The 60,948-nt window shown below is 53.8% G+C and overlaps 3 protein-coding genes and 2 long non-coding RNA genes across 9 annotated transcripts; 3 read left to right on the top strand and 2 right to left on the bottom strand.

Moving 5' to 3' along the window:
* Positions 1–625: 625 nt before the first annotated feature.
* On the top strand, positions 626–8,703 carry LOC109145263 (peptidase inhibitor 16-like). Of its 3 annotated transcripts, XM_039565424.1 has the most exons (5): positions 626–840; positions 3,284–3,502; positions 3,765–3,874; positions 4,625–4,713; positions 7,308–8,703. In XM_039565424.1, the coding sequence occupies exons 1-5, from the start codon at positions 688–690 to the stop codon at positions 7,448–7,450; spliced, it is 714 nt and encodes a 237-aa protein (XP_039421358.1). In that variant the 5' UTR covers positions 626–687; the 3' UTR covers positions 7,451–8,703. The 3 variants fall into 3 exon arrangements, with proteins under 3 accessions (XP_039421358.1, XP_039421357.1, XP_039421356.1); XM_039565423.1 differs by lacking the exons at positions 626–840; positions 3,284–3,502; positions 3,765–3,874; positions 4,625–4,713 and adding an exon at positions 6,295–6,961 and having other exon boundaries at positions 7,311–8,703; XM_039565422.1 differs by lacking the exons at positions 626–840; positions 3,284–3,502; positions 3,765–3,874; positions 4,625–4,713 and adding an exon at positions 6,295–6,961.
* A 2,702-nt stretch (positions 8,704–11,405) lies between these two features.
* Positions 11,406–27,039, bottom strand: LOC109145285. The gene is made up of 2 exons (XR_002046586.3): positions 17,759–27,039; positions 11,406–13,425 (listed from the first exon to the last, which is right to left on the bottom strand). It is a non-coding gene; the product is annotated as an uncharacterized LOC109145285 (long non-coding RNA).
* Positions 27,040–31,235: 4,196 nt separating this feature from the next.
* On the top strand, positions 31,236–35,857 carry LOC109145284. 2 transcript variants are annotated; one of them, XR_002046585.3, is made up of 3 exons: positions 31,236–31,860; positions 32,403–33,526; positions 34,133–35,857. It is a non-coding gene; the product is annotated as an uncharacterized LOC109145284 (long non-coding RNA). The 2 variants fall into 2 exon arrangements; XR_005603650.1 differs by lacking the exon at positions 32,403–33,526 and having other exon boundaries at positions 31,255–31,860.
* Positions 35,858–35,871: 14 nt separating this feature from the next.
* MTCH1 (mitochondrial carrier 1) lies at positions 35,872–47,767 on the bottom strand. Its single transcript, XM_039565173.1, has 12 exons — positions 47,583–47,767; positions 46,443–46,527; positions 44,969–45,075; positions 44,490–44,567; positions 44,156–44,213; positions 43,395–43,446; positions 42,530–42,589; positions 39,400–39,493; positions 38,995–39,042; positions 38,734–38,801; positions 37,951–38,026; positions 35,872–37,521 (listed from the first exon to the last, which is right to left on the bottom strand). The coding sequence occupies exons 1-12, from the start codon at positions 47,742–47,744 to the stop codon at positions 37,447–37,449; spliced, it is 963 nt and encodes a 320-aa protein (XP_039421107.1). The 5' UTR covers positions 47,745–47,767; the 3' UTR covers positions 35,872–37,446.
* A 1,110-nt stretch (positions 47,768–48,877) lies between these two features.
* Positions 48,878–56,825, top strand: FGD2 (FYVE, RhoGEF and PH domain containing 2). Of its 2 annotated transcripts, none has more exons than XM_010404624.4 (16): positions 48,878–49,145; positions 51,037–51,283; positions 51,378–51,458; positions 51,766–51,914; positions 52,305–52,461; positions 52,584–52,722; positions 53,241–53,299; positions 53,643–53,789; positions 54,177–54,269; positions 54,556–54,635; positions 54,712–54,742; positions 54,847–54,939; positions 55,108–55,233; positions 55,432–55,578; positions 55,973–56,116; positions 56,201–56,825. In XM_010404624.4, the coding sequence occupies exons 1-16, from the start codon at positions 49,081–49,083 to the stop codon at positions 56,432–56,434; spliced, it is 1,992 nt and encodes a 663-aa protein (XP_010402926.2). In that variant the 5' UTR covers positions 48,878–49,080; the 3' UTR covers positions 56,435–56,825. The 2 variants fall into 2 exon arrangements, with proteins under 2 accessions (XP_010402926.2, XP_019144352.2); XM_019288807.3 differs by having other exon boundaries at positions 48,879–49,145; positions 51,127–51,283.
* Positions 56,826–60,948: the final 4,123 nt, after the last annotated feature.

Raw genomic sequence — 60,948 nt, 5'->3', positions numbered from 1 at the left:
CCCTGTCTGGGGCAATTTCAGCTCTGTTCTCTGTTCTTCCTCTCCTGCTCCCCCCTCTCCTGATGGCTCAGGGAAGAGGCATCAACCCTCTGCTTTCTCCCGTTCCCAGCAGGCTGGGGGAGCCCGGGGGGCTGTTCCTCAGCTGCCAAATGCTGTCCCCCCCACACAGACATGGGGGTGGCCGAGAAGGGCTCTGACTCTGTCTGAGGAGTTCCCGTGCTGCAAACTGCTCTCAGCAATTGCATCTTGCTGCTTTTGTTTCTAACGCAGCTGCGTTCCAGGGACAGGGGAAGACCCGTGTGAAAACAGGGCTTTGCTGGTTGCTGTGGGATTATTGTTACAGATTAGGAGAAATGGGACAGGAGGTAGGAGAGAGGACCCGTAACTGAGGGCTCAGGGGATGGCTGAGGTTTGGAGCAGCAGAGGTTTGGATGAAGAATGCCAATCCAGGGATTAGGATTCAGGCACGGGGTCTGTCCCAGGGAGAGGACCCTGCATGTTCGTTGGCACTGCTGCCTCTCCATCAAGGCTGATATGTGAGATGGGTGTGTTCTGCATGGCTCCAAAACTCTAATAAATACATTTCCTCCCCAATCTTCAAGCTGTTGGGTGTTCCTGGCTTTTGGGAGGTGCTTTAAATCTGACTGCCAGAGCCGTGGGCTGCTGAGAGCAGAAGCTGCCTGCACGATGCTGAGCTCAGGTCTTTGTCCCGTTCTCCTGGTGCTCTCAGTGCTGCAGCTGAGCTGGTCCCTGAGTGATGAAGAAAAGAAGATAATCTTGGATGAGCATAATAAATATCGCTCTGAGGTCAATCCCCCTGCCAGGGCTATGATGAAGATGGTAAGTGGCTTTTATTGCAGGGGAATATTGGGGTGTTTGTGTGGTGCAAGGCTCGATCTTAATGCGAGGAGGGATCAGGGTGCTCCTTAGGGGAGACAGAGCAATTCTCGTGTAGGGTTACAAGTAGGTGTCAACAGAGGGGTTTCCTAAACTGCCTCTAAAGAGAAGAGTTTCCTTTACCTTTGGAGTTGTCTTTGATCATTTCTGGAAGTTCCAAAGTGTGATGTGAGTCGCCCGATGCTCTTCATGAGAGTGATGCAGCTCTCACTCCCATGAGTGCCTGCTGGAGCTCCCTCTGATGAGAGGAAGGACTGCTGAGACCCTGCCATGAGCAGGTGCCATGAGCTGGAGACTTTGCCATGGCCATTGCCAAGAGCTGGTGTGGGAATCCTGCTGTGTGGGACATCACACAGTGCTCTGTATTTGCCTTTTCAGGTGAGAGTACTTTTATCTATTGGAGGGAATGTCAAATGTCAGTCAAGGTCTTTCAGTTATTTGGGCTCATCACACTCCTAATCCTCGCCATGATTTGGTGTCTTGAAGATGCAGGATCCCCTGTTTTGCTTGGGGAAATCAGTGAGATCTGAAGTAGGAACAACAACAAGCTTAGTGCTGGTGCTGCTTTTTGTCTTGTTCAGACTCTTGATTTGATTAGAACTTGGCTGTCAAGTTTTATCTTGCACCACATGTGATTTTTCCTTACTGTTTGCAAATCACACAGAGAAAGATAATTGTTTATCATGGAGAGTTGGAGTGCTTTCCTCTTTGGGTCGCAGTGTGCTTGGAGGACACCTCCCTGCCTGGCCCAGAAATTGCCCAGGCTGAGTAAAACCTTTGTGGGCTGGTAAATGGGTGCTTAACAATTAAAAAAAGCCAGAAGTTAAATTCAGGGAGAGGAGGCCTGACCAGTGACTGCAGACTCAAAGGGGACAGAGCCAGAACCCTCAGCACTGTGATCCCACTGAACCCAGCAGGCACAGCAAACTCAGAGTATCAGGGCTTTGGAGCCAAAGTCTTAGAGAAAGCCTGAGGGAAACGATCTCTCAGGATCCTTAAGTCAGTGCAATTCCAAACCTGTGAGGGCTGCTCGCAGCTGAGTCTTTGATTGCAGCACCTGTGCTTTGAGATGCTCCCTCTGCAGCTTCTGCTTCTGCTTAAACACACGGGACCCACTCATGGTCTGGAGCCAAAGGCTTTTTCCTTTTGAAACCCAGCAAATGTTTAGCTCACAGCAGCCCTGACGATTCTTCAGTAGAGGTTTTCCATGAGAACACCGTCCTCGCCTCCCTCCTGGGACCTTTGCTTGGGCTGTCTTTGCTTCTGGCTTCACCTGCTGCCATGGCACTGTGCCTGGCTGAGGTCACCCCATGCTTCCTTTTGGGACATGGGGTTGGTTGCTTTGGAAATATTTAGTTGAAGGGGGGGATCTGTAGTCTAAAGCCACTTTTCTTTACTAATGAGGCAAATCTGCAGCTGTGAGTCCCCCATTTATGGAGCCCAGCTCCATGCCAGAGGGAGAGGGCTGTGTGGTCCCCAAACTGGGTGTCCAGCCATCACTGTCAGTGTGGCTTGGGGCCATGGTGGGAGATGAACCAACACTCTGTGTCCCATCCAGGTATTTTCTCTCCCCAGTGTCTTAGGGCCCATCCTCATCCCCTCAATACCCCAATGGTGACGTGCCCTCCTGTATGTCACCTTTTGGATCCAGCCCAGGCTCTGTCCAGGAAGATCCCCCCTCAGGATCCCCTGTTTGCAGGGCTGCCTTCCAGCAGCCAAGCTGCTCTCTCCATCAAGGATGGTCCAAACAGCTGCAGTGTAGGATTCCCCGTATGCATCCCTGTGAGAGAAACTCTCCTCCTCCTCCTCCTCCTCCTCCTTGTTCTCCTGCTGCACATCCCTGTGGCCAGGGGCTCAGCTGGTGGCGGGGCCGCTGCCGCTCCAGAGGGGCTCCTGGCCAGCAGCCATGTCTCGGATCCAGGCAAACAGATGATGTTTCCCAGGAGCGTGTGCTCCCAGACTTTGTACAGCTGCCAGGAGAGATGTGTCCCATTCCCCTCCCATCCCCACCCTGGGCGAGGAGGGATGGCCCCAGGCCCCTCTGGCGTGACCCAGGGTGGGTTTCCTTCCTTCCTCCACTCAACTTCATGGTTTCTCCATGCCGAGCTGAGGATGTTCTGTGATGGGGTTAGATGAGCTCCAGGAGAGGCTGTGAGTCCTGGTGGTGCCCTGACCTTCTCCTGTTTGACCCATAAACCAAGGCTTAGTTTGTGCTGGGACTGACCATGGAGCTCCCCTCTCCCGAGGACTGTGTTAGGTAGGGATTTGAATTTCTTCATAGATGGGGAAACTGTGGGCAGAGAGTGCAGGGGTCCTTGGTAAGTGCCTTGTTCCTGTTGGAGAGCCCAGTGTCCCTCTCTGTGTGCTGACACCGAGCTCCTTTCAGACCTGGGACAAGGAGCTGGAGGCCCTTGCTCAATCCTACGCAGAGAAGTGCATCTGGGACCACAACAAGGAGAGGGGCCGACGGGGAGAAAACCTCTTTGCTATGGCCCCAACCCTGGAACTAGAATTTGCTGTGGAAGACTGGAATGGGGAGAAGAAATTCTACAACTTGACAACATCCACGTGTGTCCCCAGGCAGATGTGTGGCCACTACACCCAGGTACCAGCTGCTGGGGTGGAGGGGTGGCTGCTCAGCAGAGCTGGGTGCCAGATTTTCTTAGACAGAGAGACGAAGTCTGAGTGTTTCTTCACAGCTTGGGTGGGAGCAGACATGGTGGTGGATCCTTGAATGCCAAAGCAACATGGGGATGTGGGACTGGGGACACGCTCTGTGGGATGAGGACGTCTTCAGAGCAGCCTTTAAGGCCAAGGGACAGGTTGCCTTCACCCAATCCCCTCACCTCCACCCTGCTTTGCCTTAGGTGGTTTGGTCAAGCACATATCAGATCGGCTGCGGGGCACATTTTTGTGAGAAGATCAATGGAATCGAAACAGAGAACATGCACCTGCTTGTTTGCAACTATTATCCCCCGTAAGTCCCAGGCCCTGCATGGATTGGTGCATCTCAGTGGGGCTTCTGTGCTGGAAATGCCCTGGCTTCAGTCCTTATGTCACAGCAGGGTTTGTCCTTGGTCAGAAATAGAAGTTCCAAATAATGCTTCTCTTATCTTGGGTTGGTCCCAGAGTAAGGAAGGGTTGTCTGGAGTTCCCAGCCCATTACTGTGAATGCTGAGGGCTGGTTCAGCTTCTGGCACACACCAGGGAGGGACCTTCTTCCCCAAGAGCTGCTCAAGGCTGAAGTGGCAGTAGCTGAGGGTACAAACAGCTCCCTGCCCTGGGCCTTGTTCTTCCGTGCTGGCAACAGCCGTCACTTGGGGTGGAGAAGCCCTTTTGCAGCAGCAGGAAGGGTTAGACGTGGGAGGAGAGCTGGGTACTCCCTTACCAGCCCTGAGCACCAAGAGTGGCTGGTGGCTGCAGACCTTCCTGGGGGTCTGGAGCGGAAGGGAAACAGAATTTCCTGTCCCAATGCCCATCCCCTGCTCTGCTCTGAGGGAGGTGAGGGATCTGCTCCATGCAGTTGTCTGCTCTGGCTTTAGCAGCCTTGGGGTCAGGCTGGTGAGTAAATGGCCCTGACAGGCTGTGGCAGGAGACCAAGACCTGTTTTCTGCATTAATCCTGAGTTTTGCCTTGGCTGGGATATCCCAGCTGAATCAGCCCCTCTCTGGGATGGGTGTTCCCCCTTTCCTCACGCCTTCTTTATCTTGGCATTTTCTACTTCCAGGGGTAACATGAAAAGCAAAAAGCCCTACATGGAAGGACCCCCATGTACAATGTGTCCCACAGGCACAGTCTGTGTGAACAACCTGTGTGGTGAGTGAGCGGAGCCGCGCGTGGCCCTGCACGGGCTGTTGGGCCTCAGACCCCAGGCTGGGTCTGAGCTCTGAGGCCTTCTGGAGCTGTCAGGAAGCCCTTGAACTGCACTCCCAGGGCTGGACCATGAGACAGGACAACTGCCTTAAGATAAGGAGGGGCTTGCACCCCATTAGGCAGGGGTTTTTGCCCCTTGTGGGGCAGGAGGTTGCGTGAGGGACATGAGATGTCTCCAGGTTGGGAACCCCAGAGTGGGGGATGGCCCAGAGTGACCTGAGAGGAGCTGGCTGCTGTTTCAGCCCCTCACTGGTTTCTGCTGGTCCTGCTCAGTGCAGGGATCCATTGAGGTCAGCTGACCCAGCCCTAACCCACGGCACTTTTCATCTCTTACCAGAACTCGTTGTAGAAGAGACCACTCCGGCCTCTGTGACAACAAAGGCAAGGCCATCCACCCCAGCCACAGCCAAACCAGAGCCCACAGCCAAACCAGAACCCACAACACCCGTCCACACCACAGCTGAACCAGAACACACACCAGTCCACACCACAGCTGAACCAGAACCCACACCAGTGTCCACCACAGCTGAACCAGAACACACACCAGTCCACACCACAGCTGAACCAGAACCCACACCAGTGTCCACCACAGCTGAACCAGAACACACACCAGTCCACACCACAGCTGAACCAGAACACACACCAGTATCCACCACAGCTAAGCAAGAACACACACCGGTCCACACCACAGCTGAACCAGAACACACACCAGTCCATACCACAGCTGAACCAGAACACACACCAGTCCACACCACAGCTGAACCAGAACCCACACCAATGTCCCCCACAGCCAAACCAGCACCTGCAACACCAGTCCACACCACAGCAAAACCTGAACCCACACCAGTGTCCACCACAGCCAAACAACCCACAAAACCAGTGTCTACCACCACAGCCAAGCCAAAACCCACAACCACACTTCCAACCACAACCACAGCCAAGCCATCACCCACAGCCACACTCCCAACCACAACCAAGCCCAAACCCCCAACACAGGCACCCATCAGCACAGCCAAGCCAAAACCTGCCACCACACTCCCAACAACAACCCTAGCCAGGCCAAAACCCACAACACCAGCAGCCACCACAGCCATGGCCAAGCCAAAACCCACCATGCCAGCAGCCACCAGCACTGCAGCCAAACCAAAGCCCACCACAGCTGCAGCCAAGCCAACACCCACCACACCAAAACCCACTCTAACAACCACTACCACTAAACCAACAACCACCACTACCCCCAAGATGACACCCAATACCCTGAAACCCAATACAACCACTACCACCAAACCAACACCCACCACACCAAACCTCACCACAACTACCGCCAAACCAACACCCACCACACCCACAACCAGCACTTCCACCAAACCAACACCCACCACACCAAACCCCACCACAACCACAACTACCCCCAGGCCAACACCCACCACACCAAACCCCACCACAACCACAACTACCACCAAACCAACACCCACCACACCAAACCCCACCACAACCACCACTACCACCAAACCAACACCCACCACACCAAACCCCACCACAACCACCACTACCACCAAGCCAAAACCAACCACAATTATGGCCAAGCCAACACCCACCACACCAAAACCCACTCCAACCATGGCTAAGCAAAAACCTGCTACAGCCACAGCCAAGCCAACACCCACCACACCATCATCTACCACCACTACAGCCAAGCCAACACGTGCTGCTACAACACCAACACCTGCCACAACAGCAAAGACACAACCGAAAACTGCCACAACCACAAAGCCAGAACCAGAAAGACCTGATCCTACTGAGGCAACTGGGATCACTCTTTCCTTTGAGCCCACATTAGACCCAGATTATAAAGTATCTCCAGAGGTAGACACTGGAGAGCCTCTTAGCTCCTTCACTACAGAAGATCCAGCCTTACTAGAAAGCTTGGGCACAGCCTTCAGCCCCAGATCAGTCCCAGAAACAAAGAAAGGTGTCAAAGAGGATGGGAAAGAGAAATCAGCATTTTCCAGTCCATCTCCATCCCTCAGCCAAGTTGTTCCAGAGATTAAGTTAGGTTTCAATAGAGCTGAGCTCATAACCCCCTCCAAGTCAGTGGTCCTCAGCCCTGAAGAGCCCACGTTCTTGCGCTTAACATCATCCTCCAAAGACAAAAAAGGGCCGAGCCCCCATTTCCAGACCTCCCTCTCAGGTAAGGCAAACATGCAGTTTGTCCTGGCATGGACACTTGGACATTCAGGGATCCCCAAGCAGCATGGAGAGGGCTTGGGAGGAGCAGTGTCAGACTGGTCCTTTGGATCCTCCTCTTGTATGTGGCACCAAGCCTTTTCCTCACTCTTTGCTCTAACCCTGAGGGGCTGGTTGGATGTCTTGTCCCTGAAGCATGGTCCCATTCACAGCCTGCCCCCACTAACGCACAGCTTCCCTGGACCAGAGCTCTGCTGCCTCAGGGCACATCATGGCACACCTGCATGAGTGGGAGTTTCTCTTCTGCCAGATCTTCCTCTCTAACTCTACATTTTCCTCTCTTCTTCCAGCAGGTGCCCTGGACACAGAAGAACTGGAGACAAACTCGGACCAGACAAGTGTGGATCCACCCAAAGCTGGAGCTCCCAGTACCTGCTTGGGGCTTTCGCTCTTCCTCGTCCCCAGTGCCATCCTGGTGGGCCTTCTGCTCTGAAGGGTCTTCCTCAGCTGTCCCTGCACCCCTCACCAAGGCTTTTGTCAGCGCTGGTTGTTCCACAACCCTGGTAGGCTCAGGAGACTCCTTGGACAATTCACACGCTCCCTCCTTACGCTGCCTTCTCTGCTGCAGCCCCGGCGAGCCAAGGGCAGCCGGCAGGCCCGGAGGAACTTGGTCCCCTTCCCGAGGAGACCCGAGGGCAGGAGGGTGTTTGCCATAATGCTGGTGACCTTGGACGCTTCTCCTTTTTCCTGGCTTCCGTTGCATTTCCAGGCTGGAAGTGTTGAGCTCTCCCACCCACCCACCCGCTCGTGTGGCCAGCAGGCCCCGCCCCAGTGTGACCCCAGGGACAGCGGGGTGACTTGGGGACAATGAGACATGGTGGTTGGCTTTGGTGTTTGTAGATGAGACATGGGGGCTGAGTTTGGTGGTTTTTTCCAGCAGAAATGCTCTTTTCCCTCCCAGTGTGTCCATCTCAATTTTGGACAAGTTTTACCTCTTTCCCTTCTTGTCCAAAAAGAGTGGCTGTTTTGATTTCTGTTTCTGGAGGATTTCTGTTTCCTCCTGGTTCTGGTGTAGCTCTGGCCAGTACTACCCAGCTCTTCTCCCCTCTCCTCCTCACACTCTGCAGCCCTTGCCTCCTCCCTCTCTCCTGCTCTCTGGCACACATCCCCTTCCTCAGTTACTCCAATGCCATGGATTTATTTTACGCGTGTGCCTGCACCTGTGTGCACGCACAGAAGAGAAGAGCTGAGAGCAGCCACCAGCTCCTTCATGTAGCTTTTCCCTGCATGGCTTCATTCTTTGCATAATTTCAGTGTATTTGAATTTAGATACAGATCCTGCTTGACATGTAACTTGTGTGTGTGTGGTCAGGGAGAACAAATCCCCATGTGTGTCGGTACAATCTGAGCTCCAGAGATACAAGTGACGCTGTTAGAGGTTATTGGTGGCTCCTGGGCACATCGCAGGACTGCTGGCATTGTCTGGGACACTGTGTTTTGTTACCCCACGGCTCTCCTCCCTTCACCTGAGGATTCCCAGTCAGGTGTGTTAAATATGTGACAAGCTTTGCAGACTGGTGGAAGGAAGATAACAGGGAGATACAGCCCCTTCTCTGGTCATTGCAACCTTTCATTTCTTACAGATGAGGTGGAGGATGACCTGAAGGCCATTATTCACATCCTCCACTGCTGCTCTGTCCTGTGCATCCCCAGAGCATGCACTGAATAAATCCAGTTGTGAAAGTCTGTACAGTGTCTCACTGGGGGTCTGGACACCGGGAAGCCACTTATTCTACCTGTAAAATGCTCTTAATTGTGTGCTTACATAGAATTGCTAAAAGACAACATGATTTCTGTGGGTCCTGAAGGGTTTTTTGGCTTTCCAAAAGCATCCCTGTGCTGCTTTCTGTAAGGGTGTAACTAAATGTTTTTAAACCTGTGTAAAAGCAGCAGGAGGAGGGGACTGAGGATGACGTAGGGAATTTTTCTTGAGCATCCAGCTGAGTGTAAAGCAAAAATGTGTCCCCACCAGGAATTTTTGGGCAAAGAAAGCAAGAGAAAAAGAGTTGAGAGCAAAAAAAGAAATAAAAACGAGGGCTGGAGCCCTTCTGGTTCCCTGTTTTAGGAAGCCCAGCACAAGCCTCTCACACCCTAAACGCACACAATTTCATCTTTGCAGCACAGAAAAAAGTTAAATACAAGTGTATGTCCCCAGATTCTGTGGTTTTGCAGCATTTTCACCTCAGAACATCCATCCAGGAGCAGCATGAGGGGAAAGGGCCTCGCGAGGCAGAATCTCAGCGCTGGAGTGACGCTCGTATCTGACTTTGCCTTTTGCTTTTCCCCATCCTCCTGCCCCTGCTTTTGCCAGCAAAGCTGCCCTGCAGCTCCCCACTTCCCTTCTCCCGAAACGCTGCTGCAGGAGCCCGGCAGCACCAGCTGTCCTGCAGGAACCCAGCTGCCTGCGGGGTGTTCTGGGGTCATGGGCCTGTCCAGCCCAGCCAGGCAGTGACCAGCAGATGGCACTGGGAGAGGCACCGCTGAGAACTGGGGCAGCTCAACTCGCCCTGCACACCCTGCCCGGAGTTCAGAGCTTTATTTAATCGCCAGCTTCAGATGTAGTTAAGAATCAGATTAAAAATAACCTCGTGCCCAGGTTGCTGTGGCTGCTGAACGCTCTGGGAGCAGCTGAGCTCCTGCTGCTGAGCTGCTTTTGGGAGAGAAATCCATCCCTGGGTTAAGGGGGGATAAAAATACAGCCCGAGAGGCTGCTCCTCACCCGTGTGAGGGGAGAGGGGTCGGACCTGGAAGAGCATTTCAGGACCTCATCTGGTTTTGCATCTGGGTGAAGGACAATGTAACACTCCTAGAAATTCCCAGGAAACACTGCAAAGAGCAGAGAAACATTTCTCCTCCCAGCAAGATCAGGGCATTCAGGCAGACCCTGATTTTTTGCAGTGCTGGATCCCCCACCCTGCTGAGAGCCAGCGGTGCTGCCGGTTAACAGCCACCAACATAATTCCAGGATTGAAGTGTTTTATCACTGGTGTGGGGCTATGAACCTTGTGAAAACTCTCTGAGTTTTGTTTTCCTGAAGGTTTTGACTTGTGGAGACCGGCTGTTGTGCAAGGACCTATTATAGAGTTCCTTGCAGCAGAAAACTGCAACCCAGAAGGAAATCCGCTTTCCTCTTGCCCTGCTCCCAGGACAGCGGGGGCTGAGCCTGCCCACACACGCATTTGGCGGGGGTTTGGCTTAATCCTAAATTTGGGGGTTTAGGCAAGGGCAGGGTTTGGTGTGGTGCACCGGGGAGGACACAAAACATTCAAGGGAGACCTTTGCAGCATTTCCACTCCACTGCTGGGCTTGGCAGGAAGGGGCGCTCTGGCACTGCCGTGACCCTGGCAAAGATTCTGCCAGGTCCTTACAGCCCTGTGGCTCCGTGTGGTGAGAGGAGGAGAAGCATTAACCTTCAGCTGGGGTGACTTGGGTTGAATGGTGAGATCTGTGGTGTTAATGAGGCCTGGCTTCTTTATGAACCTCACCTGCTTGCTCCCCTCCATCCCTGGGGTCTGTTTCCAGCAGGCAGAGGGAGGTGTTTGCTGCTGGTTGAGCGAGAGGAGGTTCCTTTGCTTCAGCTCCTCAATCTCCTGTGAATGCAGTGGGTCAGAAAGGATGGGGTGAGCACATACACCCTCCTGGGGGATTTGCTTTTGGGGGATTTGCATTTGGGGTTATGCTGCTGGCAGGTCCATCCAGCTTCCAAGTATTCCCTCAGAGTGTTTGGGCTGAAAGTGCTCTCATCCCACAGTGTTGTGAGGGGGACTCACCTTTCTTGATCTTGCTTCCTGGCTGCTTTTTACTAGAAGAAGGTGCCCGTCCCTCCCTGCCATTGCGGTCAGGAATGATGTGGCTGCCCCAGTGCCGTGTGCTGTGGGATCCTGGCCAGTGAGTCAGGTGGGTGTCCATGGGTATAAGCTCAGCCTGCTCACCCTCCTCCTTGGCAAAGCTGCCCTTTCCTTTGTGCCAGGAAGCACTGGAGTAATTAAATATTACCTGCCCTGGTTTCTTAGCCCTTGATGGGATTTATTTGGGTTAGCAGACCCTGGAAGTCCCTATGTTCTCTTGCTGGTATCACCATTACAAACATGTTTATAGCAAGGACTATCCAGGGCAGAGGGAAGCCCCACCTGCAGCCCTTGAAGCTGATTGAGGGTGAGGAAGCAGGTTGGGCTTCATGTAGGATTTGTGTTGAAAATTTGTGTCAGGAAAGCACCTGCTGACAGCCAAAACAGATGGTCTCAGCTGCTTGGCCAACTCAGTCTGCCCCACATCCTCATCCTGTGGCTTCCCTCTCACGCCCAGGATCTTGGTCAGTCAGGAACAGTGGCCACCCCTCTCAAGGTTCCAGTTCACCAGCCAAGATCACTCCAGGGCAATAAAAAGACTCTGTTTTGAAAAAGTCAAATCAAGTTTATTTTCACAAGAGAATATCTCCAGTCATATTTTATTCATGGTTTCCAGCTCACACAGCTCCACTGCTTGAGATTCTCTGCAGGAGTATTGGTGCCATGCAGGGGGACTGAATGGATTCCATCTGGGACACATGGGATTAGCTCTTTTCCAGGGGACACCTCTCCAGATGAAGTGGATGTGCCGCCCTGTTCCCATGCTTGTGGTGCTATTTTGGTACCTTCCAAGCAATCTGCGGGTGGGAGCCCTGCCCCTGAGCAAGCAGCTGGAGGATGATAATGCAGCTCAGAGGACCAAGCTGTAGTTTTGCACAGCAAGTCGCCAGGACTGCTGAAAAGCCAGATTTATGGAGAGAGGGCTGCATTCCTTCGCTGCTTGGAACTGCAGCATCCCCACCCACCAGCTGTGTCCCAGCCTCGCTGCAGCTACGCCCTGTCCCAGCAGAGGAGCCTGAAATGAGCTGCTTCATTCTGGGGACTCCCACAGCCCAAGCAGCCAGGTCTGGCTCTCCCTGTGCCTTTGCTCAGGGTGAAATTTGAGGGCTCCAATTTCTCTTTGCTCTCTCCCTCCTACTTCATCTGAGAAGGTGTCCTCTGCTTGCCCTCGCTCCCTGGTGTCTCGGATCTCACGCGTCTCCCTGGCAGTGAGATGGTCACGATAATGGCCTGAAATGTCCTTCCTGATGCAGCCCTGATCATGTTACAGCTCCACTCGTGGTCTTGATCCTACTTACTTTGGAAAATGGCAGAGGGATAGCCCCATCTGCTCCTAAGAAAGAGAAGAATTAACAATTCCCTGTCCCTTGCCAAGGGCCAGAGCTCTGAAGCGTGACGACTTCTCGCATGTCTGTTGTCAGGTGACGGTGCCTGGGAGAACCCAGAAGGATTAGAACTTGTTCCCTTTTGGCTCATGGCTCTTCCCTACCTGTCTCCACTTTAGGACAAGCTTTCAGTCTGAATCATTGGCTCATCCTATGTAAATACCCAGGAGCCTTAAACTTCCCCGCCTGGGTTTGCATGTGAGGGAGTTCAGTTGATAGGGATTATCAGATTAGAAAGAACCACCCTCTAACTCTGTTCCATGGGACAGGCTGGGAACTTATCCAAAACAAAACGCACTTCCTGAGCAGGGGCCAACCAGCCAAATCTGATCAGCTCCCAGGGCTCTGGGTCCACAGGCTAAGCTTGCCCTTGGGTCTGGTTCTGAACCCAAACTTCAGAACTGGGCACAAGAAAATCAAATCATGAGCTCAGATCTGTCCCATTTATACAAAAGTATCTGCTCCCCTCCAGACCTGAGGACAGACCAGAAAAGATCAACACACTTAAAACACTTTACAGCTTGAGCCCATCTCCTGCAAAAAAAACCCAGGATTGAACACTGGGAGCTGCTGTGCAGACTCATTTCCCTGGTTCTCTCGCACCTTAAAGAGAGGTGGGTTCTCTGGAAGCAGGTGGCTCCATGCTCCAGTGCCTGAGGCATGAAGCAATTCCTGGAAGAATGCAATTCTGGATGCTGTAAGAGAAACACCCACTGAGTTGTTTAACAATGCCTCGCTGCGTTTTTGGATCCTCAACAAAGGAAGCGATGCCTCGGGAGCTCCTCTGGTGGTTTTGCTGCTCTTTAAGGAAGGCAATAGACTGTATAGTTATCACCTGAAATGGGATCAAATCCCTCCCACCAAACTATACAACCTACTACCTCACCTCCACAGAGCACAACAGACGGATCACAGGCATGGATTTGCTTTACTTGCACCCCCTACCCCCACACCTGGTGTAGAAGTGGATGAGGAGACCTGAAGACCTGACTGTCTCCTTAGGAAAGACAGTAGATTGTATAGTTAGCTCAGAGGGAGGACCGGACTCCACAACTATTCAATCTACTACCTCAGCCTCAAGGACAGCTTGGGACCATGGCAGCCTAAGGCACTGAGATGATCCTTATCCAGGCACTGGGATGAGCCTTATCCCAGCATCGGCTGCTCCACAGGTCCTGTGAAGAGAAATGCACAAAAAATCATCAGAATTCGTGATGTCAGGGGAGAGGAGTCATATCCAACCTTGTCCCGCAGCTCTTTCTCCTTCTTCAAACCTCCTTCAGTCCATTTGGACTATACCTTGTGCTTGGCAATCACACTGGCTGCAGACTTCATGCACCCAAGGGTGCAGAGAAGCAGCAGCCCTGCTCTTGGAACCTCGGGCTACACATGGAGATAGCAGAGCTCTCGGGAAGCTGCAGCAGTGCCAAGCACACCCAGCCAGGCTGACCTCACCTCCTGAACACACAGCGTATCTAGAACAAACCTGCCAGACCAGATAAGAGAATCCATCAATTTAGCTGCTGTGCACTCCAGGGAATTGAGCAGATTAGAAATAACTGAGTACAAGGAAGCTTTTAGGCTGCAAATGTAATGGTATCGAGTACATCAAGGCAGATCTTATTTCCTAAACAAATGAGTGCAACATGCAGCCGTGCTGTCCCTCTAATGCTCCAGCCCAGCCAGGCAGTATTAGCATGGATCCGAGACAGACTGGCTTCCCCCCAAGCCCTTGGCTCACCTTCTGAGGCTTCTTCATTCTCTGTACACCCAAATACAGAGGCGAGGTATTAATCTGCTAGTTTGAAAGAAATGTGTGAGGTTCTTTTGCAAGGAGAAAGAATTCCCCTTGGAGATTAAAGGAAGCCCTAACGACGAGGGAGCCACGCCAAGCAGGCTGCATGTGCAGCCCAGCACAGACCCAAAGGACAACTTCCCATGGGAGCTCAGCAGGAGCCGTTCCCAACCTCTGCAAGCGTCTGCCGAGTGCTGTGGTGGGAGAGGAGGGGGCTCAGGCAGAAATCTCCAAAGGAATAAAAGCTGCCTAATGCTTTGTGCTTCTGCAGCTACCAGGCAACAGCCTAAATATTCCCAAAGCTTTGGTGAACTGCTGTAGTGGAATCCTTGTGAGAGTTTAGGATGGCCTCGGGTACAAGAGTATCTTTGCAGCAAGGTTTGGGAAGTGCCCTCTTCCAGAGCTCTCCACAGGCTCTCCTCACTGGCATTCAACACAGTCCAGGTAATTCTCTTAATTTCCTTTGACAAACTGATCCTTCACAGGGAATGACCCACTGTGCTGGACCATCTGGCCCAGGCCTCTCCTGGTGTGACAGGGTATGAACAACGTCAAAAACCCAACATGGTGGGACTGGTTCCTACAGCATTGAAGTGCCCGGCCCATCCCCGGTGCCAAGTGCATCCCAAACAGCCTCCTGATGGGAAATGCCATTTTTATCAGCTTAGAAAGAGATGCACAGGGGTTGCACATCCCTTCTCAGCACATGCAACACCAGCCAGAGCTTCAGTGAGGTTACAGCCAGGCCCAAGGGTCCATCAGGTCTGTCACTGCTCAGCTCCTTGGGGACAGAAGGGTTAGTTTAGACTAAAGTGTTTCAGCTTCCCAAAAATTAAGCTGCTGCCACAAGCATCGAGCAGGAGGGTGGCAAGAAAGCCAGTGGATGCTGCACTAGTCAGGGACTGGGAGGGTGGTCCAGGTGATTCCTGAGTGATGCATAGAGGCAGAGGATGCTCATCTTCTCCAAAGACTTTTAGCAACTGACCGGGAGGAACAATTTTTCCTGATTCCCTATCTGGTGGCTTATATTACTTTAAGCACATAAACCAGATGTATCAGGCAGGCATGCAAAAGGTCACTTTTGATACCATTGCAGACAACAGGCATTTGGGCCAATCTCAAACTGTTGGTGGGAAATTACATTAAATAACTCTGAGTTCACATAGATGTAATTATACATGGAGAGAGAGAAAAAAAATCCCCTCTGACTTCTATAAGTAAACCTGAAAACAGAAGACTTAATTATAATAATTGTCTTAATGAGTAAAGGTATTGGGAATACCCAGCTGCTGACTCTGGAATCCTGATTTTAGCAGGATCTGTGAAGAAAGGAGTCAAACAGGAGGATTTATGGATCAAACAGGGGTTTTTTTTATGCCCAGTAAGGATGACTAAGAGCATCCTATCCTTAGTATCGCTGTCACACTTGTTTGTCCTACACAAATTGCAATGACAGGAACCTCTCCTCATGGCCCGAGGTCTAAACCATCAAGATAAAAGATGAGGAAGGAAGGACATGTGCCCAAATTTGCCTGGATGTGATGTAGCTATGCAAAATTCTGGATAAAATATCCAACAGGGTCTGTAGGAGTCAGAGGCCCACACCCAAAGCCTCTCACTGCCTTCTGAGATTAAACCCAGTTTTGGAAGATTTTTGGATATTTGATTGCCAAGAACGGGACCTCTTTGAAAAACAGCATTTTCTGTGCAGGCCTTAAGGCAGTGGCCCTGTAATTTTCACTGTCCAGATTCATATGGATTCCCTCAAAATTGGTCAGATTTGATTTTTACAAAAACACTTGATTGGTTTCTGCAAGCACGAAGGTCCTGTGCAGAGTGTGTCACTACATGGTCCCATTGTCTACAGGTGCTTGGAGGTGTGGGGAAAATTGGCAGATACAGAGTATGTTTTTTCACAGCAAGATCCTCCAGGCTGGAATAAAAATGGCATTTCCAGTCCAGCTTTCAGACTTGTTTTTGGGATCAAGAGGTGACCTAAACTGCTCCTCATTTAACAGGGCTCCGGGTGGCTTGTGATGACCCCAGCAGAAAACCCAAGATGATGCCCCCCAAATTTTGAAGCATCTTCACGCCAGAGATTCCTGAGCACAGCCAAGTATCTGCGTTTAAAAGGAGCCCACCTCGGAGAGGAGCTGGAAAGGCTCCGAAGCTTTGAGGAGCTGATCTGGTTTATTAAGGAGCACTGAATGAAATGGAGGAGGGGGGAGGAGGAAACCATAAAACAACAAAGTCTCTGCTTTAAAAGCAGACACCGCTTTCAGCCTTTGTGAAGCCGCGGTCCCGTGTCAGTGCCAAAACATGCCGGGGGGACAGGGAGGGCTTCTCAGTGGGAAATCAGGACCCTGAATCTCCAAGAGGATTTTCAGCCTCCTGGAGCTGGGGCAGAACCGGCCCCGACTCCCTGGAACAGCGGCACTGGCACAAAATGGCCGAGTGTGGCCATTTTGTTCCCTTGGCTTCATGTCCTCCCAACCTGGCAGGGATGGCAAAATAAAAACCAAACAGACCCAAAAAAATTGAAAAATCAAACCCAAAATAAGCCAAAAGAAGCGTGGAAGGTTTTCAATAATTCCCCAACATTGTGGGGACCCACAGCGCCGATTGGAGCTGCTTATCCTGGCAGCAGTGAGGAACCCGCTCACAAGAAAAGCAGAAAACAGACCAAAAACCCATCTTGGACACACCCTGTGCCATGGGAAAGCAATAAAAAATGACATTTGCCAAACTAGCCATGAAGACAAGTTGTTTGTAACTTCTCCCAGGCCAGGCAAACCTCTCAGCAAAGCAAGGCCAACCATCTTCCCAAACACCCCATCCTAAAGTCAATATTAAATAGCACACTTTGAAATAGTTAATCAAAGGTACCGTGAAGAGGGAAAGAGAAATGGAAGTAAAAATATTTACAGTTCAATCCTGCAACCGCCCCTGTCTCTCAGCAATGCTTTTACTCCACACACTTTTAATGACATAGGGAGCATTTCACATCAACTTTGTCATCGCATTTATCATTAAACAATTAGCAGGTATCTTTATAAATAGCTGCTCATCACTTCGGGGTTGAGTCCTATCAGATGTTTCTAAACATCTGGATCATTATTAATGAATCTGATCCTGTCATCTATAGTGCAGGCATCTGTAACCTGCTTGTTATATGACTTATCTTTTATTAACCCTTCCTAAACGCATTATTAGAGGTGGCCATAAGGGTCACGGTTTTTCTAAACGTTTGTGTATTTTCCTTATAAATTTGTATATAATTTACTGTCTCCTGAAGCAAAATTTTTTTCATAAAAGACAGGCGCTACTGATATTTCACAGAGTAATTTCACTAAATACTAAAAATAAGAGGTAAAAAATATCCTTCAGGCTTATTTTTACCTGTTCTGTACTCGATTCTATAGGTTAACTCAAAAATCTAAAGAAAGAAGATTTCTTTTTCTGTAACACTCTATAAAACTGTTCTATTAATACTGTTTTCCCTCTCAATGTTCAGTTCATAAGCTGCTCATAAAAGGTGTGCAGGTAATGTCTACCTCTAACATAGATTTTGACCAAATAATTAAATTTGCACCGTGAAGCACCCGCCCAGCGCCCGCCTGAGCAGCCCCGGCTCCGGGACCACCGTGGCCCTGCCACTCTCTCTATTGTCTGTTTGCAAACAAGCCAAGGGGATATGGAGGCAAATCAAATACCTTTCTGTGCAAGAAAAGCCTTTTCACCTCTTTCTGCTCTCCTTCCCAGCTCCGCTCTGGAAGGGTCTGCTTCTCTCCACATGTCTGGAAAGCCACTCAAGGAACGGCAGGACGATCATTCCAACACCTTATCAGAGCCTGATCCTCCCCGTGCCACAGGGCAGGGATCTGCTCCTCAGAGTGTCCACGAACAAAGCGACGTGGCTACTAATGCCAAGACATCCAGGCTACTGAAGGAAATGCAGAATCACTTAAAAAAAAAAAAATCACTTTTATTTGGCGCATGTTCTGGTGTTTTTGCCCCGCTTCTGCGCAGAATTTTATGGTAACGCCACCAAGTTCCTTTAAACTTTCAAGGCGTGTTCCTGTTGATGGTGTTTCTGTTGTGTATCACACCTTAACGTGTGCAGGATACACACAGAGTGCAGTGAACAGCTTGTGAGCACAGCACAGCTCCAGCCTTGGGAGAAAAGCAAGGGCTTAAAAAGCCAAGAACAGCTATTGCTTTAAATATTTAAATTAAGATGTTTTTATTCCTGAGATGAAAACTTTCAAGGCAAGAAGGCAATAAACAAAAAATCCCTAAAAAAATATCCTCCGGATTACATCAGCTAAATCCAGGCAGTGCCAGCTCAGTGGAAAGGTCAGATCCCGTATGCACCAAAAACAAGAGGACACACAACAGGTTAAAATGATACCGTCCGGCAACGACCGGCTCTGGTCATACCAAGCCGATGTGTAAAACCATCCGCCCGTCCAAAAACAAATTAAGACAACAGTGCTCTCTGGTACTTTATAAATCCAGAAGAAAGGAGGGCTGTTTTATTGAATATAGCGAACAAACCTTTCCATCCGGCTATTCCGTGCAGCCCCGCGGCTCTGCGTGCACCGAGTAGCCCTTACGCTGCTCATACAAAAGCTCAGTTTGGCAATTCCAGGCATTTTCAGTGCTCAACATACGCCAAAACTACCCACTCTCTGCCTCTGCCTTTGGTCTCGTTCCAAAATGTCCTTTTTTTTTTTTTTTCTCTTTTTTTTCCCCTTTCTCTCTCTTGCTACAGCTGGTGCCACGTAGAGACGGGAGAGTTGGGCTCGGACATGGCCGCAGCCTCCAAAAAAGAGCCAAGTCCCAGCGTCCCGGCTTCCCCCTTCCAGACGGGAAACAAAATGGCCATGGAGCAGCCATTTTGTTTGCTGCGGGATGGGAGGGAGAAGGGAAGGGAGGGGAGACGCAGGCCAGGCGGGAAGGATGAGGGGGGAGAAGGGAGGGCGTCAATTCGGCAGGAGCCCAAAAGCTCTGCAGCCATGCCCGGGCGTGTCCTCTTTCCTCCTGCCGGCCCCGTCCAGTCCCACGGCAGGACTGAGCCGGAGGGATGGACACGGGGCTGGTTTTCCATCCCTCCCAAGCCGGTCGAGCCTGAGTTGTCTGGCCTGACACGGGTTACACTTCCCTTCCTGGGCCTGGCTGGCACCTCCATCCCGCCCAGAGGGTCCGGCCCGGCTGCTGCCGGGCTCTGCGAGAGCTCCTGAAGGGAGCCGGGCAGGAGAACGGAAACCAACCCAGTAACGTCAAACTCCTGAACTTCCCTGGGCAGGAAATGGTGTAAATAACACCCGCAGGGAGGGGGAGAGGAACCCGGCCTTGGGGACAGCGTGGCCTCTACAACACGGATCCCAACGGCACCCGCGGGAACAGTGGTGCGAGCTTTCCTTGCTCGCTCCTGTCAGGATGAGCCTGCCTCAGAAACAGGGGCTCTCTCCAGCAGGACCTTGTGCCCACAAAAAGCCTCGTGAGCTCCAAGACTTTTACCTTCCTGCCCTTCCACAGAGCAGCACCACAGCTGCCCATCCGAGCAATGCACCCATGGCTTGAGGAACCGGAGATGCCTCTCACTGGACCCTCTTCTCCCAAAAGCACAGGGCTGAAGTCTCAGTTAGCATCCAACAAGACACACAGATGAATCCCACCCTCCACCACAGATGTTATGTTCCTCCAAATCCTGACCAAAACCAATGAGAGGTTTTTAGAGCAAGGCAAACACCTGACAAACCTGTTTGGGAGTACCTGGCATGGGAAGACACTTAGGAGGACACAAATCAAACACCCCTGGGCTTTCTGCTTCTGTAGGTGGGACAAGCCATGAAAATCAGGAGTATTCCCAGGATTTAGGACTGGTAAGATCTCCCCATTACAAGTCCTATCCCTTAAGGATATAGGGAACTGGAAATGCCAAAAGGCAGCACAGCTTTGAAGCTGTTACAGGACCTGTAGGAAAATCCTGTAAGGAAGGTTGTCAATAGATGAGGCACTTTGTGCTGTATTCACATGGGATAAATTTAAGTACAGGCAGCTGGACCTGCTCAGCTTTCTCGAGTCAGTGGGGAGGGTAATTTCTCTGCAGAATAATTCAGAGCAGAATCATAATGGCAACACCTTGAATTATCCTGTGAAAAAGGTTAAATCTTTAAGATTTTTTTAACAACCCCTATTCCTCCCTACCTGATCCTCACCAATTTCTGGTAAAGTAACCTAAGATCTTCAGGTGAAAATGGTTATGGATTTATTAGTAATTTGCTGTGATTGATTAGGCTTATTAAAATGTCCCTGAAAATAAGCATCACCTGTAACAAACTCCACTGAGAGCCTGCTCAGGGTATCCTGATTTCTGGTATGGGTTTTATGTGGAGCCACGTGACCCCACAGGTAGGTTTGTGCACTTTGATTTAAACTTAAAGCCTGGGAAATTTGAAGGTATTTGAGAGATCCAAGTCTGGTTTATTTTACTAGGCTTTGGGAAGACAAGGCTTGCTTGAAAATGTCTTTGCATGGAGAGAACAGTGACTTTCTTGTGTAATATTCTCCCAGGAAAACCAGCAAGACAGGTTGGAGAATGATGACCAAAGGGCTCTGGATGTATATAGGAACAGATCAGGAATGGCCACATGCAGCATGTCAGGCTGAAGCTAAAATTGAAACCAAATTTCAGCTGCTCTGGCACCAATAATCTCTTCTAGAAACCCCCTGACAACCTGGGGAACTCTCTTTTGACCCTTATTCCGAGTGAAAGTGAACAGAGCAGGACAAGACACATTTACAAGACACATTTACAAGACACGCTTACAAAATGGGGTGTTTTGCCTTCCCCAATAACAGGGCCCCTTGCATCAGCAGCACCTTCCTGGTGGTCCTGAGATGGAGAAATATGGAACTGGGGATATGCACAGGGCTGGGATTGCTGAATCTACCAGTAGCACACCCAAAATTGCACGTAGCACCTCGGCTCTAGCTGGTTATTCCATAAATCTTAGTCAAATGGGGGTGCATGGGGGAAAGATGGGAATACAGAGAATAAGCAAAGGGGGATGTTTGGGAAGCTTATAGAGGGGAGGGTGTCTGACGTGTAAGCATGGGAATGAGACCAGGAATGCACAGGTTTTGTGGACCTGGGAGGGAGCTGAGATGGTTTGTGTCAGGAGAGGGAGGTGTGAACATGATTAAAATGCTGGAGCTTCACAAAGGACAAGGGAGGATTTGCTGAACGGGGATATTTTTGTAGCCTCCAATCTGGGCTGCTGTGGGCTCAGTAAACTGGTGGTAGATTAAACTGTGGTCATGAAAGGAGTCCCTCCTACAGGACAGGCCACTTGCTTCGGTGCCTTCTGCTTCTGTGACCTCACCAGGTCCCTCATTCAAGGCACTCCCTTGACATTCCAGTGTTGAGGAGGGCTGTGGCTGCCTGGGCTGGTTGGAAGCCAGCAGACTGATCAGGCACGTGGCCCCATAATTAAACCCCGTGAGATTCTCCTCCCCAGGGATGTATCCCTGCATGCAGGAGTTGGTTCTCATTCCTCTGCACACATATCCTTGCTGCTGAGAATTCTCATTTGAGAGTAGGTAGAGCATGGAACGCCTTCAGGTCAGAGCTGGGTGCAGAGAATAAGCCTCCCCTTTCTGTTGGGGATCAGGGCTCGTGAGAAAGGGTCTGTGGTGCTGTCATGGGTCTTGCAAGCCAAAGAACTCTACCCTTGTGCTTCAGCTCAGGGTTTTTTCCAACCACGTAGCAAAGCTGTGGAAATCAGCTGCTCATCATCATGTGTTGGAGTCGAACAACTTCCTCAGCATCAGCGTTTCCCCTCTGGCTGTTCGTTTGAATCTCTTCAGGCCTTATCCTTCTGCTCTGATCACACCCCAGCGAGCCTGTACAAACACAGCCCCACTGTCATTCCTCGTGTGCTCTCTCCTCCCCACATTGGCCATTTGCTCATGAAATTCAGAGTAGATGAAAATGTGAGTGAAAAGCCAAGGTGGTGAGAAAAACTTTCCTTGAAAATAAGGAGAAGTGGTTTTGGTTTCACTCCTTGGTTGGTGCATGTGGGTGAAGCAAATTGCCTCCTCTGAGTATTGGGATGGATTCAGTTCTTCTCAGGTTTGTCCAGTGGTACCTTCCCTCACTGGCCTGAGCACTCCCTCGGGAGTTTTTAGGACTCCTCCATTTCTGTCTCAGGGAATTTATGTGCATAAGGCAGCAGCAGCAACAACAAAATAATTTGGGATGGGAAAAAACAGACTTAACAGCTAAGCTCCTGCATCCAGTCTTAGTGAGTCACTTTGCCTCTGTTTCCTCCTTTGGGAGACAGATATTCCCTACCTGGGATGCTGAGAAGGTTATTAGTTAATGTACTAATTAACCGAATGTGCTTTGAGCAATGGAATTGCTTGAGGCAGTGGATCTCATGAAGGTCTAAGTCTAATACTGGCTTTAACAAGACTGGGCTCCCAGTTCTTATCAGCTGGGACACCTTGCCCTCGGCCAGGGAGAGAAGAATTGAACTCCTATACATTATTCATACTGTTGGCACAGCACTTTCGAAGCACAACGGCCGGAGTCCACCCAAGCTCTTTCCTGCCCGATTCTCCCACCACAGATGAAGATGGAGCTGCCGATGGAGCTCTGGGGCTCCAGACCAAGGAAACACAGAAAAACCCCAAGCCAGGGTTTTTGACAATATTGCTGATCTTTTCAGTACGTGCCCAGCAGTCTGTGACCCACATCCCACCCTGCTCTGGAGCTCTGCTCACACCCAGCGCAGTTTCTCCTCTCTCTTCCAGAAGCTGGATGGTGGCAGAGAACTCTCTGTCCACTGAAGTGAGAGATGGCTTCACTTTCCATATCACTGGAACCCATCCCAGGCTGGATTTGGAGGTGCAGCTGCCATGAATCCTGCAAGCCAAACCACTTGAGACTTTGGCCAGTCCTGAGCTCATCCAAAAGCCATTTTGTCCAGCTTCAGGCGCCTTATGTGTCTATTGAGGCAACTGAACAGGGATGTCAAAACCCATAGTGGAGATTTTAACCTACTGAAAGGTTCCAGTAGAGGCTGATGAAGGTTGTTTGCCTTGAATTCATGTTTGGTATGAATACAATCCTGCTCAACCCTGCACTGCATCAGGGTGCCAAAGTTACCCCTTGAGAATGACACTGTCCCCAGGCCTGGGGGGGGGCTGAAGGAAGAGAAACTGAGACGGTTTAGATTACTCAGGGAACTGAGTTTGATTTCCAAACGTGGAACTAAATTCTCCTTCCACACCAGCTCTGCGAGCTCTGAAACCCTGCAGGTTTAGCTGGTTCCTCCCCAGCTGGAACAGAAAATGCCAGGCAATGTCACAGCTATTTCTTCTGCATCACATTTATACAATGCAAAGACTGAATTGTAAGAAGCTGAAAATCATAATTAGGCAGGCAAGAACCTACAGTCTGAAAAATTCATCCCTCTTTAGTCTAGTCTGAGGCATGTATTGTATGAGGTTCTTAAGAGCTGAGTTTTCAGAGCTGCATTTTCAGAACTGAACTGCTTCTGCAAGCAGGGCCCCTAAAATAAGCAAGATTAGCAAATGTTCCCACCTCCAGCAGTTCTGACGATGACACCAACAGACAGATTTTCATCACCCTTTTGGCTGAGCCCTTCTGGAACTGTGGACATATTTTCTACAGGCAGAATCCTTTCTAAAACTCCCCCTTTGCAACATAGAAACTGTACAGATCCCTAACTGCAGCCAAGTTTGACCACAGATCCAGCTCTCGGCCCTCTCTGTGGATGCAAAAATGTTTTGGAGAAACAATATCAATATGGCTTTGCTAATTGATGGTCTTGTGTTGGCTTTGACCCATCAGTTGATTGACCATCCTCAACTGTCATTTCCTAAAACCCAATTTTTTTTCTGCTTGTTTATCTTCCCCGGCCTTGTTTGCACACAGCCACCACCCAAAAAAACCTCTGTCCAGGGAGTGGGATTTATCACTCCTATTTCAGTAGCAGCAGAGCACGGAACAATGTAGGGCCTATGAAAACAGGTACTGCTGTTTTCTTTTGCTTTTCATTTATTCCTTATGGTAAATCAGTGCATTCCAAACCAAACAAAAATCAGAAGATTTAGGACATGAAGAGCAGCCTGGAGCAATAAAACAGGGGCTGAGGACAGGCTGCATTTAGAAATGAAGCAACAAGTAGCCCTTGAAAGCAAATGAAATGTTTAACCTGTGCTGCATTCCTGACATTGTTCCTGGCTGTAGTGACACTTTGGCACTCAGCACATGGCAGGAGCTCAGGTGCCTGGATCCCTGAACGCTGCACACGGGGCAGGACTGGGCTGGGCACGTAAACTCCCCAAGGTAGGGACCATCTTTATGTGGACAGCACTTGGTGTGACAGGTCCCTCAGGACACTCCAGTGACCACCAGGAAGAGCTGTTTAAGTGGAGGTTGACACCCTTTGGGTGTACAGGACACCAGGACTGGGAATTGTAACCTGTAGTTTTGTCCCAACCCTGTCACCAAGCTCGACCTTTCAGAAGACCCTAAAGGACCACACACGCTTGAGCCACTGCACTACAAAAAAACATTGATCCACATACCAGCTCCTCTTTTGATTTCATTTCAGCCCAGGCTGGTGCATTACCTGATGTTTGTAGCCCACTGCAGGGCTGTCACATGTTTTTTGCACAGTTGGACAAAACTGCCAAGGAAAAGAAACTGAAATGAACCCTCAGGATCCTGCACCAGCACCTACCAACTTTACCAGTGTTCTTACGGAGCAGAACTGAGAGCCCAGTCCCTTCCCCGACCATAAGGGGACCGTGTGTCCTGTGCTCAGGATCCCACGGGATGAACAAGGCTTTAAAGCCAGGCAGCCAAACATAATCCACCTTTACCTGCTTGTGGTAAAGCTGAGCTGCGATGAGCAGGCAGAGTCTGGAAAGCTGAACTTATCTGTGTGTCACAGCGATCCCTTTGAACTGCTCAAAGCCCTTTGGAGAAGCCGCCCTCCCCCCAGAGCAGAGGCTTTTCCTGGGCTGGGTCCCGCTGTTTGCTGGGATCCTGTTGGCTGCAGCTCCCCCGGGACTGCCCCAGCCCGGCCCAGGCTGCCGAGCCCGGCGGGGAGCGGAGCAGGCGCTGCCAGGCTCAGAGCGAGCCTTGTTCTCAGCGTGCCTGGAGTGGCCGTGGCAGACAGGGATGAAAACAGTGCCCGGGAGGCATCTGCCTGCAATGGGGCGTGCGCGGCTGATGCGCAAGGATGAACAGATGGGTTGATTACACTGGGAGAAATGGACACTAATCGTATCCAGATTCACCAACTGCAGGATTTCCTCCTGAGCCCTAAAGTACAGGAAGCCCTTACCTGCTTCGTTATCCTGTCTCTGTTCATTAGCCCCTTCCCCCGCCCTGGGAACCGCATCTCCGCTAATCCCCCGAGCAGGGGAGGGCCCGGACTGCAAAGCTGAGATCCAGATGGGAACTCCTACCGTGCTCAGGCACGGCTGGATCCAGCCGCAGGTCAGGGGCAGATCCTCGCTGCCAGCTCCAGCACAGCCAGGCTCCATCAGCTCAACTTTCCCTACTCTGTGAGGTTTTTTTGCCAGGCTCTTCTTTTGCTGCTGCCTCTCTGAAGAGCCAGGAAGATTTCAGGATTAGCAAGAGCAAGGTGAACAACAAAGACTGTCGGGGTTTGACACATCACTCTGTGTGTCTCCACATCTCTGCTGAGATGCAGCCGCTCCTGGGGTGGAGTTTGGTGTGTGTTCACAGCACGTGGCTGTTGGGGACAGGGAGAGAAGGAGGTTTTGTGGATTGAAAACAGCAGAGGGAATTCCCCAGCAGGCTGTAGGATGACTGGCCAGACTGAATTGGGAGGTGATTTTGGAAACCTCATCTGTATTCTTATATCTGGGAGACTGAAACGTGCTGAGTGGTCAGGTTTCATCACCTGCTTGGATTTTCTGCAGTGCCACCTTGGAGAAAGGAGCAAAGCCCTTCTGGACACTTTAATCCATGTCCCCCTGCATTCATCCCAGCTCTCTTCAGAGGCACTGATGTGCTCCCAAAGCACAGCAGCTGGAGGGATGATCCCAGGCATCCTCCCTGTGGGGCTGCTCAGATCCAAGGGTCTGAGCCCAATCCTTCTCCCACAAACAGGAGTTCTGGGAGCAGATGTGCAGAAACTGAAGCTGTTGATCACGTTGGCATCAGCACCTGCCCTGACTTTTGGTGGAGTCTCTATGTGAGGAGTTTTCTGCTTGGAAAACTGTAACCCAAGTTGTTTCTCTGAGTTGGGCTGTTGGGACCTTCTCTCCTTGCATGCCCAGGGCGCCTCCACTGCCAGCCTGAGCTCACGTTTCTGTTGTCAAACTTGATGCAAGCAAATTAGCCTGCTCCCATCTTTGTGCCTGCTCCCATCCTGCTTCCTGCTCCCCATCCAGATTCGCTCTGGCTCCACATGCCAGGAGTGCTGCCCCTGCAACCTCTGTTCCCCTCATCAGAGCCGATGCCCAGTGCCAAGCAAACCAAGACTGAAGGATGGGAGAATCACTCCCTGAATTCTTGGTGTTACTCACAGAACCTCCCAGGCCTTGCAAAGCCACTTCAGGTCTCCACGCCTGGCACTAAAACACCAGCGTGGACCATCCTGTGAGTCCAAACCAGACCTGAAGATTGAGATGAAGGTGGCTGTGGCTGCCCTGCAGAGCCCTCAAGCTGCGGGGAGGAGGAAGAGGAGGAAGCACAATGTGTGTCATGGTCTTGCAGATGAGAAGAAACCTCCTGCCCAGTCCTGCATGAGCCTGGGATGCATGGCCACCTCCCTTGGGCTGGGTGTCCCAAGCCCAGCAGGATGATGATGTGCTGGCAGCAACCAGAGAAGAGAAAAGCACTGGTGCGGGAATGAGCAGGAGAGGTTCACATGAAGCTACCACCCCACAGACCTCCCAGAACAGGGGGATATTTGGTTGCCTTCACCTCAACAACACAACCCCCTCCTTTCTGACTCCACAGATCTCACCTCACACAGTGTGTTGGTTGTGTCCTTTGCTGGGCTGCTTCTCTTACGTTTTCTGTGGCCAGGACTATCTGGAGAGCAACCTTAGCATGCCAACCCTGCGTGTTTCATGGGCTTTCCAGCTGCAGAGCCAGACAGCACAGCTCAGTGCCCATGAGCAACCCTGCAATAACAAACTGGTCACCTCCTAGCTTTGTCCTCCCAGACCTCACCTTTCACAGCAGCCAATTATCACCAAAGTTAAACAGTAGCTACGAGCAACTCCAACATAAAAAACCAGTACCACAGAAAAAAGCTAGAGAGAAATTAGGGACTGAGAGAGGTGTCAGAGAGAGAAAAACACTGCAGGGAGAAAAATAAATGGTATTGATTCTTCTGAGGCCCAGCTGTGGGGTGGTACAGAGGGTGAATCAGATCTGGATGTGTTTGGACACCATCTTCCCCATGGTGCACGAGGCTGCCGGCATCAGCTCTCCCTTGGATGGGCTTCTACAAGGATCTCATGAAACTTGTACCCCCAAATCCCTTGGAACAATTAGTGGAAAGGCTGAGGGTGAAGCCCACAGAGGTCAAATTAGTCTCATTGCCTTTTACCCCTTCTTTCCCCACCAGAAGTGGTTGCTGGAGTGGTGAAGCTGCTTACATGGATGGTCCAGCATGGGGGAAGCTTCTCCCCTCAGGTCTGGCCCGTGGAGACACAGAGCTCATCATTTTCTGCAGCTGTAAATCAGGCAGTTCCCACAATGTAAATTTTGCTCTTAGTTCTAGGGCATTACAAAAGAAAAAAAAAAAAAAAAAAAAGAGGAAAAAGAAAAAAGGAAATCACAATTCAAACTCTGCCTTGGCCAAACTTGGTCCTTTTAAGGAAAGGAAATTTCCCAGAGCCACCCTCGACAAACCTGGGGGCCTGATCCTGCTGTGAGGAATGTCTGTGCAAATCCAGAGTGGCCCTGCTGCCTGCTGGGGGTTACAGCAGCTGAACGAGGCTCCAGCCTTGGAGCAAAGCTCCTGGTCTCCTGCCAGGAGATGGAGCAGAGCTCACACCAGAGCAGCCTGAGAGCAAACTGGGGATTCAGAGGCAATAAACAGCAGAAAGATCTGACTCCCCCTTTCAAGAATTCGCCCTTTCTGCTGAGCCATGTTCTGGAAGCACGAGCCCTGTTTTGCTGTGAGCTGCATGGAATAAAACAGCTGTGTCCCTTGGCTGGACGGCTCTTCCAGGGGTGCCAGATGTTTTGCTTAGGACACGTCAGAAGAGCCTTGCTTGAGTTCAGACTTTTTTTCCTCTCAGGCTGCTTACAGGAGCTTCAGTGGGTTTTTGGAGATTTTTTTACATTTGCTCTCCACCACATTTTTACAGGAAAGCAATAGGGATTGGGAGCAAATTGGGAAAGGTCTAGTTTCACCCCAGCCCCTCTTTATACAAATAATCTGCAAGGGAAAAGCTGGACTGATGAGTGCTGCCTTTTCACTGGAATTAAGGGTCTGAATGTAACCTGCTGTGTCCACACACTGCTGAAGAGACCATCCTGGCACATTTTGGGGGTCAGACCCCACGAATGCCTGACTGCCCTGAGCTCCACAATATGGGAATTTCAGCTGCCAAACCAACCGTGGGGTGTTGTGGAAACGGCAAAAGCAGCAAGATCCAGGACTGGACCCCAGGGTCCCAGCCACCAAACCAGGGTGCATGAGGCCACACAGCTCCCTGCAGGGTCAGGAAGATGTGAAATGCTGAGGCCAACATCTCTGGGAGGCTGTCACCATCCTGGTGGGTAAGGCAATTTTGGGAATGTCCCCAGAGCACAGCTGATACAGCCAGTGCAGGCTGGTGGGTCACGGAGGCAATCGAGGCATGTGGGTGCTTTGTGGCCAGTTCGAAGGTTTTACTGTAGGGCCATGTGTCACTCACTGAAAAAGGGTCTTTTTCAGAGAAAGGAGGAGGAGCAGAGAGGCTGGGCAGGGGGGAAGAGGAGGAAAAATTTGGTGAAGGAGGAGGGGTGGCTTTCATGGCTCCGAGCGCCTGCGGAGTGCACAGCAGCCGGGAAGGAGGACCCTGCCCTGCAAACAAGCTGCTTTTGTTGTGTCCCAACCAGGCCTAAATTAAGTTTGACAGAAAGAGGGCAGATTCCCCCGCGCCAGGACAACCCCTGGGCTCGGGTAGGGCCGGGCCGCCCTGAGGACCTTCGGCTGTGCCAAACCTCGCCCCGGTGCGAGGCGCGAACCTGCACGAGGCCGGAGGAGCCGCACGGCCCGGGAATATCCCGAGCCTTCGCAGGGCTTCCTCCAGCAGCACCCGGGAATATCCCGAGCCTTCGCAGGGCTTCTCCAGCGGCCCCAAGGCCGCTGTGGCTCCTGGAAAAGCTGCCTCCTGAGCACCCCGTCCCGCCCTGCTGCTGGGCATCTCCCAGCCCCGCGCCCGCCCGGGCACGCCGTGCCAGTGTGGGGAACCAGCCAGCTTCTAAACAGTTAATGCTGACAAAACCAGGCGGCTTGAGTTCCCTCCTTCCCGGACCGCTCCTGGTGGAACTCACCCCCTTCAAATGAAATAAAATTATCCTCCTGCTCTGACCTCAGCCGGGTGTCCTCCCTGCTGTTCTCTCGTCCTCCCTGTCCATCCATCCGCTCTTGCCGTGCCCCCACCCTGCGCTGGCGCGGCCGGGAGTGCCCGTGCCCAGCGTTCCCACCACATTTGCTCCGGCTGCCATGTTGAATTGCAAATCCGACATGATTCGACAGATTTTCCCCCGTCGGTGGTGCTCGGTGGGGAACTAAAGAGGCACCTGGGCGACAACGCCCAGCCCCAGGTGGCTCTTGGGGACGTCCCGGGTGCTGGGGCGAGGGCAGGGAGAGAAATCACCCTCCAGTTCTGCTCCAAACGCTGCACGTAAGGACCTGCCTATCTGCTATACATCCCTCTCTAGGAGACCGATTAAAGTCGGGTGTTTTAGCACCAAGGGCCGGAGGACTCGGCGGGAAGGGATTTCGGGGAGAAGGCAGGTTACAGCAACAACAAAGCAACGGAGCAACTGGAGGAACAAAACGTTATTTCAAATCAAAGGCAAAAAAACCCCAACCGCACGAGCAAAAAAAAAAAAAAAAAAAAACCCCAACCAAAATTAAGAGTGAGGTTCGATTTCGTACCAAGGCAGCAAGAGAGACGCACCGTGGAAGAGAGTGGTTTTGTTGTTGAGTAGTGGCTGGATTTAGCTCCGCTTATCCGGACAATCATCGGGGAAGGATCCTTTTCCGAGAAAGGCCAGTTTGAGTGAGACAGCTTTTTTTTTCCCTTCTCTCGCTCGCTCTCTCCCCTTTCCTTCTCCTCGCAGCTCAACGCCAAGAAATGGGCGGTGCCTGGATGCCAGGCTCCATCTGAACGAGACACCCAAGGCCAACGGAGGCTGGCACAAAGGCGAGCTGGCAGGAATTCCTGCACTCGGAGCCGCGCGCCTGCGGGACGAGCCCGCCGCCTCCCAAAAAATCAACCTCCGACACCGCCCGCTCCGGAAAGTTGCCCCATCAGGCTCGAAAACACCCTATGAGGCTCAAGCACAGGGCAAAAAAAAAGGACAAGGGGAGGAAAACCCCCCCCAAGACCCCTCTGCATCGACACAGGTTAAACAAAAGGCCTGGGGAGGTGGATTATTTTTTCCACCCTCCCCATGCTCCTTTTCCCGCCTTCCCATCCCTCTCCTCCCTCCTCTTGTCCTCCATCGTTGTCTCCCTCGCCCGCCGCCCCGGCGTCCAGGCAGAAATGAGCCCTTGGCTCCCTCCTTCCTGGTTTTAGCACAACAGGAGGTGGTGGGTCCTTGAATAGGAACACACACACCCAACATGAGAGGGACCCGATGAGGGGAAAAAAAAAAAGAGGACAAAAATATATATACACACACAAACAACAACCCACCCGCCATGGAGGACGGTTGGGAGCAGTTGCTGCCGAGGGTGGCAGATTGGGGGTGGTTTGGGTGCCAGGAGGTATTTTTGGCCTTATTTTGTTGCTGCCCGAGCACCTGGGTCATGCCGATTGTAAAAGGGAGTCGCAGCGGGTTGGGGAAGGGAGCGGAGGGGGGGGCAGCTGGGGTTGGTAGCGCTGCTGGGGAGATGCCAAAAAACCAAAACAAAACACGTTTTCATTTTGTCTGCACCAGCCTGGGCGCAGGCGAGCGCGGGAGAGAGGGAGGGAGAGGGAGGCGCACGCCAACAGAAAGCTGCCGTGCTCAGACGCGGGCCTGCGGCCACGTCCCTCCGCAGCCGCCCCAGCAGCCGTTCCCGCTCCCTCGTCCCCCTCTCCCTGCCCACCCGGCTTCGCCTGCCAAGTCCGAGTTGGCACGGCTCCCCCGGCTGCGCCGAACAAAGCCGTCACCCATCCCCGAGCCGGCGCTGACAGTAAGCAAAGTGACAGGCGCATCTTCCGCATGTTAATCCAAACGGCGAGAAGGCGAGCGAGCGGCAGAGGCCCCCCCGTGCCATGCACACACACCCCCCCCCACCGAGCCACGCACCCCACCCTTGGCACCCGACAGCCCCGGTGGCCTCGTGCGGGGATGGCGAGGCCCCCGCCGGCGGGAGCACTGAAGCCTCCTCGTCGGCGAGGTTTAAATTGAGCCGAAGCCCTGCTCGGCGGGCAAACGAGGCCACTCGGCATCTGCTGTACCTGTTCCCGCTGCCTTCATCTCGCCTTGGAACCGTGACAAGAGCGCACTCGCCTCTGGTGGGCTCTCAAAGCCGCGGGTCTGTAACCCTTTGCAGGAAGTTGGCACCGATCCCAGGTAGGACTTTACTCCCCGGCTCTCGCTCTCTCCCCCCACCTCCGCCTCCCGCTCCCTCCCCTCCGCTCCCCCACCCATCCTGTCCCTTGGGCCCCTCTTGCGTCCCCAAAACACCACCCGGCCCTCACTCCCCCTCCGCTGCTCACCCGCCTCGTTGGCCGGGGGTAGCGCGGGGGGCGGCCAACGGCTGCTGGGCGCCCACCGAGCCCTCGTGCCCACCGCCCTTGCACACATACCCTGGAAGGATGACCTGGGCAAGACAGAGAACAACAACTTCCTGCTCCGGCTCCCTAAAACGCCTGTTTCCACGCAGGGGTTAGGCAGCGCGGCGAGACGGGGGGAGCTGGGAGGAGGTTTGGGGGTTTGTCGTCATTGAACCAGGCTTTTTTTCTTTTCCTTTTTTTTGGGCTTTTTTCTTCTCTTTTTTTGCCCTTTTTCCTTTTTTTTTTAGCCTTTTTTCTATTTTTTCCTGCCTTTTTTCCTTTTTTTTAATGCCTTTTTTTTTTCTTTTTTTTTTTGAAACATATATTTTTGCCCGGCAGTCCAAACCCAACGCGAAGTGAAAGGAGGGGAAGAGAAATCAAATGGGAAGAGAATAGCTCCAAGTCGGCAGGACAATGCACGGGAAACGGAGAGATTAGCGTAGCTCTCGAAATCCATCACGCCCGCCCCGTTTCTGAACCGTTCGCCCCCGCGCCTCGTCTTTTTTAATTCTCCCAGCTCCTGAATTATTCCAGTCCACGAGCGGGAGGGGAGCGCACAGTCCGGAGTCCCTCAGAGCTGCCAAGAGCATTGCAACAGGAAAGAAAGGAAGCGGGAGAGGGAGAGCCAGGCAGAGCTCTCACAATCGAGCAGCGAGAAGAGCAAGGAAAAATTAACATCCAATTAGTGCCGTGTTTAACGAGGGAGACAGAGGCGGCTGTTGTTTTATTGCCCTGTTCTTTTCAGGCGCATCTGACAGGCAGCAGGGAAGGCACCCCTGCTCCGAGTGACGTCATCATTTTTTATTTTTTAATTATTTCCCCCCCCCTTCCTCCCCCGTCTTTCCTCCTCTAAGTTTCGCACAGACGATCTCGGCAACTCGGCCAGGGAAATTCGGGACTTTCTCGCATTCAAGCCACCGGCTCCCCCCCTCCACATCCAGCCTCCCCCCATCCACCAACACCAACCCCGGAAAAACAACAGCGCCAACCCACCCCAAAGTCTTTGTTCTTCCAAAAAAAAGAAAAAAAAAGGAGGAAAGAAAAAAAAAATCAACGTTGGGATGAGAGCTGGAGGGAGCCTGGAGGAGGTTTCTCCGCGTGCGCGTCCGAGCGTGTGCGTGCGGCGGTCGGTCCCTCTCCCGTCCCTCTCCCCAGACGCTTGCTTGCCTTGTAAAACTTTGCTGCATGTGACGCTGCTCCGGCCTCCTCTGGCAGCCTGACAAGAGCCGCCCGGCCGCAGAGCGCAGGCGGCTTTTCAGGGAGAAACTCCATTCCGAGGGATGAGAGCATTCCCATGTTTGCAGCAAGGGCCGGCGGTACCTCGAGCCAGGGCCGCAGCGATGCCGGCCCTCGCCACGCCGGCCTGACCCTGGGGTCACAGCAGGGGGAGAGGAGCTGAGTTTAAAGCTGGGGAGACTTTTCCCCCTCCTGTTTCTCCCCTGGGATGGGGGGCCCAGCATGGTGTAAGTGCTGAGGGAGGTGTGCAGGGGTCACGGTGGCCGCAGGGAAAGGAGTCTCGGCTGACCTCATGCTGCCACCTCTTCCCCAAAAGACCCAGATCCCTTCAGGGTGGGATGAAACACCACCAGCTCCCCCTGTGAGCACTGCCCAGGAAGGAACAGGGCAGCTCAGTTTAGGGGGATTTGAGGGAGTTTACCCTAAAAAAAAAAGCCCACAGCAGGCAAGCAGGAGCATGGAAAGCAGCTTCCCCACACTCTTCCCATCCTCTTACCAGCCGTGAGTGATGGACGGAGCTGTCACTGTCAGTGCGGCAGGTCAGGCCACTGTGCTGAGCTTTGCCACCGTGCTCTTTTTGGCCTCTTCTCCTGGTTTCCAGACAGGATTTCCCTTGTCCAGGGGGGAATCCATGAGGACCTGGCTCCTCCATAATCCATTTCGGGTGAAGGCCGTCCCAGGGGATGGGGATGTGTGAAGACAGGGACAGGTCCAGGGTCACTGTGCTTCTGGTGCCTGAGCATTTCCTGGCACCAGCCGGTCCCACCAGCCCGGCAGCGGGATCTCCTCTGTGAGGGTTATTATTTTTACATATATATGTATTTTTTTTTAAGGAATTATTTGCCTACGTGGAGCTCGGCGCTGCGGGAGAACAGAGCAAACAGCCTTATCGAGGGCAGCTGTGCCACAGGGCACTTCCTCATGTGTGGCTGCAAGATGGGGCCCTCCATGGCTGCGGGGGGGCTGGCAGCCCCTAGCCTTCCCACTGACCAGACACCAGGGACACACCAGGCACTGTCCAGGCATCAGGAGAGCTCTCTGGGATGTTTCCCTCCCAGTTCCACGGCGGGAGAGCAGCACAGCCACGAGGGGGTTTGGACTGGACTGAAAGGTCTTCAGCAGGCCGATTTGCAGGGGAAACAGTCGCTCTGAGCTCAGCTGCACCTCCCTGGGCACAAAGGCTCATCTCGTTGCTTCCCAGATCCTGCCAGACTCAAGTGTCCAAGCCCGGCGGAGAGACAGACCAGCCTTGACCTGAGATTCCCTCTCCTGGCTGCTGCCGCTGCCTCCCTTCTCCCCCGGGCAGCTGGGAGCAGATGAGGCCAAAGTCCCAGCAATCTCAGTTTTCCACTGGAGGCTGATAAACGGCACGGGCACGGAACGGCAGCGATCCCCACCCAACCTGGCTTTGTGCAGGAGAGTCAATATTTAAACCAGAGTTTGTTTCCTGGGCAGACAGGGGAGCGCCAGTGGGAGAAATCCCCGGCTCCATCCTGGGCGCCAGACCCAAACCTCCTCCTCCACCCCTTCATTTGTTCTCCCGACCACGTTCCACCCTGGATCCCCTCTCCTGTGGGAATGGGGCCCCATCCCCTTCAGCTGGGATACCTGAGCACTGACTAATGGGCAGCAATTTAAGGGAGAGGGATGCCCAGCCAGGGTTTGGGTTGTCTCCTTGCCTGCTCCTGGTGGAGATAATTTGTCCCCTCAAACGAAGCATGGGACAACAATCAAGGATAGAAATAGGAGGTGAGGAAATATTCAATCATGCTAAGAATGGCAGCCCCTGCTTCAAAGTAAGGCAGTGCACTGAAAGCTTTGAAACCTGGTTTTCATTTAAATTGAGCAAAAACTATAGTCAACTGTTGAGTTTTCAGCCAAGTTTGTGGGCCCTGATGAAATGGGCAGAAATTACTGGCAGGATGCATGCACTGGTGCAGCTTTAGGTAAATTCCTTAGGTAAATTCCTCAAAGGACAGGAAATAGCACCTTTCCGTGCAGTAGCTGCAGTCAGGCAGTGCAGAGGCTGCATGAGGTTTCACAGGCATGTGACCAGCAGAAGGTGGCTTTAATTTGGAGGATAAAGGTCCATGCTCCTGAGCAGGTGCTGTGTGACCTGGGAGATGCAATGCCCTGTGTTGGAGCAGGTCATAAAACAAGGTGATAAAAGGCCGGTGGGGAAGGATGGAGCTGTCAGGGGGAAGATGGAATGGCTGAGCCCACATGACTGGTCTGGCAGCAGCAAAGGGTCTCCATCACCCCTTCCAGAAGACCTGAGGGTCAATTTTAACTCCAGAAACCTAATTTCACATACATTGTTTGAAGCAGCCAGGCCCTCTGCTGCCTCCCCGCTCACTCCAGGTGCACCCACTGCAGTTTGCTCAGCCTAAATATGCCCACCTTCCACGGAGGTGGGGAAAATCAGGGGGGAAATGAGTTTTAAACAGCTGGTTTAGCCCATGCTTTGGGGAAAAAACCAAAAGAAGTGCCTGTCTTAAACTTTCTGTGAGTGAGGAAGCACATTATGCAAGAAAAAAAAATCAAAAAAAAAAAAAAAAGGAAAGACCCAATAATTGTTTTATAGCTGTATTTTGGAGCATAATTAAATCCTCTTTGAAATCATCTCTGGTGTTAGGGAACAGGTCCATGCATTATTTAACTGTAACACAAACTGGGAGGGAGGGAGGACAAACAGGACCAATTTCACAACACCGAAGGGAGCTGGGTGGGGGCTGCCAGTCCCAGCACATACCACTACCGTCCTGCAAGCCTGGCTGGGGGTGTGCATCGACCCTGCCTGCTGGAGAAAAAACCCCCTGTGATGGCAGGACCCCAGAGGACCGGGATGAGATGTGACCCAGCTGCTGCTGCTGCAGCACATGGGAACCTGCTCAAGGAACCCTAAACCTCTTCCCAGGGAGTGCAGCATCACCTCTGTGCAAAAGACTGCTTCATGGGGAACTGAAATGGGGGAAATCTGCCTGGCTGCCATCACAGCACAGACTGGTGCAAAAAAACTGTCTGGCAGCTCAGCATCAATCAAACCTCTGGCACTGGTGAGCTCTGCTACACACACAGAGCCAGCCGTGCTCCACTGAGCACCAGGAGGCCTCGACCCTGATGCCTCGCCAGCCTTTGGCCAGCTCAAGGTTTATCCCTTTAGTGCAGACAGCCCTGGATGGCTGCCCCTGCTGCAGGAGAGCCCTTTGTGTGCAGCTCTCCGATCCCGGCGGCTCCGTTTCCCTCAGCAATGGGAGCAGGAGCCCAGCAGGGCTCGTGCTGCTGCTGGCTGGGAGATGCCCCTCAGCGCAGCCAGGCCAGTCCAACCCAGCACCCACCTCCCCTGAGAGTGTGCAGGCTGCCTGCCCAGCCCACAGCTCTGCTGGGTGCATCCTAAGCACAGCCCATTCCATGACTGAAATCCTGCCCAAAGCAGCACCGGTGGCAGCGCGTGTCCCTTCCCAAGGGCTCTCTCCGTGTCCACAGCCCAACGCTGCCCTGAGCTGGGCCAGACCCGTCTCTTTGGGACTCTGCTGTTCTCTGTAGTGGGAATCTGTTTCCCTTCCCTGTTTTGATCCTATAATTTCTTTTTCACACCCATGAGAGGTGGGGTGCTCCCGGGTGTTCAGGTACCCTCAAACCTTAAATATGGATGCCAGGTTGATCTTGCCCAGGATGAGCTACCTGCCAGGCAAAGGTGCTCTCTCCAGAAAGGATGAGGCAGGAGGCTGTCACCTGGTATAACCTTCCCAGTGAGATGACCTTGGATCTCCTGCTGCTTCTCAGCTCAGGCAGAACAAAGCAGTCTTTTGTCCCCGCAGCTCAGGGCTGGCTCTTTTAGTACCTGGGCATTTTCTGGATTCCTGGACTTCCCCAGCAACTCCAGAGCTTACAGCCTGGACCAAAGGGACAATGCCTTTCTGCTCTCTCTGCTACACATCCCAGTCAAGACAGCCATGAGGATGGAGCTTTGGTCCAGCTGGAACCTGAAGCCAGATGTCCAGAAGTCTGTTGCTGGCCTTGCTGGAGAGGAGGTGTCAGTTCTGGCACCATGGACTTTGGATCAGAAAATAGAAATATACAGATATCGAAACAAGCTTGGGGTTTCTTGAGGAGTCCAAGTTGATGAGCTCTCCCTGCCGAGGAGTCAGTCAATGGGGAAGGAGGCGGCTGGGATGGGCGCCCTGCGGAACAGCAGGCTGGAGCCACGGAACAGCTGCCCCTGAGGAGGAGAGCACGGGGTCAGGGCAGCCTGAGACCTGGCCAGGGAACTAAAGCTGCTTTAGCAGGGCCCGACTCCGTGCCCATGGCAGGGCTGCAAGGCCTGGGCACCCTGGGCTGCTCTGCAGGAGAAAGTGGGGATCCAGCCCCGTGGGTGCTGGAGCTGGGCATTTCCCCCAGAGGTGACAGATGGAGAGGGGCACAGACTCTGCTGTGTGCAATGCACAGGCTGAAAGCTCGCGGGGTGCGAGCTTGGGGTGTGCAATGGGCAGAGCAGCACTGCCATGCTGGTACCAGTGCCACAACTGGAGGGATAGAAGCAGGCTACAGGGCACGGCAAGGATGCAGCACAGGCACATTTGGGGAATGCTGGAGACTTGGGGAAGGACCAGAGGGAGCCCAAAGCCCAGTGTGTGCCCAGCTCCCTCACCTGAGCACTGAGATGCCTCCAGCAGTGGATCCAGGATGCAAAGGCAGGTGCGTAGGGAGGGAGGCCGGCGCGCAACCTGCACGGCAACAGGGAACAGCTGAGGTGGATGTGTCACCTTACCCACACAGGTAACACAAGAGCAGCAGGAAGTGCCAGTGAGGACACGGCAGGAGGGGGGGGGGGGCCGTGTCCACACCGGGCCGGTGGCCAAGTGACAGCTCGTTATTTACAATGCAGCAGATCTGTAATTTAATTACCCCTGGAGTGCACGAACGAGGAGCGTTACCTGGAGACGTTGAGAGTCCAGGACTGTATCTACACCTTCAAAAGCCAGCAGACACTGAGAAAACACTACACCAGACTCAGATCCCACCCCGTTCCCATGAGCACAAATGCAGAAGACTTGCAGCAGTGGGACTGGGAAGGCAAGTTGGTCCTGCTCCTGTCTGCTCCCATTGCTGCCGTAAGAGCTTTGCTTCCCTCGTGCTGCTCCCTGGAGCCAGCACGGTCCCTTTGATCCCTCTGCCTCCAGCCTAGCTCAGATCGGACCACACCACCACAACTCTCCCTATTTCTCACCACCTGAGCTTTTCTGCTGCTCGTGTCTGTGCCCTCTGATCTAAAATTATAAGCAACCTGGGACAGGAAACGAGCCAGCTCTGCGAGGTGCCACAGAGTTTACAGGGCTGTAGGAAAGCTTTACGGTCGTTAGCAGCCCATTCAGACAACGAGGGGCTGCAAGAAAGGAAGGGAAAGCTTTAGATCTCAGTGTGAAGGACATACCCACAGTTGTTCACTGCCATGAGATCTCCCACGAGAAGGAATGGGTACGTCAGCATGCTCACAGCGATCTGAAAGCACAGAAAACCAGCAGCCTCTCTAATGCTCCCAGTGTCAAAAACGCTGTTTCCAGCTTTTGCATGTTAGCAGAGTTATCCTTGGGTAAAGGATGTAAAGTACAGAGCAGCCTGTACCCCCAGAGCATGAGCTCTCAGCCCAGAGGTAGCAGGAGGAGGGGAAAGGACACGGCAGCTGCCTACATACCCCCATCACGAACTTCGTGTAGCTCCGGATCACCGATGCCTGGCTGAACTGCAGAGAGAAACCAAAGGCGTTGTGGAGCAGGGGGATGACACCAGGCTGGCACAGTCATTTTGTGACACTCCCTGAGCCTGAGGCGAAGGGCTCAGGGCAGGGGACAAGGCAGAAAGCAATTTAGAGCAGGCTGCATCCCACCTGAGAGTCTGGGAAGGCATTTGCTGTCAAATGTGATCCCCCAAAGTGCAGGTGAAGCACAGCCCCGAGCAGACACAGCACCTCCAGCACTCTAACAGGGATGCCCCCAGAGCCCGGGGTCTGTATTAAATCAGCCCCTGCTCCCCAGTAACTCCTTCCCACTGCAGGTGGTTGGTCCAGACCCCAAACCGTCCCTCAGGCACTTCCACTCACGTTGTCATCCACCGCGTAGGTGTTGATGAAGTGAGCCAGGAGGTTGCAGCACCAGAGGAAGATGACATCCCCCAGGATGTGAGGGACTAACCCACTGCAAGGGCAAAAGGAGGGGTGTGAGGTGCAGGAGGGTCCCGGTGCCACCTCCCGAGGTGCCCAGCCCTCCTTCCCTCCACCAGCACACAGAAACTCCACTCCTACAAAGTGAAACTTTTACTTTGGCAGGAGCTGAAAGGAAGATTTCAGGGAAGAGCTCTCCCAGCCTTCAAACTTGGTACTACATGTGCTGCTCTGGCTGGGAAGTTTTTGGGATCTGTTTTTTGGGCATGACTCAAGTCCCCTTGTTCTATCCCAAATCCCTCCCTGGCCCAGCTCCTGCTGAGAAACCCAAGTGAGACACAGATGAAGTGGTTTCCATTTTTGCAGATGCTCTTTTGGATGCAGAAGGAGAAGTTCATCTCTTTGTGGAATCTCCCTTCTTTTAGAAATCAAAATGACAGGGGTTGTTCCTGCACAACCTACTCTACTGAGATGTGGGAGTAACTGGGGGCAACACTCATGTCCCTCTGATTTTTCCCAGTCCCTGCTGCCCCCAGGAGCACAGTTCTTTGGTTAATGCCTCCCACTGACACACTGGAACTCCCAGCAGCACCAGCACCCCCAGCTTTTGCAGATAATGGCACTAAAACTTTTAACAAGATGTTCCAGAGGGTTTCTCCAGTTTGTTGGTGCTTCTGCAGCACCTCCTGCACCAGTGCAGGGTCTCCTGCTTTTGCAGGGGTTGTTCCACTGCAAAAGGATCCAGGTGGGTGTCAAACCTGTGTTTCAGCAGCAGATGTGGTCAGTTCTGAAAAGGAGCCTGTCAAGAGCCACATGAGTATTTGCTGAGCTGGGAGAGCCACCTCCAAGCACATTAATCTGAGTCATTTGTTTTTTCCCAAACACGACACTGCCTCCTCAGAGAAGGGACCAGTTTGCTTCCTGCTGTGGTTGCTGCAGCAGCAGAGCAGCAACTGGGACTGTTTTTGGGAACAACCTGTGTATTGTTAAGGCCCCAGCAGCCCTGGGGCTGCAGCTGAGGTCTCAGGGGCCAGGCACAGCAGAAACCTTCAACAGAAGATCCACTGGCTTCAAAGATGTGATACATGAGAGCAGCAAACAGGACAAAGAAATCAAAGCTCTTTGGCCCTAAAGAGACGTTCTGCTTTGTGTTTGGCTTTCAGCCTTTGTAAAAAAACATCCTTTCTCTAACTCAAAGTCAAGTCTGAAGCTCCTGAGCTGCTGCAGATACAACGGGGGCTTAATAAAGTCCAGAAGCAAAGGGCTGGGCAAGGGCAGCCCCATAAGGAAAACCTCACCCAACTGTTGATAGAAGTCAGATTGTTTATTCCACTTCCAGTAAGGATCCCATCCCTCTCTCCCCTCCAAAGTAACAACAGCTGCTGGCCCTGAGCTGGATAACTGGAAATCAGGGATCTGAGAGCTGCAGAAAGGAACTAAAAAAACCCAACAAGCCAAAGGCATCAGGCCTGAAAAACCCCTCCTGGAATTCCAGAGCTACTATTGACATAGTAAAGAGAGTGCTACAATTCTCACACCTGCTGAGATGTCAAAGATCTGAACTGGGAGTGTTTTTGGAAGATGATGAAAAGCTGGAACAGCAGGCGGCAGAGAGGAAGCCTGAATGATGTACAGTGATGTGACCCAACAGAAGAAATCCCAGTGCAAGGGCCCTGGGGCCAGCCACCCTCGAAATGACCATGCCCAGCAGTTTTGGGGCTCAGGGAACACCTTTCTGGGCTGGCAGGAGCCTGCTGCAGATATGAGGGGAAGGGAGATACATCCATTCTTGAAAAGTCTTTGTCTCTAGCCAGGCACACACCCAGAGAGTGTGTGCCACTGTTATTGCTGGGGGGAGGTTGTAAGGCCATGAGACACAAGTGCACTGCCATGGTTTTAGGGGAGTGGATGTGCTGGGATTGCACCAGGAGGGCTGAGAGGAGAAAACCAGCAGTTTGGTTCTTCAGATGCAGTTTGTGCTCCCCTCACAGCAGTGGGATTTCCTAACAGGGTTATAGGGCATGTAGAACTTCAGAGTCCTCCTGAGACAATCTGGGTTGTGTTAAAGCCTTTCCTGTGAACTACTAAGTTTCATTAGGCTACCAGCAGTGTTTATGTGGATGGAAGGGAATGTGGCAGCTTCTTTCAGATCACTTCCCTGGCAGGTGGAGGGTTGTGAGCAGCCTGCTCCAGCCATGCCCCACTCACAGGGACCATCCCAAAGGATCCTATATTTAATGGAGCAGATTTGGAGCTGCACAGCTCAGCTGAGAAACTGTGGGCTGCCAAAGGAAGAAGCAGTGACACACAATAGGTGGGGTCTCTGCAGACCCTGGCCATTTTCCCTTGGGGAAGGACAGGGCATGACCCCCTGTGATTGTCTCCCTCTTCCTGATGCACTCAGGTTTCATCTGGAGGCCCATATTTTGTGACTGCAGAGCCAAAGGCATCCTGAAAAGCCCTCCTGAAATTCCAGAGCTGCCTTTACTATTATTGACATCATAAAGTGAGTTATCTCCCCACCACGAGCGGGGACAGCAGGTGGTTCTTCTTTTATGCAAGAAAGAAAGGCAGGAAGCATTAATTACGGGTTCAAGCAAAAAGGTGTCCACTAAACTTCCATTTCAGTGATGCACCGATTTGCCTCTCTCTGTAAGCAGCTGGAAACACCTTTCAGCTCCTCCTGGTCCCCGCTCCAATCACACAGGTAAACCTGCTCGTTACAAGCACCCAGGCCCTGGCTTTCATGTCAGCAAAGGATCTTATTGTGGCACTTGATCTTGGTGCTTGTTGCAAAACAAATGCTTTAAATGGCCTGTCACTGAAACACAAAGAAGCATCAAGGGAAAAAGAAAGATAAGAAAAAATAAAGCTTCCTCTGTGCTCTGAAGGTTTGACTGAAGGTAAGATCTGGGGCAAACTTAATGGTCAAACATCACGGGAGTGATGTGGGAGTCCCTTGGTCAGACAAGGTTTCAGCTCAGTGTGACTCCAGCTGGGGTTGGCAGAGCAGCTGGGCTTCGGTGCCTTCGGGCTATGGGAGAAAGTATTTAAATAACAACTCACGTACACAAAGAATCCCAGGATCCCTTCTTCCTTAAATATCCTGCCAATGGCACTGAACACACCGCTGCCAAGAAAGGAAAAGAGCTGTGAGTGTGCACCGTTGTTCCACCTCTGTCCTGTGCAACCACACACGAATCCTGCAGCCCCCAGCCATGGCAGTGCCTCCCCAGCCATCATTCCAGCAGAAGGCAGCTTGTTCTGCTTATTCTCCTCAGACCAGGAAGGTCTGAGGGAAGGAAGGTCGTGTCTGTACTCTGCCAGTCTGCAGTAACACCCGGGAGAACACCCAACCTGCACACAACTGTTCAATGCTGAACGTACAAGAGCTCTGTGAGGCTTTTGTGAGTGGGTACAGATGCTGTGTGATATGGTTTCATTTGGCTGATTCTAAAGCCCAAGAACCCTGTCCCACCTTTGGGGACTCGAGTTGGCTGTCGTGGGCTGGCTGTAATCTTGTCTAGCGTGCCTCCATGTTGCTGCACAGGCAGTTTTGTCCTGCAGAGAGGCAGCTGGTACTGCAAAAGGCTTGGAAAAATTTTACAGACTAAGCAGGGCTGCAGCAAAGCTTTCTGTTATCTACTCTGCCTCCCAGCTGCCTCCCCTTTCCATTACTAGCCAAAGGAAAAAGGCAGGAGACTTGCTGTGTGATCAGCAAGGGGTGATACAGCCCCAAATCCCCACGGGCACAAGGTAGAACAGAAGCATGTCAGGGACAGAGCCCAGCTTTCCCACATCCCTTCAACCCCCAGTCACTCACCCTCTAACCACAGCTCAGATTCACTTTTCAGTCTCTCAAACCTCCTGGATAAGCCTATTCCCCATGGCACGGGAGCACCTGGCACCCCTGACCCCCAGCTGCAGCCACTCACCTGTATTTGACTTCCCGGCCTACAAACTGGACCATGCAGCGCATGGAGATCACTGGGAGGAAAGAAACACAGGGCTGCTAGAGAAACAAATCCAGTTTGGGTTGCAATGGATGTGAAAGAAAATGAAACGTGACCCTTCTGCTCTCCCTCAGCTCACAGCATCTCCAGCTCCTCTCAGTGGTCCTCAGCACTGCAAGACTCATTAGAAACTGGGGCCTTTCCTGAGCCTGTAAGTGGGGGGAAGGATTTCAGAGGATCACAGAGAGGTTTGGGTTGGAAGGGACCTGACAGATCATCTTTTTCCAAACCTCCTGCCATGGGCAGGGACACCTTCCACTATCCCAGGGTGCTCCAAGCCCTGTCCAACCTGGCCTTGGACACTTCCAGGGATGGAGCAGGCACAGCTTCTCTGGGCACCCTGTGCCAGGGCCTGCCCACCCTCACGGGGAGCAATTCCTTCCCAATATCCCATCCAACCCTGCCCTCTGGCAATGGGAAGCCATTCCGCCCTTGTCCAAAGTCCCTCTCCAGCTCTCCTGGAGCCCCTTTAGGCACTGGAAGGCTGCTACTGGCCCTAACCCCAATGGGATCTCTAGGACAAGGTCCTGGATGAATGGGAAGAGAGAAGCTCATTACTCAGCATCACCCCAGCATCAGCCTCCTATGATAGAGAAGTACGGTAAGCATCATCCCCCGACTGAGCAGGGTTTTGGGGTGATCCCCAGTCTGGAGGGGGCTGCCAGCCAGGGGACAGGACTCACCGTGCAGTGGGTGCGAGACAACCCGGGACACACACTGCATCATCATCTCATGGGATGTCTGGGAAGGGAGGAGAAAACACCTGTATGAAAAGCTGTGCTGCTCCTCCTGCACAGCCCAGGCCCTTTCCCTTAGTGTGGGGAAAGCCATTTTGGGTCCCTCTTTTGAAATCTGTTCTTGTGGCAAACCTCTATTCCTGTGAGTTATTTCAAGGATGGACACAGAATGGCTACTAAACACCACAAACTTCTCACCGAAGTTTCTCTCCAAGTCACCTCACCCACATCCCCAGGGACCTCCGTGATCACTCAATAATGGGCAATAGCCACTTCTCACCTCTTTGACCACTTTCCTAAGCGAAGTTTTCACATCATCCTTGTTAGACACGTGCTCCATGTCTTCCAGTGGAAAAGCCTGAGTGGAGAGGGAAGAAACATGGTCAGAACTGCTGGAGATGCTGAGCCACAGTGTCTGAGGACAGGGGGAAACCACGAAAAGCCATACTCTAAATGCAAGGACAAGACAAACAGGCAAGAAGGAACACAGGAGAAGAAAGGATGGAAAGTAAAATAGAGGAATAGAGGAGTCACAAAACTGCTGACAAAGGATACAAGGCAAGGGGACGCCAAATAAAATTAAAATGGTTTATAAATAAAAAACCGCTTTGGGGCTAAGGGCACTGGAGGACTATTCCCTTAGGAGGTAGAGAGGGATGGGTGCATCAGTCCTCCTGTGCAGCCCTGGCTGGCTGCAGGCACTTGCTGCAGTGGCACTGACCCTGCAGGTGATTAATGGAGAGAGAATCTGACCTTTACCTTCTTCACACTCCCCCTGGTGATGGTTGATAAAGTGCTTGAGATGAGGCGAGGAGTCAGGCCACGGAAGAGGCCTCTTTTCCCATCCACTTCCACGATGTGTCTGGCTGGGTGGGACAAAACCAGGCTGCTGTCAGTCGGGAAGGGGACAATGCATGGAGAGCACCCCAAACAGCTCCGGGGTTCAGCCGAAACCACGCCAGGCTTGGCTCGGCACGGCACAGTCCCACAGTACGTGATTTATTCTAACAGTCCTAAATAAGCTTCATACTGGATGCCAAGAATTCTTACTCTCTGTCATCTGTCTAATCTGGAAGGACAGCTCCAGTATTCTGGACTATTTTCTGTCTGTTGATAGTTTTGCTCACCTGAAAGGGCTCCAAAGCAGTTTGGACTGAACCAGGTCAGGGGGGATCATCCCATGTGCTGTGTGGTGTCACCAGGGATCATCCCATGTGCTCTGTGCTGTCACCTCCTCCCTCCACCCCAAAAAGGTCAGACTTAGGGTTAATATGGATCTCACAAACCCATGTTCAGTTCCTGGCCCACCACCTTCTCCCAGGCAAAATTCCTCAGGTCTCCAGTCTCAAAAAAAGCCAAGAGATCCCATTTCTCCCACATATAACAAGGTGGGATAGAACCCACTATGTGCTGGTGGGTCCTGACTGCTCCTGGTCCCTGTCCTGTGCTGTCCAAGAGAAGCCAAGCGGGCTCTGCACCCCTCCATCACCCAACACTGCCCATCTGTTTGGAAATTGCATCTACCAAAGGGCAGCACCGGAGCATTTCCAGCCCTTGGTGTCCCAGGATGGGACAGTGCTCTCACACCACTCCTGTGCTGCTTCCACCCCATGGATACCATGGCTGATTGCAGGATTGGCCCAGCTCGGCTTTCAGGACTGTGCATTCCCCTTCCCCATGCAAACCCGCTGTGATAGCAGGTCACAAAGTATTCACCCACCTCTCCCATGCTAATCCGCCCACAAAAAGAGGAAAATACGACTTTTTTGACTTCTAAATGTATTACCTGCCCTTTTCTTGGTATTTCTGTCTCTTTAGGGCTCCATCTACAATACAAATGAGCAGGGCAGGGGGCAGGTTATTGCAGGGCTGTTTTGGAGCAGAAGAGAAGTATTTTGCAATCTCCAAAACACACAAAACCCTCCTGCAACAAACCTCCATCACCTAAAACCCCCCCAAACCCCTCCAGCACGGTGCAAACCCAGAGCAATGTGCCAGGGGAACAGGGTGCAGCACCAACACTGTGGCCACCAGCGCCCTCTCCCCAGCAACAGGTACCTGAACCTGACAGCCTTGCAAGGAGCTGTAGTGGTTTATGCCTCACTGCAGCCTCGGGATGATCCCAAGGGGATGTGGGAGTGCTGCTGCAGGTCAGCTCAGGCTGCCTGGCAGCTCCCAGGCCTGATTCCCCTAGGGCTGGACCTCATGCTGGCAGGGAGGGACAGTCACTCACCGTAGGTGAGGAAGCCGGGCAGGTACAGGACCTTCCTCCCCAGCACATTTCTTCCAATGGTTGGAGGTAGTGGCTCATGCCCAACCTGAGAGAGAAACCTTGTGAGCAGGTCTCTGTCCTGGTGCTCCCAAAGTCCCTGGGATGAACAGCCTTGATCCCATCATCCCCCCATCACTCTCAAGACAGGCATGCCTTTCCTCATTTTATGGGGTCCCTAGATTACAGGGGGTCCTCCACCCTTCCATTTTAGGAGGTCCCTGTTACTGAGAGGATCTTGGGATTCCTATCATAAAGGAGTTTCCCATCCCTCCTCAAATGGGAGGCCCCATTGCAGAGGGGTAATTTTATAAGGGTTCCCAGATTACAGGGAATTCCCTGTCATAGGAGAGGTCTCAACGCCCCACTACAAAGCACCCCCGCTGTACAGGGGGCCTCACCCCTCCATTATACGGTGTTCCCTATTCTCTATGTAGGGTGTCCCCACTGTAGAATGCATCCTCATCCTTCTATTATTGGGACTCCAGTTTTATATAGGGACTGCCAGTGTATATGGGACCCCATCCTATTACATATGGGGAACTCCATTAGCCAGATGTCCCTCATTCTACCAGTGCTCAGGGGGTCCCGTTACAATGGTGGGGGGCTGCATACACAGTGATCCCAGTGCATGGAGGCCTCCATAGGGGCACTAAACAGGAATCCACTTCCACCTGTTATACAGGTATCCCGATCCCCTGTCATACACAGGGACTCCATCCTGCTACATATGGGGGTCCCATTGTAACAGGGGGGCTGTATACACTGTATATGGGGGTCTCCATAGGGACACTATGCAGGAATCCCCCTCCGGGGGACCCCTACTGGGGTCCCGATCCCCCATTATCCACTGGGACCCCATCCCGTTACACACGAGGGTCCTCATTACACAGGGGTCCCCCATCCTAGAGGTGCCCCCATCACACAGGGGGCCCCGTTATAAGGAGGAGCGTTGTACGTACAATCACCCCCAGCGCACGGAGGCCTCCATGGGGGCATCATTCAAAAACCCTCCCGTTATCCTGGAGTCGCGACCCCTATTACACACGGGATTCCCACCCCACCGTCGCGCCGCTCTCCCCCCCGCTCCCGCCCCGAGCGGACCTGCACGAGCAGCTTGACGTAGAGCAGGGGGTGGCTGGCGGCGGCGAGCCCCGCGCCCAGCAGCACGAACAGGCCCTCGGCGCCCTCAGGCCCCGCCGCGGCCCCCGCGCCCCCGCCAGGCGGCGACAGCGGCCCCGGGGGCAGCGCCGCCATGGCCGCCATGGCCCCGCGTCACCGCGCCGCGCGCCGGCCGCCACCACCGCGGGACGGGGGGAGCGCGGGAGGAACCACGGCGGGAGGAACCATTCCGGGAGGAACCATTCCCGGGAGGGGCGGTCCGGCGTGAGGGGCGGGAATGGCGGCGCTGGGAGGCGGGCGGGAGAGGCGGAGGGGTTTTAGGGATTTGCAGAGTTGGGTGTTAGTGCCTGACGGGGTTTGTGAGCACGCGGCAGAAGGGTTTGGGGAAAGGGGTGGGGAAGGGGAGAGGGAAAAGAGGACGTGAGTTAAAAGAGGGAGAGAGAAGAAAGGAAGGAAAGGAAAAGAAAGATGGAAAAGGGGAGGGAAGGGAAGGAAGGAATGCGGAAGGAAAGGAAAGGAAAGGAATGCGGAAGGAAAGGAAAGGAAAGGAAAGGAAAGGAAAGGAAAGGAAAGGAAAGGAAAGGAAAGGAAAGGAAAGGAAAGGAAAGGAAAGGAAAATTCGGAAGGAAGGGAGGGAGGAAGGAGGGAAGGAAGGAAGGAATTCGGAAGGAAGGAAGGAATTCGGAAGGAAGGAAGGAAGGAATTCGGAAGGAAGGAGAAAATAATTTTATAAAAGGAAATAGAAGGAAAAGAGGAAAAAGGAAAGGAGGTCTCCAGTCCTGGTTCTGGCGTTGGTCCAGCTGGTGTCCAGGGTCCTGGGGCACAAGCTCTGGGATGGGTTTCTCACTTCCCATGCAAATTGGTTCTCATGCACAGTGCACTCTCAGACCTTTCTGGAAAAGTGTTGCCCCTTCTCCAGCCACATCTTGTTCTTTCTCATGGTTTTTACCAACAATCCGTGGTTGGCCCCACAGCCATCCAGCTGCTGGTGTTTGAGACAGACACATCAGTCCTATCTGGGCACCAGGGTCTTGCCAGCCTGTTCCTGGCCCCTCTGGCCATCAGGACTGTCCTGCCTCCCACCCTGGTGGGACACAGCCCACCCCACCTGGGCTGCACAGCCAGGGGATGTACCAGGTCACACCTCCTGCCCTGCACCGCCCCTGCTGCTGCTCTGGCCTTGCCTGTGCCACCGCTTCGATCCCTCCCAAACTGAAACAATTCCCAGTGTTTTCTCAGCGTTTCTCCTACCCACAAACTGCTGTGCTTCCTCTTTCCTTTTGAGGCCAACAGAGACAAGCTCTGCTACCACAGAAAGGGCAGCGGGCGGGCTTTGCCTCGTGCAAATCCTTGTTCCCAAACTGCAGCCTGGGTGCCAGAAACACCTTGGAACAGAGAGGGGAACAGAGGAAGGAGCTGCAGCCCCCAGCACCAGCTCCTGCAGCTCCTGGACGCCCAGGACCTGCTCCCAGCCTGTGCCATGGAGGGAAAAGCAGATAATCAGCAGAGTGTGGTGAAGCTGGTGGCTGCGTTTGAAGAGCACTGGTAAGGAGGGAGGGCTCTGGGTGCTAAGGGTGTGTTAGGGCTCCACGTGGAGTGGGTTTGGGAAGGAATGAAACCCGCTGTGGAGGTGGTTTGGAGCCTGTGGAGAAGCTGACAAGGTGATTTGCAGTTCTTCACCACTCGGGTCTGCCTCAGTGTCTTCCTCCAGCTGCGGGTCATGAGCAGAAATCTGAAAACCTCAGTGGGGTGTGAGTGGTTCTGCCTGGCTCAGGGTTAGGCTGTGGCAGCCCATTCCCTCCCCCTCCACTCAGCATCTTCACACTCAGCCTGGCTGGTGCATCCTGCTGCTGCTACTGGGAAAGAAATTGTGGTTTGCAAATATGTCAGCAGGGGTTTCCACTGGGAATTAACTGCCTGGGTGTCTGGGAGGGTCCCAGCCTCAGACTATCCAGTTGTTTGCAGAGATGTGGCTCCTAGGAAAGGAAACATAAAGCATTATGTTAAGGGAGAGAGAGAATTCCTTTCATGAAACAGCTCCTTCCCTCGGAGTGTGAGCTGGGACCCTCAGACAGCATGTGCCGGGGTCTGAGCGAGGGGTTCTGCCCCGGCTCTGGTGTAAAAGTAATTTTGAGGCTTTGGGCAAGTTATTGTCAGGGCTGTGCCTCAGTTTCTCCATCTGTTGAATCAAGATGTGGAATCCTGCCATTCCTTGTACCCATGAGATGCTCTCAGTGAGCCTTAGAGAGGCTGGGTGGTTGGGCAGGTGAGTTTTGCCCCAATTCCTGAAGATGCTCAGGCTCGATATTTCCTTTCATTCCAGGAACTCCTGTGTCTCTGCTGTGTGCTTTTCCCCAGGCTTTGTGGTTGTCCCCATCATCCCACAGGGATGTTGTGTTGGGAGCACTGCAGTGTTTCATCTGCCCCCATGTCACTACTGCAGTGTTGTGTGTTGTTTGCAGTGGAGAGAAAGTTTGATTTAGAGGAAATAAAAGTAACTTGGGACTTTCAGAGGAAGCTGGGGAGCCTGGGAATGAGCTGACAATGGAACAGACAACGGTTTGGCCTAAGTCAGCGTAAATAGAAAGAGAGAAGTTCCCTGTCAGGACTCAGGAGTGGCTTTAGGCTGACACAGGTCTGGGAGGCATCAGGAGAGATGGAAAAAGCCTCTTTGTCTCTGAAGGGTTCTGCCAGCCCCCCTGGACAGAAGGGGATTTGTGCATGGCTGGGGATGCACTCCCGAGCTCACAGACATCCTGAGCATGGGATGGACCTGACATCCTCTTCAGATGAGTCTCTGCCCCTCAAGTCACCTCCTGTCCTCAGCTTTGGAGTTTGATGTCAAATTCCTTCATGTCTTTCCCATCCTATCCATTCCACTCCTATCCCCAGGCCAACAGTGGATGTCTTCCCAGTGTCTGCCCAGAGCAGTTTCCTGCAGGGACCAGCTCTTGGATGACAGAAAAGTCGCTTGATATCACCTTCACAGCCTGGCTTCTCCCTCATGCCTGCTCTGGACCTGCTTGCTTTGTCTTTGCCAGAAAAGGGAAGAGAGAACACCACCAAAACACAACCTGTCTGCAAAACCACCTACACATGGCCTGCTCTTGGCTCAAACTCTTGGCTATTGGGCTTCTCCCTGCTTTTCTCTGTGGTGGCAGCAGGCAGAAAGCCAGAGCTGTGGGTGGGATAAACGGCAAGATCCTGCTTTTCTAGAGCAGGAGAGGGACTGGCCCCAGCAGCAGGAGGCACTGGGAGAAGAGAGGCTGGATCCTGGCCCCGTGGAGGATGCTGAGGATGTTTGTAGTGCAGGGCTGCAGCAGAGCGGAGCAGTGCCAGCTCTGGGGAGCTGCTGCTCCTGTCCCTTTTGGTGTCTTTAAGCTGGGCCTGGGGGCTGTGCTGGGGGAATGGCTGAGCTGATCACATTCCTCTGTAGCAGGGACAGCAAATCTGCCCAGAGAGGCAAGCAGGCTCTGACCAGTGCTGCAGCCAGCCAGCCCCAACAGCTTCCAATATTCCCCGCCAGCCGGACCTGCTCCCTGGCCGGAGAAGAGAATAAGGAGGAGAAGGATCAGCAAGGTCGGCGCGGACTCAGCTTCAAATGCCTCCGTTCTCTGCGATACAAAATCCGTGAGGACGACTGGAGGAGGCCACAGGGCCCAGGCCTGGAGCCTGGCAGCCAGGTGAGCTCCAGAGGCTGCTAGGTGCCCACACTCAGGCAGGGCTGGCTTGGGGTCTCGTCTCTGCCCACGAGACTGAGCCCTGCTCCCCATGCAGGAACCAGAGGAAAAGAAAATAGCACTGGAGCTGCTGGAGACAGAGCAGGCTTATGTCAACCGCCTCCACCTCCTCGACCAGGTGAGCTGGGGAGTGGAGGTACCAGTGCAAGGGGATTTTGGAGAGAGTGAAGCTGTTAAAATGAGAGACACGAGGGCTACTGGTCTTTACAGCCAGAGATTGGGTCTGGCCTTTGCCTTTCCTACACCGCACACCTCTGGGAAGCACCCTTGTCCCAGCAAAGCCTTCCATTCCCCTCTCTTCTTGGGGCCTGGGATTTCCCTCCTGTGCAGCCAGGCCTTTCACTGGGTGATGTGCCAGTCTCAGAGGGGGAATGGGATCCTCAAGTATCTTCCTGGCCCTTTTTATTCACCCTTCTTTCTTCCAGGTATTCTATAAAGAGCTGATGAAAGAAGCCAAAACTGGGAAGACGATCCCAGAGGAGGTGGTGAAAATGATCTTTTCCAACATCTCCTCCATCTACCAGTTCCATGCTGAGTTCTTCCTGCCAGAGCTGCGGAAGCGCATGGAGGATTGGTGAGCTGTGGGAGGGGAGAGCAGGACACCTGGGTGGCTTGGCCAGAATGGTGGAGCAGCGCTGAGTTCGGGCTCCCACCAGGACCAGAGCTCAGCCTGTGCTGCTCCAAATGTCTTGTGCTGGAAAGCACTTCCTTAAAACACTCAGATCAGAGTGTGGAGAGCAGGGTGACATCTCAGGTGGTTTGAGGGTGTGCCTGGGTATGAACAGCCCAGGCTGGCTGCAAGGTGGGGACATTGCTGTTCTGGAGAGCAGGAAATGGTGTGGGGATGTAGCAGGTTGCAGCAGGCAAAACCTCAGTCCTCCACCGTGATCCTTCACTTCCATCCCTCGCTGTCTGTCCGCCCCACGGACTGAGGAAGTGGCCGGTTTGCGGTTCCCTCCTGCAGGAACCGCAACCCCCGCATTGGGGATGTGATCCAGAAGCTCGCACCCTTCCTCAAGATGTATGGGGAGTACGTGAAGAACTTCGACAAGGCCGTGGAGCTCATCACTGCCTGGTCAGAGAAATCACCCCCCTTCCAGGAGCTCATTGCTGACATCCAGGTAAGGGCAGGGCAGGGGAATCTCAGCAGAGCTCCCAAAATCTCCTGGGAACGGGGAAACAGCAGAGGGTGGGAGCTGCCTTGGTCACTGTTCCTCTCTCCGTGCCTGGTGTCCCTGCCCAGAAGAGGAAGGTCTGTGCTAACCTGACGCTGCAGCACCACATGCTGGAGCCTGTGCAGAGGATCCCGCGCTATGAGCTCCTCCTGAAGGATTATGTCCGGAAACTCCCGCCCCAGTCCCCCGACAGGGGCGATGCCGAGAGTAAGGGCTCTGGCTCTCCACGGTGGGGAGGGCAGGGTGGGTGTGTAGGGAAATAACAACTCCCGTTGGTTTTCCCCATGGGATTCACTCACCAGCTGCCCTGTGCCCTTGGATAAACCTCTCAGTCTGATCCTCTTCTAGCAGGGAGAGGGATTAATCTGTCTTTTTAGGGGCTGGGGAGCGGAAGGGTGGTGTGTCAGGGTAAGGGTGGTCCCTCCACAGTATCCCCTTAAGAGATCTGTAACAGCTGAGGGAGCTTTCAGACCGCTGTGGAACAGAGTTCCCAGTCGTGCTGGGATGGAGGGATACAGGAGCGGCCTGTCTGTCCCGCCAGGACCCCTCCATGTGCAGTCCAGCCGTACCCCGATTCCTGCACAGTGTTTCAGGGCCACTTGAGGTGTGTTCATGGAATGGCAGCAGCTGCTACACATGGGAATTCACAAGGGGCAGAGCCAGGAGCTTCCTCCCACAGCTCCAGAGCAGGTGTTTCACCTCCAGCCTGTCTGTTCTCATTGCAGAGGCCCTGGAGATGATTTTTATGGTGGCCAAGCACTCGAATGCAGCTATTGCCGAGATGGTGAGTCCCTGTCCCAGCTGGAAATGCTTTGCAGCTCATGGCACAGTGATCCTGAAGGGGACAGGAACCCTGTGGGTTCAGCTGAGCAGCTTAGACCCTGCTCTTAATGCCCAACCCCACCACCCCAAGCCTGGGGAAGTCACATCTGTAACATCAGCTGGGATGTGACCGGCTGGTCAAGGCTTGGGAGCTGCTCCCAAAGATCAGTCTGGGCTGAGAGAACTGTGCCACCTCTCCCAGTACTCAGCAACTGGCCTGGGAGGTGGGGATGGAGGGGACCCAGCAGTGACAAGGTTGTGGCTGCTCAGCATCCCACAAAAATAGGTCCCTCTGCCTCACCCAGGAACGGCTGCAGAATCTCTGGGTGGTCTATCAGAGGCTGGGCCTCGAGGATGACATCGTGGATCCCTCCAACGAGCTGATCAAGGAGGGACCAATCCAAAAAATCTCCACCCGCAACAACAGCACATCGGAGAAGTACCTGTTCCTGGTGGGAGCTGGGATGCCCAGGGCAAGGGGAGGGAGCAGATGAGATGGGGATGGGGAGAGGGGCAGCACAGCCTGGCCAGGGTGTTGCTGGGTCACCTTGACACAGAAGAGATGAATTTAGAGCTGGGAGGGTTTGACCCCACTCAGTGCAGGGCACCCTGCGTAGGACACGGTTGGGAATCTGCTGATCCCTGGGCATGGCAGCCCTGGGAGATGCTTCACTTTTGCAGGGTGGGAGGGGGCTGGGGCAGAAGCAGTCACGTTTTGGGTGGGATTCTTCCCAAGGACCAGCTCAGCCCTGGGTAGTGAAGGACCCCAGACCCCAGGGAAGCCCCCAGCTCGGAGCAGGCAGTGCTGGGCTCCAACCCACCCTCTTCCCCCCTCCCAGTTCAACAACATGCTGCTGTACTGCGTGCCCAAGGTCATCCAGGTGGGCGCCGAGTTCCAGGTCCACCTCCGCATGGATGTGGAGGGCATGAAGGTCAGACAGGCACCTTGTCTTTGTGCTTCCCCCAGCCCCTGACTCCTCCAAAAGCCCCTGCTCTGGGGTATGGCTGCTGCCCGAACTTCCTCGGGAAGGAGGGAGGAGCTGGAGCCAGGGGTGGCTTCCTGGGGTGGGTGGGGTTGATACTCTGATCGTGTGAAATGCCAGTGAAATCTTGTGCATGTGGGATCTGAGGGACATCCCTGTGCCCCACGTCATGGAGAAAGGTCCAGGTGTGCTGGAAATGGGTTCAGCTCCACATGCCTTCTCTGGTCTCCCTCAGGTGCGGGAGCTGAAGGACATTGAGTTCCCTCACACCTTCCTGGTCTCGGGAAAGCAGCGGACGCTGGAGCTCCAAGCCAGGTACGGGGAAGGGTGACATCATGCAGACTCTCAGGGAGGAGGGACAACAGCTCATCCACCTCCTTTTTGTACCCAGGTCTGGGGAGGAGATGAACGCCTGGATCAAGGTACCACCGAGTGCTGGGAGAGGGGGCACAGCCTCCCCATCCCAGCTGCATGCCCTGGCTCAGGGCAGCCCCCAGTGCCCCTCCAGCCCTGCCTTCCCCTCTAGGCTTTCCAAGATGCCATTGACAGGAAGGAGAAGAGGAGTGAGACCTTTAAGACAGCAGTCCATGGACTGGAGACAGACACCCCTGCAGTGAAGGTAACCCTCCTGCTCTCCCTGTGCCCCACCTGCCTCCAGCTGCTTGGGAGAACACACCTTGCTGTGCCTCAGTTTCCCAAGCTAAACTGATCTGGGGGGAGGCTGAGGAGGGGAAGGGGTGAGGCCAGAGGGGCTGGGACCACCCAGACTATGGTCTCCCACCCCCAGACAGAGGAGCTGGGCCGCCGAGCCCCGCAGTGGGTGCGGGACAATCTGGTGACCATGTGCATGCGCTGCAAGGAGCCCTTCAACGCCATCACCCGCCGGAGGCACCACTGCCGAGCCTGTGGATACGTGAGTCACCTCCTGCCCCCTTCCCTCCCTCCTGGCCTGCTCAGGTGGCTGCTGGGGCAGGAGTGCACCTCTCCTACACCTTGTACCCCTCTACCAGGCTTAGGGCTGCTTCTGCCCCTCAGCTCCTCATGGAGCTGTCCCTGGGTCCCCCAGCCCTGCCCCAGTGTCACCAGTGTCCCTGTCTGGTGGCTGCTGCAGGTGGTGTGTGCTCGCTGCTCTGACTACAAGGCCGAGCTGCAGTACGATGGGAACCGCCCAAACCGCGTCTGCCAGGAGTGTTACATCTTCCTGACCGGCCACACGGTGCTCGAGGACCGTGAGGGGAAGCACAAAGGCATTCTGGAGGTGAGCTCTGCCACTCTCTGCCCGGCCTCCCCATGCCCTCTGAGCATTGCCACCCACCCTGCTCTCCTGTCCAGCCACCACTTCTGGCTCTTGCTGTCCCAGTCTGGCCCTGCACCTGGAGCAGGAGGGGTGGGAGTCATTCCCACAGCAGTCAGAGGGTGCATGTGTTTGTTGATCTCTCTCCCTCCTGCTCCAAGCCTTGGGACCAGGCATTCAGGGTTCCCCTCACCACAGGATGTCAGCAACACCATCATAGCCAGGACAGCCCCTCACTTGCTTCTGCTTTGGGGGGTTTTCTGGAATGGGCAAGGAATTCCCCAGGAAATGACCTCAGCTCAATGCCCTTTCTACCATCTGCTCTGGATGTTGAGGGATTTGTTGGGTTTTTTGGCAGAAAGGAGCTGCAGAGGTATCAAGCAGGAGTTTGCTCTGCAGTTCCCTGCAGCTGCTGGACAAGAATGGCAAGGGGAGCACGCGGGGCTGGTTCGTGATCCCGCAGGACGATCCCCTCGTGCTCTACATCTACGCAGCCCCCCAGGTGAGGCCTGGCTAGGATCCACCCCCGAGGGACATCCCGCTGTGCCCATCCCCTGCCTCCCACCACTGTCTCTGTTCTTGGCAGGACGTCCGAGCCCACACCTCCATCCCCCTGCTGGGCTACCAGGTGCGGGACATGCCCCAGAGCGAGTCCCGGCACCTCTTCCAGCTGGCACAGTCCCGGCAGGTGTTCACCTTCGTAGCTGACACTGAGGAGCTGAAACGGCGCTGGATGAGGGCCATGGCACGCTCTGCTGCGGGGATCACGCACCCGGAGGAGGAGGAGGAGGATGCAGGCCCCTGTGATGAAGCAGAATGAGGCCATTCCCACGCAGGGGCTGCCTGGGGTGTCCCAGCTCCCCTGCCTGCCCTCACCACTTGGGCAGACCCCTGACATCTCTGCATTCTGGTTTTCCATCGTGATAGGGACAAGATGGGGGCACGTTTGCCACCACAAGGACAAGCTGGATTCCCCTTCTCCTCCCTCCTCTCTGTCCGCGCTGGGCAGAGGCGCTGGGAGTGGAGGGCGCGGGGATTTTGGGGAACCCCCGGCCCGCAGCCCCCGGCCCCGGGCGCTGTGCGGTGCCGCCGCGGCCACGCGAGGGCAGCACTGCCCCGTCCTTCGCAGCCGGCGCGGGGATAACCCGAGTCGGGAACGTCTGTGGAACTGGGACTGCTGAGATAAATCCCGCCTGTGACCCCTCTCTGCACTCCGTGCAGCCTTTTTTGGGCGTGTATTTTCCAGAGGGCGCCGTGGGATTGTCCCCGTGGCTCCACATTGCCGTGTATGTCACAATTACGTCAGACACCCAGCAGGGACCCAGCTTGTAGCTCAGCCTCACAGCTCAGGGACCCCCGTGCTGGATTCAGGATGTCCCTTTTCCAGCTTGTCACCACTCCTGGCCTCACACTGCAGTCCCATGGTGTGGGGGTTAACCACCCTTAACCACAGACAGCCCTCACCTGCCTCACTGAGCCAGCCCTCATTCCTGCCCATCCCAGACTTGCCCTGCAGTCCCTCCTGCCCACAAGCACCTTCCACCCTTGTACCTCCCTCAGTTACATTTCCTGGAGGAAAACACTCTGGGACAAGGTCGTGTCCACACAGGTGCTGCTGCCATGCTGGGGAGACACGGGGGATCCCCTTCTCCATTATCAGCAGAACGAGCATCCCTGTTCATAACACAGTGCTTTAGGCTGCAGCCCCACATTTTTCTCTCTGCATCTTCTTTAGCGCCCCAAAAATGTTGCCCAGGCAGAAGTTGGCGCTTCCTGAAATGGGATGCAGGAGCCTGGTGCACAGAGCTGGAGGAGCCCACGATCCCTGGCAGGCAGGGGTTGCTGCCTGTACCTGGGCCATGCAGCAGCTCCAGCACAGCAGCCTTGGGTAGAGCCCGGGGGTGCCACAGGCTGAACAGATCGGTGCGGGAAGGGAAGGGAAGGGAAGCAGGATACTGCAAATGGGGACAACGTTTGGGGAAAGGATGGGGAGTAAAGATGAACCACAGCTGTCACCACTCGGGGGGGCTTTGGGGAGACAGGAAAAAGCTGTGGGCAATGTCCTTCCTCAGTCTACTCAACTCAGCTCATCCCGGGAAAGGGCAAACTGTGGTGGTTTTATCCCATCAGGGAAGGGGGAGAGGAGCTGGATGTCAGGGCGGGAGAGCTCTGCCAAAGCAGTTGCCCCTCAGGGTGCCACAGAGCACGGGGCTGAGCCCAGATGTAAACAGCACAAACAGGGCTTTCCAGAAACACCCCAAAACAGCCCTCACCTCCCACCATCACCTCGTGGGAAGGGGAAACCCCAGCAGCCCTGGAAAAGCCGAGGAGTGCAGGGTGCTGCTGGGAGGAAAGAGTGAGCAAGGGGAAGCCCGCGGGGCTGGAAGGTTCTGCGTGGTGGCCCTGCCACCTCAGCGTCACCCCTGTGTCAGCGAGGAACAAAACAAGCCCGGAGCAGGGAGCTGCCCTCAGCCCTCGGCTCGTGAATGGCCTAAGAATAGATTTCCTGTTTACCCAGTGAGGAATCGCTCCCGGGGCAGAGGGCACCTGGGGCTATTTTTACCAGCTCCTGCTCTCCTCCTTCCTGACCCCCAGCACCCTCAGGAGCACTGCCCCACTGCAGCACCCATGTGTGCCTCGGGAAGGGGGCTGCCACGGAGGAGAGGTGGCCCAGGGATGGAGGGGGTGGCAGGGCACTAGGGCAGGTCACTGCCGTGGCTTTGGCATCGTGCCATCCTCAAAGACAGGGAGACAGCATCACTGCCCTGAGCATACCCCATACAGGAGGCTGGGAGATGGAACTTTAAGGAGTTTTCATGATTCCCCAACTCTGCTTTCCGACAGAAAAAAAAAAAAAAAAGAGATTTTTGCACGTGCAGAGAACACACTGATGAATTTTCTCTGCCCATCCTGTCTCAATCCCCAGGCAGTGGTCAAACACAGCAGTCTGGCCTCTTGCCTCCAGAGCAGAAAGTGAAACCCCCGTGCAGAAGTCACAGTTTCCTATTCTTGAGAATGGGGAAGGCTCGCAGGCCGTTTACTGACATCCCCCCCGCAGGCCCCCCCACGCCTCTTCTCGTAAGCACTGACCAAAATACGCTGTGAAACCCACACTGCCTGTGCTGGGGCCGGGACACCCATCACAGACAGCACCCAGCCCGGGCCAAGGGGAACGTGTGTCCCTGCAGCTGCTGCCCTGCAGAGGCTCCACTGTCCCGTGCTCATCCCAAACCCAGGCTGGGTTCCACACCTCCATCCACGCTGCGGGAGGGGGTAGCACAGGGGTTCAAGGGCATGAGCGAGCAGAGGGGGCTGGCAGGGACACAATTGTGGTCCCCCCTTGCAGGGTCTGTGCGGTACAATCTCCCCCTGCTCCCAGGAAGGGGCTCAGCAGGGCCTGGGCTGCTGCCCCTGCAGGTGTGGGGTGGGATCAGGACCATATGGGCCTATAGAACCCCACACCCCAGCCTGCAGGGCTGCTCTGGGAGCTGCTCTGTGAGGGGAGCTGCTCTGTGGGGTCTGGGCTCTGATCCATGGGGACAGGCTCTATAGGGGAGTTCTCTACATGGTTGGCACTCGCTCTCTATGGGTACTGTTCCGCTGGGCATATTCTCTTGCTCGCTAACTGCAGGTCCCTCTGCACTACATGGGATGGGTTTCATGCTCTGTAGGGACCGTTCTTTAGGGGTCTGCTTTGCTGAGGTGGCAGTTTTTGCTCTATAACCCCTGGGCTTTGGTTGTATGGGAGCTGGGCTCCATAGGGCCCAGCCCCACACGGTGGGGGCTGTTGCTTGTAGGTGTTGAGTTCCATAGGGTTATTCCCAGTAGGGCCTGTGACCCACACAGTCCCTGCTTGGTGACAGAGCATCCCTCACTGTGGGGCCACGAGGCAGCTCCCCCTCGCTGTGGGATTTTGGGCAGCACGGTTCTCGCCGCAGCGCCGTGGTGCCGGAGCTGCAGCAGCTCAGCCTCTCCCACCATGCAGCCTCTGCAGCCCACCAGGGCTTCCGCTGCTCCCGCCAAGCACTTTAAATAATAAATAAATCGAGTTCAGAGGCAGCCACAGAACAGCCCTGCCCCGGGGCATCGCTCCCCGCTGTGCCAGGGAGAACCCTGTGTCCCCTGAGGCTGGGGGCACCCCCTGCATGCAGGGATTTAAGGATGGGAGATGATACGAAATGATGTAAAATATCTGTGATATTCCCTCACCTCCCCAAAAAAACCCCCCACAGCCAGGATTGTGTAACCTTAGGACTGGGGTACCCCATCCTGTTCTTCACCCCCCCACGTCCCTCAGGGAGCAACTCAGATCGGGAGGGGGACCCCAGGATCCACCCATCTGCACCGCATCTTTGCAATGCACTGGCAGGACCTCGCTGTGGGGGTGTCCCCATGTTTGGGGGAGCGTTTTCTGGGGGGAAAGCTTCCACCTGCTTTTCGGTGGCACCCGCAGCTGCCGGCAAAGGGTATTTCGTGCAGTTGAGAAGCAGGTCGTGCATCCCGGCGTCTGGCGAGGCGGGAGGTGTTTCCCGGTGGCGCAGGAATTTGCTGTTTGCGCCTGTGTTGTTGCAGGAGGTTGGGGGAAGGAAGCAGGGGCGGAGGTGGGGGGGAAGCTGGCAGTTGTTATTATTTAATTTTATTTTCCTGCCTCCATCCAGGAATCTCTGCAATGTGCCGGCTGGCCGTGAGTCACTGCTGCCGCTGGAACGTGACTCAGTCCTGCTGCTCTCCCGGCAGGACATGACCAGACTGCCAAAACCCGGGAGAAGCCCCAGCTCCGACTCCCGCCCGCGCCGGCGGGCGAGGACACGCGAAATCCCCTCGGGAAGCTCAGCCTCCCACTTCCCAGGGAGACGGCAGCCCCTTGCCATGGGGCAGAGCTCAGCATGGGGGACAGAATGGGCTTATTTATTTGTTTGTTTATTTATTTTATTTTTCTCTCTTTTTTTTTTCCCCTCAGCCGAGAAAACGCTCTCCACCCACTCTGGCTCACCCATCCGTGCGTTGCCGTGGGGCTGGGGGGAGTCCCTGGGGTTTTGCTTCTCCATCTTCCAGGCCCTGTGGGTGAGCAGGGAAAGCTTCTGGCACGGTTCCTGCCCCAGTTCCCGTGCCTCAGTTTCCCCATCCGGTGGGGAGTGGAGATTTCCCCATCGGGGAGTGGGACGGGGGTTACTTCAGGTTGTGCTTTGAGGTCAGTGAATAGCAGCTGCAGGGGGTTATTATTAATATTAATTAATAGCCAGGCTCGGTCAGGGCTCAGGTGGCAGGGAGGGACGGGAGGACGTGAAGCAGCCCTGAGTCACAGGGCAGGAGTAGGGGATGGCCCAGCCCTGC

This window comes from Corvus cornix, chromosome 26 (genome assembly GCF_000738735.6).
Source record: "Corvus cornix cornix isolate S_Up_H32 chromosome 26, ASM73873v5, whole genome shotgun sequence".
Lineage (NCBI taxonomy): Eukaryota > Metazoa > Chordata > Aves > Passeriformes > Corvidae > Corvus > Corvus cornix.
The sequence above is the reverse complement of the archived record's forward strand: the minus strand, read 5'-3'. Positions and strand labels throughout refer to the sequence as shown.

Coding starts and splice junctions, on each gene's coding strand:
- LOC109145263 (XM_039565422.1), top strand. CDS start 6,349: ATGGCCAAGCCAACACCCACCACACCAAAACCCACTCCAACCATGGCT. Junction 6,962..7,307: donor TTTCCAGACCTCCCTCTCAG/GTAAGGCAAACA, acceptor CTCTTCTTCCAG/CAGGTGCCCTGGACACAGAA.
- MTCH1 (XM_039565173.1), bottom strand. CDS start 47,744: ATGGCGGCCATGGCGGCGCTGCCCCCGGGGCCGCTGTCGCCGCCTGGC. Junction 46,528..47,582: donor ACGTCAAGCTGCTCGTGCAG/GTCCGCTCGGGG, acceptor TTTCTCTCTCAG/GTTGGGCATGAGCCACTACC. Junction 44,214..44,489: donor TTAGGAAAGTGGTCAAAGAG/GTGAGAAGTGGC, acceptor CTCCCTTCCCAG/ACATCCCATGAGATGATGAT.
- FGD2 (XM_010404624.4), top strand. CDS start 49,081: ATGGAGGGAAAAGCAGATAATCAGCAGAGTGTGGTGAAGCTGGTGGCT. Junction 52,723..53,240: donor CGACAGGGGCGATGCCGAGA/GTAAGGGCTCTG, acceptor TTCTCATTGCAG/AGGCCCTGGAGATGATTTTT. Junction 54,270..54,555: donor TGGATGTGGAGGGCATGAAG/GTCAGACAGGCA, acceptor GGTCTCCCTCAG/GTGCGGGAGCTGAAGGACAT.